The 72,089-nt window shown below is 43.0% G+C and overlaps 1 long non-coding RNA gene across 1 annotated transcript; it reads left to right on the top strand.

Annotated features, from left to right (window-relative positions):
* Positions 1-26,042: 26,042 nt before the first annotated feature.
* LOC307218168 lies at positions 26,043-56,500 on the top strand. Its single transcript, XR_013839846.1, has 3 exons — positions 26,043-26,094; positions 31,823-31,946; positions 56,405-56,500. It is a non-coding gene; the product is annotated as an uncharacterized lncRNA (long non-coding RNA).
* The last annotated feature ends 15,589 nt before the right edge of the window (positions 56,501-72,089 follow it).

Genomic DNA, 72,089 nt, shown 5'->3' with positions numbered 1-72,089 from the left:
GTTGGCAAGCTTCATCCCCCCCAGAAGGGACTACTATGCCTGCAAATTGCATTCAAAACTGGCAGTAAAGTAAGTTAGATAGTCCCACCCCTTTAAAATAAATGTTAAAGGTTCACTGCATGAAGACCCCTGGATGGCTCTCTCTGCAGTTTGGCAGAATTAATCATCCCGGGGCAGGGAGGGGGAGATCCTTTGTCTGCTTATGTGAAAAGGTTTTGTTTTGTTTCTTGCATTTTGGGATTCCACAGTATAATTTGGGGGTGGGGAAAGTACTTTGGATTTAATAGGTCTGATTTGGACCTCAATAATTATAAAGATGTGGAGCACACCTGGAACCGATCGGATTGATTCCCAGTGCTGCAGTGCATACCCTCAGTGTATATACAATATGAATACAGTGGCACCTCGGGTTACATACGCTTCAGATTACAGAAGCTTCAGGTTACAAACTCCACTAACCCAGAAATAGTACCTCAGGTTAAGAACTTTGCTTCAGGATGAGAACAGAAATTGTGCTCCGGCAGCACGGCTGCAGCAGGGGGCCCCATTAGCTAAAGTGGTGCTTGAGGTTAAGAACAGTTTCAGGTTAAGAACAGACCTCCGGAATGAATTACCGTATTTTTTGCCCCATAGGGTGCACCGCCCCATAGGACGCGCCTAGGTTTTTTGCGGGGGAAATATAGAAAAAAAAATTTATTTTCCCCCCAGGCACGGGGCTGGCGCAGGGGAAGCCCGAGCTTCCCTCGACCCCAGCCCCCAGAACAGCCTGCTATCCGCAAGCTTAGGGAGCCCGGCGCGAAGTCGCGCCAGTCTCCCCAGGCTTGCGAAGAGGTACGCGAAGCCTGGGCGTGCTCTTCAGCGCGTCCCAGGCTTCGGAATGTAGGCAGCTCCACGCAGCCATCGGGAGCCCGGCACGACTTCGCACCGGGCTCCCGAGGGCTGTGCAGAGCTTCCTGAAGCCTGGAGAGCAAGACCCCTCTTGCTCTCCAGGCTTCAGCGAAAGCCTGCATTCACCCCATAGAACGCACACACATTTCCCCTTCATTTTTGGAGGGGAAAAAGTGCGTCCTATAGTGCGAAAAATACGGTAAGTACTTAACCCGAGGTACCACTGTACACAAATAAATAAATTTATTCTAAAGTTGCAATAATTTCAATATTTTCTCTTTAAAAAAAGGAAATGCAGTTTAACCGATTATTTATTGTGAGGAAGATTTTTAGCCCCCCCAAAAAAATCATGTGACCATTCGCACCAAGGAATAGTACTGATTTATGACCAGGAATATATTTTAGTTATATAGTACCTCACCAATGCTTATATATAGTACTAAATGAGTTCTGCTTTTGTAATGTTCTCATACCGTATTGAATGTCCTCCTTCATTATCTGTAAACATTACCATTAGTCTTACGTATACTCTATGGAGTGTTGAAGTCTCGGGTGACATTTCGAAGTGTTTATCTTGCATGCAGCAGCCTCCAGTCACTGTACTTCAGATGCTACCCTTTGTTTCTTTCTGCCTCTGAAGTGGGCGAAAGAGAAGAAATGTTGTCTTCCTTTGGAATTACTGTTAGCTAAAAAGAGGAAATGTCACTATGCCATGATTGTTATCATCTTTTTTCATAAAAAGGTTAAGCTGCTATTAGTGGTTGCATGCGAGAGTCTTTAGTTAAATTAAAGCAATAAGCACAGCTCTGAATAAAACGTTGCAGCACTGCCTCCCTAGACAATTAACAGCTTTGTTGTTGACTTGTATTTAACCAACTTTGTTGGTATTTTTGGAAAACAAGGCTATCTGTCTGACAAAGAATCACAAGAACCTGGGAATCAGCTAGATTGGTAAAGAAAAATCATTTTATATGTGTTGTAATGTGATATATGGGACGCAGGTGGCGCTGTGGGTTAAAGCCTCAGCGCCTAGGACTTGCCGATCGAAAGGTCGGCGGTTCGAATCCCTGCGGCGGGGTGCGCTCCCGCTGCTCGGTCCCAGCGCCTGCCAACCTAGCAGTTCGAAAGCACCTCCGGGTGCAAGTAGATAAATAGGGACCGCTTACCAGCGGGAAGGTAAACGGCGTTTCCGTGTGCGGCTCTGGCTCGCCAGAGCAGCGATGTCACGCTGGCCACGTGACCCAGAAGTGTCTCCGGACAGCGCTGGCCCCTGGCCTCTTAAGTGAGATGGGCGCACAACCCCAGAGTCTGTCAAGACTGGCCTGTACGGGCAGGCGTACCTTTACCTTTTAATGCGATATAACACTATGGCACCAGATGGCGCAGTGGAGTCCCGTCTTTCCCTACCGGATTTCCCTGTATGAGTTTACAACGCGTTTAACTGAATCACTTCTTGGATGTGTCTAGATCCAGCCCTGCTGTCTTCTTTTGTCAAAACAAATAAAGATATCATTTCTAGTTACAGGTTGGTAGCCATGTTGGTCTGCCGTATCTGAAACAAAACAAATTTAATTTAATTTAATTTAAAAATTCCTTCCAGTAGCACCTTAGAGACCAACTAAGTTATTGGTATGAGCTTTCATGTGCATGCACACTTCTTCAGATACCTATCATTTCTGTTATTCTGGTTCTGGTCATTCTTCCTTTGTGTAACCCTTGAGTCATTTTTAACCCTGTCCTGTATCCTCAGTGGGAGGATACACCCATGAATGGAAATCTTTATCTCAGCATCCTGTTCTCCACCAACAACTGAAGGCAGCCCTGTTTAGGGAAGCTTTTAATATCTGATGAATTATTGTATTTTAATATTTTGCTGGAAGCCGCCCAGAGTGGCTGGGGAAAGCCAGCCAGATGGCGGGGTATAAATAATAATAACAATAATAATAATAGTAATAATAATTTGTAGGAGCACAGCAGTGCATGTACCCATTTACTAACAATGGGAGCCTTATGCACATCTCCCATTTTCAGATGTAGTCCTCCCCACCTGGAGCTACACTGGTAGTTTGGGTACAAAGGTATGGGTCATGTCCATTGTTTCATTAAAAAAAAAAAAATATTTATTAAAGTTTTAAAGGTTACAAAAAGAAAAAGAAAACACACCAAGTTAAACACAAACTTGTAAAAAACAGAAAAATAGAAAAATAGAAACAATTAAAAAAAGAACAAAAAAAACACACACAACAAACCTTCCCATAACTTATCTTTCATTTGCTTGTTTCCTTGACCTCCTCACACCTCCCTTTTTTGTATTCTAGTTCGGTTAGCTATTTCAACAAATCCTTTCCATCCTTCCCAATTTTTATCCTATAATTTATCTTAATAAAATGTAACTTTACCTTTCCTCCTTTCATCCATTAACAGTCTATTTTTACTTAGTCCTTTATAATATTTCTGCTAAAGCCACATAACTTCATTCTAGCCTCCTTCTAACATTCCTTAATTTTACAATGTTTCTGTAAGTAAACTTTAAATTTCTTCCAATCTTCTTCCACCGACTCTTCTCCCTGGTCTCGGATTCTGCCAGTCATTTCCACCAGTTCCATGTAGTCCATCACCTTCATCTGCCATTCTTCCTGGGTGGGTAGATCTTGTGTCGGTGGGTAGATCTTGTGTCCTCCCCACCTGGAGCTACACTGGTAGTTTGGGTACAAAGGTATGGGTCATGCCCATTGTTTCAAATCTTCCTAGTATAAAGGTTGTAAAGCAATTCCACTCTGAAAAATGTACCAGGAGGGTCACACAGCTAGAGATGAGTTGACTAGATATGTATAGGTATCAGTGTGGATTGTGCATTCCGGTCAACTGCTTCCTGCAGCAAGCATAAAGTTACTCCTGTGTTGGACCTTGGGTTCTCCTCCTGGAAACCCGGAAGCCAAATAGGGTTGGGTGCTGTGTCAACCAATCAGGAGGGAGTAGAGTGCAAAAAGTTAGAACCTGACAATTAAACTGTCAGTTAGAGTGGACATCAAACAGGGCTGGGATTGGTTTTAAAAAAGACTTAGCTAGGGATTAGCTGGATGGTTAGGGGTTTGCTAGACAGGGTAACCTAGATTATTTCCCTGAGAGGAAGGAAAAGGTCATGGAAGGGGCCGCAAGTGTTGTATTGGCTTAGTAGAACAAATAGCCATTCTAGGAGGAAATAGTTTAACTTGAAGCAGGTTTAAAGCGGAAGTTTTAAGGCCAGTTCTTAATTATTTATGTAAAGTGTTTTTGACTGAGAAGAAGTATTGCACCTTATAACAGTAAGCTTTAATCCTCATCAAGTGTGTTTAAATAAACTTCCATTTAGTTTAGATGTCTCATCCTTGCCTTAATCCTCTGGCTGCTGGATATTAGCAAATGCTACCTCATACAGATTCATTGACCTCTCAAGTGTTACTGACAAGGAGTGTCTAAGCCCAGTAATGTTACCTAGTTCCTGTTATGTACTGAAGTTCTCACCCTGGGCCAGCAGGGGGATACTGTAAATTCGTTTTCACTCAGGTCCACATATGCAAATAAGGGATTGAAAGTGACGTTCAGTGATTGGATATTTACAGAAAATGGTTACTGTTGCATTCTAGTGGAGCTCTATATAAACTGGCTGGCTGAACCCTTCAGTTCAGTTCTGGCCTGTGAATAAACAAGATCTGTTTGAAGAATTGCTGTGTTGTCTGATATGTTCACCCACAACTTAACAGTTCCCATCTTTATTGAGGGAGCTTGCCACAGCTTCATTGATGCTACTTTCATTTGTATGGCTTTAGAATAGCTCTGTTACTGGAATATGGGGATCTACTATCTGGATGTCTTACGTTTCAGAGAGGAAAATGCAGGCAAGTAATTTCCTTGACCCTGTTTGTTCTGTGGGCTAGCACAAGCTACCATGCATAATAGTTGGCAGTGAGATAGCAACAGGGGTGCCAACTTGAACAAAATATTGTGGGGGGCCAGGTAAGCCCCGCCCCGCATAATCGATCACATGCGCCCACACACCATTTGAATGGGAATGCCCATCAACTTTGTGGGTGCCCGGCCCCCTCAAATATTTTATTGTGGGGGCCGAATCCTCCACAGCCCCTGGGAGTTGGCTCCTATGGACAGCAACATGAGATAGAGTCCAATTTCAGTTGTGGAAGATGCTTACCTTCACAAATAGTTCAACAAATGGATTGCCTGCTGTGCAGAGGCTTTTTCTGTTGGCCTCCACTGACTGGCATATTATGAGACCTCATTTCCGAACTAGAGATCAGGAATCAAAAGAAAAGGGAGGTAACAAAGTTGCCTGGCCTTGATGATGTTGAAGGGGACAATTGCAATGTGCGCACACAGCCAGACATTTCCCCCTTTTGGTCCTAGTACCAGGGCTGGCCCACCCATCAGGCAAGGTGTGGCAATCACCAGAGGTCACATGATCCACAGGCAGCTGTGGTGTGCTCCTTGGAGGACAGATCTGCTGCCACCTCTGGAAACTTCCCAGTAATGCCTCCATAGCAGTCCTTTGGCAAATAAGAGGTGCTGATGGTCTCCTCCCATCCCTAGGGAGGAAATGATGGGGGCTGCCCTCTGGGAGGTCCTAGGCTTTGCACTCACACGGCGCGATTCAAAGTGGGACCCTCTGCCCCCTATGACATACTTTGATTCCCACTTCAAGTTGATTTGATTCCCCCACGTTGTTCACAATGTAGATCTTCTTCTCACCCCTTCTTCTCTGGTGGGGGGGGGGCTGTGCCATTTTGTGGTTCACCTCAGGTACCAAAATGTATTGGGCCAGGCCAACCCCATCTAGTACCGATTACCGACAATGGCTCACACATATTATCTACTGCACCAGAAGTAGCTCAAGGTAGGGCTATTTCCTGGCTCATCTAGAGGCCTTCAAAAGTCCTCAGTCCAACAAGTAGGATGAAGAAGAAGAAAAGGAGCTCATGGCCACAAACACATAAAGAGAGTTGCTTAATTGGGTGGTGAAGGATGGGTAACACCATGGAAGCAAAATTCAGAGATTCTTCCATGTTACATCACACCTGAAGGCACACACTAATAGCAACTCTTTTAAGTTTTAAAAATGAAGAAGCATACTACATAACTGATTATTCGAACATTTGTTTTAAATGTGTATTTCATTCTTGTTTTGACCAAGAACATTTAAAAAATGAAGGCACATTTCATCTTCCTGACAACTTTCCTGACAACACAGACAACTTTCCTATCATAGTATTCAATCCCACAGTATTTTAAACAAAACCATTGGCTTGTGAATTTTGATGATTATTTTGCCATTCCTTCTTGATCATTAATCTCAGAATTCACAATGCTGCCAGGCTCTTAGACTCTTTCAGATTATTATGAAGCAGAAGGCATTAAAACTAAAGCAACAAGAGAGCCAAAGATAATTGCTGTTATGTTCTTGGCAAGGAAGGTACACAGTCATGCAACAGAATTTTAAAAAGGCATAATTACGACAGCAGGGGTGTCTATATGTATTATATATACCCTTATTAAATGATACATCCCTTAACTGTAGTGTGTGCACTGTTCGTTTCAGCCCTGTGAGCTGGAATGGAATATTATAAAAACCTTCTTTATTAATTTGTTGATTTATTTAGCCTCCCCTTAGTAAAGAGTTCTGTTTCTTGGAATAGGCATTGCAATTATTAATTGAAAGAAGCAGACTTTCATTTAGCCTTGCTTCTTTTTTGGAACGAACATCCAAGGAAATGTCATTCTTCCATTTGGGAAACAATCCCAATTTGTTGTGACCGAGATAGAAGTTCTTAAGTACCCCCACAAAAGAACACAACTGTCTTGCTAGATCAAACCAAAGGCCCATCTACTCCAGCATTCTGTTCCTACAATGGTCAATCAGATGACTATTGGAAGCCCACAAACAGTACACAAGAATAACAGCACTCTTTCTGCATGTGCTCCCTGACTACTGATATTCAGAGGCATATCACCTCTGATGCTGAAGGTCATACACAGCCATCTTGGCTGTTAGTCATTGTTAGCCTAGTCCTCTATGAATTTGTCTAAGCCCCTTCTAAACTCACTTGTGGTTACATGGAGATGGGCTTTTGCAGAGGTGGCAACAGTGTTGTGGAATTTCCACCCTGCTGAAATAAGAGAGGCCCCATCAGTACAGGGGTACCTCGGGTTAAGAACTTAATTAGTTCTGGAGGTCTGTTCTTAACTTGAAACTGTTCTTAACCTGAGGTACCACTTTAGCTAATGGGGCCTCCTGCTGTCGCTGCACCGCCGCATGATTTCTGTTCTCATCCCGAAGCAAAATTCTTAACCCAAGGTACTATTTCTGGGTTTGTGGAGTCTGTAACCTGAAGCGTCTGTAACCCGAGGTACCACTGTAGTGGCATTCCATTGGCTCCTGAAGACATACTTGTTTACACATGCATTCCCCTGAACTTCAACTTCTGGTCTTACTGTTTACATTGGTTTGTTGTTGTTTTAATTGTTATAATTGTCATGCTTTTTAACCAACTTGTTTTGTTTGTATACTTTAATTGAGGATGCTTTAGTGCTCTGAACTGGTCTTACATGCAAATCTTTTTAACTTACCTCAAGTGAGATGTGGTCAGAATTGAATCCATTACAACATACCCAGAGTAAGTTAATCATGCTGATTTCAGTGAGTTTGTTCTGAGTTTGGCTTAATTGGATATAACCCTTTAATCCTGTCCTCCAAGTGCTTGAAAATGTATATTGTAAAATGAGGTAAACACCAGAAATTGTTCCCTTCAATGCTATGAGGGAGATTTGGCAGCTGGTTAAATATTTTCCCACAATTTCTTTTTTGTGTTTGAAAATATTGTTCCCCTGTGTTTCTTCTATACATATTAGGTAGAATTGCAGTCTCATATATGTAAACAGGAAATACAGTGAATAGCTTTTAGACATATTTCCATCAGGTGTGGAAAGAATAGACCTACTCTGAGTAAATGCAATTAATCTTGGAAAGGCTACTGTCAACATGGGATCTTCCCAGACCAAATTAGATTCTGTTGCCATTTCTGCTGGGATGACTCATTAACAATGTGAGCTCATGCATTTGCTTAACACTAGGGTTCTGACACAGCTTTACAAAATGCACAGCAAATCCTGTTTAATAAATTGGCTGCTCCTCCCCCCTTTTAAACAGCTTGCTTCATTTTAAAAAAGAAAGTTTCTTTATGTATAAAGACCTAAAGCCACTTTTCCAGTTCAAATATGGCATTTGCTGATTTGCTTCACACCATCCAACCTGCGTTTCTGATTTCTTTTGTGATTTCTTTATATGTACACACATATATGATTTATTAGGACTGTGCATCAGATCCGGACAAATCCCACAGCACAAAGCAAAGCGGCATGCTTCATGCTGAACTGAAATCTCCCTGGACCCAATCCATGCCAACAGCCAGAGGAAGAAGGCCAGTGGGGGTTGTGGCTCCTTCTCCTTGATTCTATAGCAGCTTCATATTTCAACTCTACAATTAAAGGACGATGATTCTTCTTTAAACAGGAGCTGTAGTTTGTTAAGGGTTCTGAGACTTATTAGGGGACCCCTATTCCTCCTCCCCCAGAACTACAATTCCCTGTGAATAGGGATTGGTTGTTAAACTGCTCTGGTACTTGCCAGAGGGCAGGTGAGCAAGCAGTGACAACAAAGAGAGGTTAAAGGTGCTGGAGTTGGTAGTGCAGCCCTAGTGCCACATGGACGTTGGCACATGCCCAGGTTTGCTAACTCCCAGAGCCAGCCGTGTCATTGCTGCAAGTCTTCCCCCATGACCTACTAGGAATGGGAAGCCTATGCATACAATGTCTTCCAGATTAGAGCCTCCGGACAATATTTAAGTTGTTACACTATACGTTGACGATATTACTCTGTTTTAGGTCTATTTTTCAAAGTTTCATGCCAGGTTTATCTTTTCTACAGACTGCTGGAAAGCAAAATCCCTGGGAATGCAAAGTGTTCCTCTAATGATGGCACAGCAGGAGAGAATGAATAATGCTGGGCATGATTGGGGACTAAGAGGCTTCCCAAAAACAACCCAGAAGCTTCACTCAAACAATTTGGCTTTTTAAAAGAAAATATTATTGGAACGCTTCAAGTGATGTCCCAATTTAAAACATCAATCCAAAAGTTTTAATAACATACAAGAAGCTAATTTAGCATATTTTAACTCTCCTATATTGAGGCTGCATTAAAGTCATGGGTAGGGATTGATACTTCTGTCATTTTTGGTTTCTCAGTTTCTCATCCCCCCCCCTCCACATTTCCTCAGAAATTTGCATTTTTAAAAATCCTCATGAAAATTTGTCAGCATTTGCATGCCTGTTTCTCTTAATATACACATTTTTGTGTGTGCAGTTTTGACTAATGCACACATTTTTGAAAGCAATTGCAGTTTTGTATGTCATTGTCGTTAATATATCCATTTTTATGCACACTTTATCCTAACACGTGCAATTCTGGGCTCATTACGACAGGAGAGCTGTATCACAAAATTCAGAGCAGTTCGAATTTGAAGGGTGGCTGTGTTTCAGTTTGCATATTTTTTTCCAGACACTGTAAATTTGGTAAGATTCACCTTTAATTATGAACTGAAACAAATTTCTCCCTCAACACTTGCTAGGGCTAGGGAACCTACAGCCTTGCAGGTGTGGTTCCATCTTATAGGCAGGGAATCCAGCGTGGTGTGGTGGTTAAGATTATCAGACTAGGACCAGGGAGACCAGTGCTCAGATCCCCACTTGGCCACGAAGCTCACTGGGTGACCTTGGGCCCGTCATTGCCTCTCAGCCTAACCTACCTCATGGGGCTGTTGTGAAGATTAGAGGAGGCAGGGTAGAAATATGTACATCAACCTTGATCTCCTTGGAGAAAAATGTGGGATAGTAATTTTTGTGGCGATCACACAGGGTCCCCGGACGTCTGACGGTCTATTGATCCCTGTGCCACCACTATGATTGCCTCTTCGCTGCCACCACCCCGTTTCTCTCAAGGAAACACGGAGTCCAGACAGTTGTTAACATTAACAAATAATCAAGAAAGAAGATTCCACCTAAACATTAGGAAGAACTTCCTGACAGTAAGAGCTGTTCGACAGTGGAATTTGCTGCCAAGGAGTGTGGTGGAGTCTCCTTCTTTGGAGGTCTTTAAGCAGAGGCTTGACAACCATATGTCAGGAGTGCTCTGATGGTGTTTCCTGCTTGGCAGGGGGTTGGACTCGATGGCCCTTGTGGTCTCTTCCAACTCTATGATTGTATGATTCTATGATTCTAAGTTTATTTTTAAATGCAGGAACAAGCTTATGGTTTCAGTTAATTTTTCTTGTCAGTTTCTTAATCTTAGTCCCTAACAACTTCAAACTGATTATTCCCAACTATCTCTCTGACTCCACCTAACAATTCCTCTCACTCTCTCACAATACAACTCGACCAACCCCCACTTATCCTCCCTCTTCCTTCTTCAACTCCCAACTCTCAACTAACTTTCAAACAACTCACCCTCTAACTTTTACTCCTCCTCTTGAATTCCCACTGGCTAATCACATCACACTCATTTAACCCTTTCCTTATGGCCCATCCTAGGAGGCAAACACTACATAAACAAACAAACAAACAAACAAACAAACAAACCAGTGGCCTTTCCTTAGCAATGCTGGCTGAGTCTGAGTTGGAATTCAGCTACATATAAAGGGCCACAGGTCTTCTCTGCATTATATAATGCTATAGTGTAAGGTAGGCAGGTTTGCAACCTGGGAAACAGGCATCTACTTTTAAATAAACTGGAAAAAGAACAGGTTGATTATCTGCAGCTACTCTCACCCCCCCCCCCAAATTTCTTTGCTCATTTTTGCCCCCTTTCTCGAGGCTTCCCCTACTGCCGGTGAAGGCAGAAATGGGCATTCAGGCTACCTCCAACTAATTCTTCCTCCCAACAACTGTATCGGTGTTTTTTCCTTTCTGGTGCCAAACCTGATTAAGATTCCAGGGAGCAACAGCATTTTGGCTGGATTCAGAATTGGCTCAGTATTTATTAGCTTTCTTTCAGAGTGCTTAGGAGAAAAAACAATTTGTTTTCCAAGGGTTCTTTCCCAGCCAGTAAGTGGTGTGGATGCATTTGTCTTTTAAAAAGTGCTTGAATTCAAGGATAGCAGGGGTGGCAACCTCCAAGTTAGGGTGCCTGATTTGGGACCCCCGATCAATGTTTTTCTGGCTCCCAACAGCCCGTTGCTTTTGGCAGTGGCACCCCAAAAACAATAATTACAGAGTTCTGCAGAAGGCAGAGCCCAGTGTCATGATGGTGTTGCAAACCATTTCCTCCCCACTCATCAAGTCGATCATCTGAGTAGAGAGGTGATGACCACCACATCCCCAGCTGATCTACATGGATCCACTAAGGAAGGGGTCTGTACCTGCCTGTGTGTGTCCTGTCTATGTGACCACATCCTGTCCATGGCTGGAAAGTAGCCCAGAGGGTGGGCTATGGCCAATATGGTCTCTGAGTCAATTACCCATGCCACCTTTCTAGATGGGAGGTGCATAGGTGAAGTATACATGGAGTCAAGTGTGAATTTCATGCTCTTTATTCAGCTCATAGTAGCAATGAATGAATATTTCCCCAAAATGTCTAGCTATATATATATTATTTACACAATGGGCTCCGCATGATTGGCTAATTCCTGGCTGTTCCTGTCGGCCAATCAGGTTGTGGATTCACCTCCTCCAGAAGCCTGATTGGCTGATCCTGCAGGCCAATGAGGTCGCTGATTCACTTCCACCTGGAGCTGGATTGGGTGGCTCCTGCGGACCAATCAGACTGCTGCATTCTGAATCCCATTGTTCTAGGATTCAGCTCAGTACATAGGGCTTCCAAACATCTGGATTATCCGAAACATTACTGGGTGGAAATGTGATGCTTTGTCCTGGACCTTAGGCAAGTCAATTGAAAAATTGCATTTTTATAAAAAGAAGCTCAACAACTTCAGGGTGTTCTGGTTTTTACATTTTGAAACATGGCAACCCTAGAAGGGACTCAGCTGTCTTATTCCCACTCGCCTGGAAGCAAATTCTTCTACCCATGGGTGTATAAAGAACATGTTTAAACACACTGACCCTTTGTTCACAGAATGCGTTGTGAAGGCTCTACTCAGAAATGTGACTCGACAAGTATGCTGCTGCTGTTTCTTTACACTGGCCTCAGAGTGGTATCCATTTTTGAAGGGAGGGTTATAAACAGCTTGAGCTCTCGCACATGCTTAGCCTTCATTTTCCTAAACAAATTAACTCTATTTTTGGCCACTAGATGGCAACAACATGACCATAATATTGTGCATCTTAAATCCATTATTTAAACATATTGTTGTATATTGTAAACTATATTGCATAGTTTAAATCCAGGTGATTTTAGAAAACAACAACAACAAAGCAAAGCAAAAACCCTGCAGGTTTCCTAATTCATTGTGCCAAAAATGTACTTCTGGCCAAAGAGGACCATATTTTATTTGCTGTTGGCTACGGTTTCTCACGCAGAAAATAGCAAAGAAGCAGACCACCCCAAGATCTGCTCAGATGAGCAGAGTTTGGAATAGGTGGTTCTCTGGCTGAGCCAGCTAAACCTGCGTTCAGACAGGACTATGCTGTCTGAAGTCCTTCATCCAGACTCAGCCAAAAGTGAGGTAAGTTCTGAAGCAGGGGGATTTGGGAGAGGGGGTTGTGTTAGGGGCAAGTCAGAGCAGTGGGAGACTTATCCCTGTTCCAAACAGGGAGTCTTGATTTTAAAAAAAGAAAAAAAGAATTTGTGTATCTGCATCTAATGTGTGGCTGGGGAAACCCAGCCAGATGGGCGGGGTATAAATAAATGATGATGATGAAGATGATGATGATGTTGCCCCTTTCTGAAACTTATTTACAGTGGTACCTTGGTTCTCAAACTTAATCTATTCTGAGAGTCTGTTTGACTCCTGAAACTGTTCGAAAACCAAGGCACATATTCTGATTGGCTGCAGGAGCTTCCTGCACTTAATCAGAAGCGGTGGGAGCTGAATCGGACGTTTGGCTTCTGAAAAACATTCGTAAAACCGGAACACTTACCATATTTTTCGCCCTATAGGACGCACTTTTTCCCCTCCAAAAATGAAGGGGAAATCTGTGTGCGTCCTATGGGGCGAATGCAGGCTTTTGCTGAAGCTTGGAGAGCAAGAGGGGTCAGTGCGCACCGACCCCTCTCGCTCTCCAGGCTTCAGGAAGCTATCAGCAAGCCTGGGGAGCCCACGGGAGTTCCCGCAGGGCTCCCTAGGCTGCATATAGCAGCCTGCTGCCCGGAGCGCGGGGCACGCTGAAGCCGTGGCTGGGGGGGAAATAATTTTCCCCCCTTTATTTCCCCCCAAAAAACTAGGTGCGTCCTATGGGGTGAAAAATACGGTACTTCCAGGTTTGTCGCATTCAGGAGCCAATGTGTTTGGAGCCAAGCTATTCGAGAACCAAGGTACCACTGTATTAGTGTGTGTTTTGTTTTGTTTTGTAAATCTGCCAAAGAATAAAACAAAATAAAATTGGGATTAAAGGGTTTTCTCTGCGAGATGCAGGCCATGTGTACTGTGATCTGTGGGTACAGTGGTGAGACAGTCACCCTTCTTCTGAAAGGAAATGCTCTGCACTGTGGGTATGCACAAAAATGGGGTGGGGGGCTGAGGAGGGTCAGTTGAGAGGGGAGTGAGAAATGTCTCAACTTCCAACTTCATCTGGAGGCCTCCTGGCACCACTCTGACCTTTTGGTATGGCTATTTCTGATCAACTTCATCCAATCTTAGAGGAACCCTGTGCCACACAGGTAAGGAGCATTTTCAGAGATATATGCAGTGCACATGCATTTCTGCAAGAGAGAGGGGAAGTTGAGGGAACTATCCTTTTATCTTACATTGAATAATGAATTTCCTGCACCACTTGATTTCATGCAGCCAAGGGAAGGCAGATGTTTCCAGACACAAATTCACCACTAGGGACAAAGTGTCATAAAAAATGAAGCACTGGCAGAGCAGAAGTTGCTTTGGAATGCTGCAATGTGAGAACTACCTCAATTGTTATGGAAGTATATCTGCATTGTCAGTTCTGCTGAATCAGATGACCAGAGCAGCACAGGGAGAAATATGCAGCTAGGAACCCGACGTTACCGTTAAATAAGAGCAAAAGAGCTAACACAATGGGAGGGATTTGTATGTGCTGCTATCTGATTCTGCCCCTTTCTGCATTTAATATTTATTAAGATATCTCTCGGGAAACAGGTGGTGCTGTGGGTTAAACCACAGAGCCTAGGACTTGCTGATCAGAAGGTTGGCAGTTCGAATCCCCGTGACAGGGTGAGCTCCCATTGCTCGGTCCCTGCTCCTGCCAACCTAGCAGTTTGAAAGCATGTCAAAGTGCAAGTAGATAAATAAATAGATAAATAAATAGATACATAAATAAATAAATAAATAAATAGATAAAGTAGATAAATAAATAGGTACCACTCCAGCGGGAAGGTAAATGGCATTTCCGTGCGCTGCTCCGGTTCACCAGAAGCGGCTTAGTCATGCTGGCCACATGACCTGGAAGCTGTACGCCGGCTCCCTCGGCCAATAAAGCGAGGTGAGTGCCGCAACCCCAGAGTTGGCCACAACTGGACCTAATGGTCAGGGGTCCCTTTACTTTTACCTTTAAGATATCTCCCACCTTTCCAGTTCACAAATGATGCCCATGCTGATCGGTGTAGAAAGGTGGCCAACAAATTCCGATGCCCCCACAGGTCATAACAGAATCCAGACAATAAAAGTGCAAACAGAATGTGGGAAATTGCTTATATGTAGAACAGGAAACTGAAAAAAGTGAGCAACATTTTCACTTTCTTAGAAAGCAAACTGTAGCTACCTGCTTGTGGTTAACGCTTAGCTGGAATGAAATATTCAACGCAGCAATAGAGAAATTAAAATAGTAATTTATTTGTCAGACAAATAAATATGAGGCACAGTGGTATATGGTTACCAAGCTCTGGCCTGGCCTCTTGCCATTCTGGCCAGCACTTATATTTCCTTAATCCAGCCCCCTTGCTCCTCCTGTGGCTGCCTCTGTCCAATCAGCCTGGTTGAAATTCCTATTGGCTGTTTGCTAGAGCCAATCACAAAAGATACACCCATTTCCTTCTTGCCCTTTTATGGAAATCAAAAAGCTATATATTCTTCTATCTATAAATGACAAATAAGTAGTAATATATCTTACATGTGTCTCAACAAGGAATCTTAATTACCAGCTCACCTCTTGCCCTCCTTGCCCTATTGCCTTCCAAAACAGATAATTAATCTTGAATTTTTATCTTATGCATGTCAAGGATTGAGTTCACATCAACATTGAGAGATCTCCTTCATTTGAAGGTTTCTAAACAAAAGGCCTGACAACCATATATCAGGAGTGCTCGATGGCGTCTCCTGTCTGGCAAGGGGGGGGGGGCTGATGGCTGATGGCCCCTGTGATCTCTTCCAACTATATGAAATAAGAATCTAGCATTTCTTAAATCCTTTGCATAATTATATTTAAACTAATATATTTAATACATAAATAACCTTTTAAAAGGAAAAGAAATCTTAAAAGGATCTTAGTTTAAGAAACAAACAGCTTTAGAAAAGATTTCCCAGAAAATGTTCTGTTTCTGCCAGCTAGATGCTTTTTCACTGCTCTTGACCTTCTTAACCTTAGGAAGAAGATATGGCTCATTTTACTATTTATCCACCCTTAATTTGTAGGGTCAGTGTAACCTTGGCTGTCAGCCTGTAATTCCGTTTTTACGACTTTGAGAATTGTTTTCTGCTATAAATCAGGGGGGCCCCTTGTCTAGGAGTAAAAATATCTTGCCAAGGTTTTTAGGCATGGTCTTCTGCCTGGCATGAAACAGAACATTTTTAAACTCATTCTTAAAATACAAGCCCTGATTAAACATATAAGCTTTAATAAAAATGCAAGCTTATGATTAGATGCCTCAAAACCACAAACACAACCACTTTCACTCTCTCATGTAGGAACATGCACACCTGGAAAAGCTCAAGATGGATCAAAGCCATGAAGTGAAAGTGGTGTTATGATCTGTGGGGGCATTGTACTTTACCCTACCCTATTGTGGGTGGATAATATTGCTTGGAGATGAAAGATTTGTAACTCCATGCAATGGCCTACATATATTAGATGTGTGGAGTATGTCTTTTGTGTTTCTTTGTAAGTTCCATGCCAAATCTTGCCTCCCAAACTCCACCCAGGTCCCAGGTTTGTGTGTGTTTGTTTGTTTTTCTATGCCACTTTTCATACAAATGAATCCCAAAGTGGCTTACAAACAGTAAATGACATAGTGGAACATCACAAATATGGCACAAATCATATAAAGCAATTAACAAATCACCACCAAAACAATTGCTATCTATAAAACACTATTAGCAAAGCAGCAACTAAAAAGTAAGATAAGCATCACAATTACAGCAAGTGTCTTATGATTAACAAATCAGTACAGCATTTATAATCTTTAAAACCATATTAACAAAATAGCAACTAAAAATAAAATAAGCTAAGCACTGTTAAGTTCATACACACATTCTCCACACACCCATGACTTATAATCTCCAACTCTATTAAGTTCATTAAAATACACACAATACCTGTTGTTTTCCCCTGTGTGAGTCTGCTGGTGTTTCATTAGGGTTCTGGGATCTGGGAAAGTATTTCCACATTCTGTACATTTAAATGGTTTCCCCCTTGTGTGAGTTCGTTGGTTTTGTTTAAGGTTTCCCCTATCTGTAAAGCTCCTTGCACGTTCCAAGCATTTAAGAGGTTTCATTGTTGTTGTCAGTGAAATTACAGCTGGCCCTGCAGAGTTCTGTCTGCTGTCTCCACCACCTGCAGATCTCTCTGCATGACCAGGGAGAGAACACTCACAGGTTGTGGGGAAAGATGTAGGAGACAGCCTGTCCAGGTTAGTCATCCATCTTCCCCCTTCCAGCCTCACAAAGTTTGCAGATTCAGCCTCTTGAACCCTTCCTAAGGAGCTCAGAAACCAAAACAAGCTGCAGGCTCCTGATCCATTGATGAAATGTACAGTGCTCTGCAACACACCAGTTCTTGGGAAAGCGGGTGCAGCGTAGGAGAAGAAGTTGAGGCAACTCTGAGGAGGGAAAAGAAGTTTCTCTTTCTCCAGCCCACTGCCCACCTCTGTCAGATTTTATCTAAGAGTGAAAAAAGCAAAGTACAGAAATACTGAATCTGGAGTTGCTTATACATATTGTCTGGCATTGTGCAATACTTCATGTTACATATTGGAGCCTCCCAGGGTGTTGGACAATGCAATTCTATACATATGTAGCCATGGTTAGATGTGCTGGCCTCGGACCTGGTGGGGTCAATGCATGAAGTTTGCTGGATGACCTTGGGCCAGTCATTGCCTCTCAGTCTCATACACCTCACAGGGTTGTCATGAGGATAAAATGGGGAAGAGGAAAACCATGTGTGACACCTTGGACTGCTCAGAGGAAAGGTGAGACTGATAATAAAATAAACGAGTATCTACACAGAAGAGGGCTACTGAGGGGCTTTTGTTTTACTTTGTTACTATGTTGTGCATTTTTGTGCTTTTATCTTGTAAACTGCCCTGTGACCATTGGATGAAGGGCAGTATAGAAATTTATTTAAAAATAAAGAGAGAAGTAGGGTCCATTGTTCTCAATGTGGCTTCGGCACAGGTAAGAGGGTCTAGGATTGTTGGCCATCATCTGCTGGCATTGGATCAGGCCTATATGCTCAGGAAGAAATTTGAATTTCAAATTCTGAAACCGTAAGAATATTGTAACATAGTTTTCTTTCTGAATATACATCCCCTCCCCAGTGAAATGAAGGGTGTCTGTATTTTGTCCTTTCTCATGTCGCAGGACAATCCTACACCCCAGCAGGTGTAAACAGAAACATTCTGTAGCCCTCTATCTCCAGCTTTCTCAGATCAAACGATTCATATCCCCCCCCCCTTCAAAGTAGCTTAGAAGCAGAAAAGGCATCACCTCCTGTCTTCAGTGGATATTAGTCTACATTCCCTGTGAAAGCTTCTGCTTTCAGTTTTTCAATCACTACAAATTATGGCTCTAGGCATTCATACAAAGCCAAGGAAGGACAAGTGGAAGAAATATGTAAGGGGGAAAGGCAGTCACTGATAAGAATGGTTTCTCACTTGCCATCGTGGCATATGAAGTGGGGGCACCAGCACTGCCCCCTCTTGGCTGCAGTAGCTCTACCACTTGGCAGGACCAGGGTGGGGAAGGGCAGCAGTAAGGGCCAGAGAACACCGGGTTGTTGGTGGCTGCAGATACATAGACACCTGTGCTCTCCAACACCGATGTGATTCTTCCATCACCCTCACCAGCCAGTGTGGTGTAGTGGTTAAGAGCGGTAGACTCCAAATCTGGGGAACCGGGTTCGCGTCTCCGCTCCTCCACATGCAGCTGCTGGGTGACCTTGGGCTAGTCACACTTCTTTGAAGTATCTCAGTTCCGCTCACCTCACAGAGTGTTTGTTGTGGGGGAGGAAGGGAAAGGAGAATGTTAGCCGCTTTGAGACTCCTCCTCCTCCTCCTCCTCCTCCTCCTCCTCCTCCTCCTCTTCTTCTTCTTCTTCTTCTTCTTCTTCTTCTTCTTCTTCTTCTTCTTCTTCTTCACCGTTGCCCCAAGAGGAAGGGTCAGAGGTGGTGTCACTTCATGCACCACGATTGCCAAGTCATAGTCTACTATCAAGGGTAGATTCCTCCCAACCTAACATTCCAAAGCTTAGAATCTTAACACTGGAAAGTACGTAAATGGGATTCATTTAATATCTATGTTGAGGGCAATGGTGAAAGTCAGGAACGGGGAACCTGTGGCCCACCAGATGAACTACAGATCCCTTCATTCTTGAATGTTGGTGATGTTGGCTGATGGGAGTTAGAGTCCAACAGCAACTGGAGGGCCACAGCCTCTCCATCCCTTGGGTAAGTCAAAGCAAGGGAGAGTAGAAGTGAAACAAAGAAGTATAATAAAGAAGTATAATATTATTTGTCTACATGTGATTAAGGAAATCCAGATTGTGTGCCTCTGAAATGCAGGAACAACAATGTCCTACTTGTGAACATCCAAAGGCATCTAGCTGGAAATAGAAGAGGAAGGTATACTAGATATGCTTTTGGTCTGATTCATCATACGTTTTATGAAACCACATTCATAATTCAGGGTTCTCTATCATCCTCATAACTCAAGATTACAACTTGTAGGTTGGTTTTGCTCCTTAAATCCATTCTTCTATATATCTTTCCCATTCCCTAGCAAGACACATCTCACAAAAATCACATTCCCTTTCTCCCAGCATGCGTGTTGTTTATAGAACCACTTCTCCGACGCGCCTTAAAAATGTCCTGATTTTTTATTATTATAAAAGGTGTTGAACCAAGATAAGTCTGATAGGAGAAGAACCCTGGGTGCTCACTCAATGAGCAGGTGGATTGAGAAACATTATGAACTTGAAGCGATCATATTTTAGCTTGAAGAAATCAACAATGTAAGTTGCTTACTGCTTGCTGAACCAGTCCTTAGAATGGTTCAAAATGCTTGCAACTGAACTCAGGTTAGCCAGGAGCAGCTGCGCCATTCACCAGGATGAAGCGGCCTGCCTCAGGTGACGCATAGGAGTACCATTAGAAGCATCAGGTGTCAACTGTGAAAAAGGCAAATTCCATGCTAGGGATCATTAGGAAAGGGATTGAAAGTAAAACTGCCAATGTAATAATGCCGTTTTACAAATCTCAGTTGGAATACTGTGTACGGTCTCACCACATAAGGGTTGCTGTAGTGTTTGGAAATGATTCAGAAAAACTAAACAAAATGATCAAGGGGATTTGAATAACTCCCTTTTCTCTTGCTGCCTGCTACCTAAATCCAACTCTGCTTTGCATGCTTTGCCCGGCTGAAGACCACAAACTTGTGGATTCACAACTATGTATTAATTTCCAGCTCACTCATATACTTAGGTGACTTAGCAAGAGTGTTTCACAACTAGATGGGCTGGTGGAATGTAGAAGGGGACTTCATTAATTACTTTCATTGATTACCTTGTCAATAACTTTCTGCAGCTTATGTTTCATTGCTTTAAGTCACTTTACTTTCTCTTCATTTTCTTTAAATGTCGTAATATTTAAGTTGCTTTGAGTTGCTTTCTTTTCTTCAGATTTCACCATGCCACTAAGTTTAGCACACCAACAAGCCAATAGACGTGTTTGTGCTACAATCTTGACTCGCTTGTTGTTATCTCTGGCTGTGCTTTACTCCCTGTCTCACTGGGTTGCTGCTGAGCAAAATCAAACCCTAATGGAAAAGCCCAAATAGCTTTGGTGCATTGGCCAGGAATTGGAATGCCCTCAAATTGATTGGATCCCCAAAGTAACAGTGATGGCCACAAACACGGACAGCTGTACATGAGGACTAGACAAATTAATAGAAGGTACGGCTGTTGATGGCTGCTAGTCTTGAAGGATATATATTACAACCAGTAACAGAGGCAATGTGCATCTGAATACCAGCTGCTGTGGCATTAGTGGGGGAGAGCTACTATGTGGCAACAGAATGCTAGACTAGATAGGCCTTTTTCTTATCCAGCAAGGTTCTTATGTCCTTGCAGAAGCATGAGAACTACTTCAGAATTAACCTGTTTAGAACTTCTATTGAACTTGTGAAACGTAAGAATTTAATTCACAGAAATTGTAAATGCTTGTATGCATTGCTATGTGTTTGCGTTTGATTGGTTGGCAATTGAATTCTAGAGAATTCTCTAGTAGTTCTAATGTGATTGGTTAACATTACTCACATGGGAGGTATCAAGCAAAGGATAGAATCTGTTTTACGGGAAGCAAGAGGACTGTGTTTTAGAATCCACTGTGAACACTGCTAAGTTGAATAGAGTGTTGGAGTGCTTCTTTGCTTGAAAGAACAAGAGCAAAGTTGCAGGATATGGTGAAAGTGGGAATCTTTCATAGGAGCTGCAAGGCATGGCCTAGTTGAGATACAGAAAGCTGAGTGCTGAGCTCTGGAAAGAGAGGAAAATACAGTTGTTGGAATTTAGAAGAAGAGATTGTAAGCCCATGCTTGGAGAAGCATGTGACTGTAAATATTATGCTTTAATTCAGCTATAAGTTTCTGTGAGTAAATGTTAAAGTCTGGGCATTGGTTTAATTTCCAAAGAAGGGTGTTAATCATATATATAATTTGAGTTTCTTAGCTGTGGTTTTGCTATCCTTACTTCAGAAGAATTCTCAATCATAATGGAAATGTTTGTGGAACAGCACTAGAGGCTGTCTTTCCTCTAGTCACAGGTGAGTTTTTGTTTTTCTGGACTCACCCTATTAAAAAGTGACCTGGTAAATTTGCTGCTATGTGGGATAAAAAACCCAAACGATTCCCCCTCCCCTCAAAGGAAACAGCACCCATGAGCAAATTGCAGCAAACACACACATGCTCATAATGCCAGACTTTTGATATGTTCATTCTGTGAATGTCAGAAAGATAGGGCAACAAGATGAAGAGCTGGAGATGTTCTTCAGCTCCAAGATGTATTGATGAGTGTTTAGTGAAAAGGGGGAAAAAAGAGGGAAATGTTTTCTTAGAAGAGAAGTTGCTTGCGGGTGCCGGGGAGAGAGAAAATTGATTCGTTGGTTTTAAGGGAAAGAATAAATATGTGCCTTTGACTTTAACCTGTGCATCAAGCCCTTGAAACTCCAGTTATCTTGACAAAAATGATTTACCAGACAGCAGAGCAATAGAGGAAAGGACAGCTGATGGGAAGAAAACAAATCCTTTAGAGAGAGGGCAGGAAGAAGGCCTAGGGGATGGCTGAAATGGAAGGCGAAATGGAACGCAAGAGAAAGTCCTGGAGAACTTGGTGCTGTCAGGAGATTTATTTGCCAGGAGAACCTCCTGTGTTGCACATTTAATAATAAGATGTATTGTTACTGTTTGAATCTTAGAAATGAATTTCCAACTGACTCTGAAGTATCGCTGAAGGCACATCTATGCATTTAAAGAGGAAACCAATATTATTTTTCATTAAGCTCTTCTAAAGTTATAGCCTTGCTGCCGCTGAACTTCCTAACCTGGAAAAGGTGATTAATGGGCTGTGAAGGCACAAAAACAAACTGCTGCAAAGGTAAAGTGTGTGTGTCTGTGTGTGTATTTGTTGCTTTTATTTATAGCTTCTAGGTTCAAAACCTTGTCTGGGGATGGAGAAACTGTAACCCTCTAGATGTTGTTAAACACCATGGTCAGGCATGATGGGAGTTTGTTAGCAAAGTCACTTAAATAACACAAATGGAGTCCAGAGAGGGAAGTCCTCACTTTATTGAGGACTTTAATGAGCAAACGTGTATAACTTGAAAAGAACAGAGAATTTTTGTCTTACTTAGTTCATGTCTTATAGAAAACAGCAAAATATTCAGCCAAACATGCAGAGGAAAGCTGCCTCAGACCTGTACAGTTGTACCTTGGAAGTCGAATGGAATCCATTCCGGAAGTCTGTTTGACTTCCAAAACGTTCGGAAACCAAAGTGCAGCTTCTGATTGGCTGCTGGAAGCTCCTGCAATCAATAGGAAGCTGTGGAAGCCCTGTTGGACATTTGGGTTCCAAAGAATGTTCACAAATTGGAACACTCACTTCCGGATTTGCAGTGTTCGAGAGCCAAAACATCCGAGTACCAAGGCGTTTGGGAACCAAGGTATGACTGTACAGCCAATCAGAGCACATACTACCTCAGTGGAGACCCTGCTACTCCACCTCTTGGGTAGTTGACTAACACGGAGGACAGAATTAACCCTTTAAGTTATAAAAATGAATGATTCCAGCTGTTTCACTTCCAACAGAGTTTGAGTCCAAAATATCTAAAGGGCAGGTGGCTCCCTGTGCCTGTCTTAATCAGATCAGAAATTAAAGTATTATGCAACCATAATTCCACCATCTGAAATGGTGCTCTGTGAGTCAGTTTCCCACCAATGCCTGTGGCAGAATGGAGGGTGACCAATACGCCCACCTTTGAAGGGACATCCCAGCCACTGGAAGTGGGAATTTAGATGGCCTTAAAAGGCAAACCCTACCAGCTACGCCTATCCCTGTTGAATAGAGAAAAGAAAAGGCCTGGGAGAGTGAGATTTTTTTTTTTTTTTTGGAGGGGTTGGGCATGACAATACAAGTGAGCAATGGTAGCGAAGACAGGGGCAGCAGCTAGCTTGTGAGGTCTGTCATCAACCCAGCTGGGAACTAAAATCAGAAAGAAGCAAGAAAATGGAATGCACTGTTGGATAAAGGGAAGGCAAACTACTTGGGCCAGAAAGTTGGGAGCAGAGTAACTTGCCCTGGGATCTTAGGGTGAAGGGCAGGCAAGGAACTGCATTGGCAGAAGCAGCATGAAATTGGAGCCTGAATGGGCAGAAATGATCTCTCCACATGGGGAAGACTGCTGCCCACTCATGCACCCTCAGAAGTCAGGCCACAGATAATCAGCTGTGGAAAAGGCTGGTCACTTACACATTAAAAAGTGGAAATTCATTGTCAGAAAGAGGAGACGGATTTGCACAAAATATCCATATGCTAATTGATCCATATAGATGCAAAGTTAAGAGACGAAGACTATAAATTGAAATACAGTGCATCTCAGCAAAGTGGGGATGGCTGTGAATAGGTGACCTTTGTGTTGCCTACTCAGTCTGCTCCCTGTTGATGGGTAACTTGAAGGAAAGTCACCTCTCCCTATCTTATGGCTCTTTATCATTAAACTGGACTTCAACTGGGCAGCTTTTCAAAGAAAGAAATGCTTTAAATATGTCCAGCTCAGGGCCCTAAGGAAACACTGATCCTGCTGGACCCTAAAAGCATGTGTGGGCCTCAGCTGATGCCCCTACATGTGAGGCGGTGACACTGGAATGCAGCTTGCTTACAATGTGGTGTAGTGGTTAAGATCAGTAGACTTGTAATCTGGTGAACCGGGTTCGCATCCCCACTCCTCCATAGGCAGCTGCTGGGTGACCCTGGGCTAGTCACACTTCTCTGAAGTCTCTCCACCTCACTCACCTCACAGATTGTTTGTTGTGGGGGAGGAAGGGAAAGGAGAATGTTAGCCACTTTGAGAGTCCTTAGGGTAGTGATAAAGTAGGATATCAAATCCAAACTCTTCTTGCGTCCATGGCACTACCTGTAAGCCTCACTCATGGAGATTTATTGAGTGGCAGAAAAATCATGGAATTTGAGGCTTCTAAAGGCAGCCTTGTATCGGGAGGTTTCTAACACTGGATTTTTTATGTTTTTAGATATACTGTAAGCCGCCCAGATTGGCTGGGCAAACCCAGCCAGATGGGCATTATTATTATTATTATTATTATTATTATTATTATTATTAGACTGTACACCTGCAGGCCATGCAGTACAGCAAAATCACTGAAGCTAAGCAGGTCCAGGCCAGTTTAATGCTTGACTGGGGGGCTCATGTGGACCCATATGTATTTCCTAGAGTCCCATAATAGAAGAAACATAGGAGATTAGATAGCTAGATGGCTAGATAGATAGATAGATAGATAGATAGATAGATAGACAGCCAGCTGGCCAGCCAGCCAGCCAGCCAGCCAGTTGCCTTGGGACAGAAACCTTGTCAAGCTTCCCTTTCACTTCTGCGGCTGGATCATGACCTAACTTTTCTACACACCCCTGATTTCCAAACCCATGTAGAAATACTCCTTTAAGAAATAAAGGTGCAATTCTCAAAAAAGAAATAAAGATGCAGAAAGAACCTGAAGAATATCTCTCCAATTGTAATTAACTTCTTGCTGATATACTTTCATTTTAAAAATATAGTATTATTATTATTACCGTCCCAAGGTTTACTGAGTCCAGGTTTGCATTTGACTCATTACCCAATCTAGTGCTACTTAGTTTATTGCTTTCTATCTTTTTTTGAAACTTCAACAGCTTTTTAAAAATTATTTTTTTCATCTGCCTGGGAAGTCCTGCTGTGCCTTTTTTGTGCCTTCATGATTGCCGACACATAAATGCCTGAATATTAACTCTCTTTGTATTTAGCAGCAGAGTCCCAACTTGCCCACAGAATACGCATAATATTATTATCGACTGCATGATGATTTTCTAACTCCAGAGAGGCATTGTTAAAAATGACAGCCCCATTTCATGGCAGTTTACCTTTCGTTCACATTGAGAAATGAATCTAATTTTTGTGCTTTCACCTGGAACTTGCCTAACACTATAGAAAACTGGAATCTTTAAGTTTCACTTTCCCTTGCCCCCACATGATAGTTTAAATTGGAAATTTAAACCCAAGATGCTGAGAATTCAGAGAATGTTTTCAGTCTCAGACAGAGAAGAAGGAACTAGAGGTTCCATGACTTAAAACACAGTGGATTTCTTCACAGGGATGACACCCAGGGTGATCTGTGTCCAGATTATTGCTTGATCCTGGGGCCATGACACATGTGCTCTTCCATTGAGCTACAACCCCTCACACCCCAAAGAAATCCCCTCTTCCTCAAACTCATTTTGGCTTCTGTTGTAACTCCTCTGACATTTCCCCTGAGCAGGGACTGTCAAAGCTCAATGGCAGAGGCATTTTTTTCAAAAATTCTCATAATCCAAATTTATCCTTACTCCCACACACCAAAAGGCAGCAGAACATAGCATGAGACCCAAGTTCATTAAGATCAGCATGACTGCAAGCCTGTGTGCAGTTTCCTGGGAACAAATTCCATTGAATTAAGTATGTTTGATTCTGACTGCATAGGCTTAACCTGTAGAACCTATCAAGCTCTAACAAAAGATCTTCAGTCTCCCGAAAAGCAACCTTTGGCTCTCAATTAGAAATGCAAACAAGTGTTGCCACTTAAACTGCTCACATGAGGTGGGTAGGAACTGCTACATTAACCACACAAAAGACAGCAAATAAGTATACAGGCTCTGCTTGATTCTTTTTCTCATTCTCCGACTTCCCCTGTATCAATAAATACAAGCCTGCGACACCCTCCAGAACAGCGTAACAGAACATCCACACGTCTGGAGTTCAGGAGTTCAGGAAACACCACAACAACACTGTGACGTGTGTGCATGCATTAGCAGAGTAAGCAAAAACTGCATTGGTAGGAAAGTGGCATGGAATTTTTATTTACAGCTGTCATGGTCCAGTTTATGGGGAGTCGAAGTCCTGGCAGAGGACGTGGGGACTGGGGGCAATACGGCGGGGAGGTAGCAAGAACGGGAGTTCAGAAGCCAAGGGTCCAAGGGTCAGAGAGCTGGGAGTCAAGAAGCCAAGGATCTGAGGGTCAGGAAACCAGGAGTCAAGGGTCCAAGGATCAGGAATCCTGGAGTCAAGAAACCAAACGCAACAAGGCAGGAAGCGTGTTGCTGTGGCAAATAGCCAAAGGGAAATGCTGACCTTATATCCCTTCCCGGCTCTTGCCACCAGGTGCTGTGAGTTACCAACCGGCCTCACCTGTGCGGCCGTGCCTTGCCTCTTCAGAACAAACTTAGGAAAGCCCTGGCTCCTCCACGCACTCCTGACAACAGCTTCAAAATAAAAAAATAATCGTGGTGTGTGTCTTCTCTCATCAGCTCCGAGAGAGAACAGAAAAAAGGACGGAAGTGAAAAGTTCTAACTTCCGTTCTCACAGCATAACAGTAAGAAATACAAAACAAGGTATCATCAGTTGTTCCATATCCAGTTCTAACTGTAGCTTCTTGTCCCACATAGAGATTTCTCAGGAGACAGATGAGGTGATCAGGCATTCCCATTTCTTTAAGTACTTACCATAGTTTGCTGTGGTTGACACAGTCAAATGCTTTTGCATAGTCAATGAAGCAGAAGTAGATGTTTTTCTGGAACTCTCTAGCTTTCTCCATAATCCAGCGCATGTTTGCAATTTGGTTTCTGGTTCCTCTGCCCCTTCGAAATCCAGCTTGCACTTCTGGGAGATCTCGGTCCACATACTGCTTAAGCCTGCCTTGAAGAATTTTAAGCATAACCTTGCTAGCGTGTGAAATGAGCGCAATTGTGTGGTAGTTGGAGCATTCTTTGGCACTGCCCTTCTTTGGGATGTAGACTGATCTCCAATCCTCTGGCCACTGCTGAGTTTTCCAAACTTGCTGGCATATTGAGTGTAGCACCTTAACAGCATCATCTTTTAAAATTTTAAATAGTTCAGCTGGAATATCATCACTTCCACTGGCCTTGTTATTAGCAGTGCTTTCTAAGGCCCATTTGACTTCACTTTCCAGGATGTCTGGCTCAAGGTCAGCAACCACACTACCTGGGGTGTACGAAACCTCCATAGCTTTCTGGTATAATTCCTGAACTCAACTCAAACCTCTACCATTGTTTAAAATCACCACTCTTTTCCTCTCAGTGACTTTACATCCCTGGTTTACTGAAACATCTGCTGCTTTTTGAAATAACTGTTTTCCTCTTAGTGACCCTCATTCCCTAATTTACGCAAACATATATTGTTGTTTAAAATTGCCATTTTCTTCTCAGTGTTCTTCAACCCTGCTTTACTCAAAGCATCTGCTGTTGTCTTAACCACCACTTTTCCCATCTCAGTGTACATCCTGCCTCACTACCATGCCATGTTGTGCGACCTGCCCTCACCCCTACAATGCCCTGACTTGCAGGCCCAGGCTCATGATGCAGCACTACAAATCCTCCAATGGAGGCTGTGTGATGACATTCAAATACATACAACATACAACAAAAGCTGTACAATGAAGGTGGTAGATGTACGTTTGTGGGGAGCCAACTGCACAACTTAAGGGCTACCACAGGGAATGTTTCTGGACTTTTGTCCACTCAGCCAAATTCAAAATCTGCAGATTTCTTTCTTGTCCTCTCTAGAAGATTCTTCTTTACTTCAGTAGGATTTCATTTCCTTTATCATGAGAAGCCACATATGATTCATCTAGCAAAATATTCTGCATGCCAGCTCTGAGAAGCAAATAAACATAGTTGTTGACCTCAGGATCAGGCCAAACACTTCTTTTTTAATTTTCTTTTTTAAAAGAACTGCTTTGCTGCTTCAACTGCAGAGTTTTCAAGAAAAAAAGAACCTATAGTAAAAATAGTGTGACTAACAATACTTTATGTGGGGTGTTCCTCTGCCATTAGCAATGACACATTTTTCTTTCTTTCATAGTCTTCATTCTTCCACCTGACTGTAATAACCTTCAAACTATTCTTTATTCTCAAATGCTTACAAGCAAATAAAGATAATTAGAAAGAGTAAGGTTGGGGACAAGTGCCTATTATTTTCAAATGTAGAAACATGAATATGATCACTTTCCATATACAGTGGTGCCTCGCAAGACGAAATTAATCCGTTCCGCGAGTATCTTCGTCTTGCAGTTTTTTCGTCTTGCGAAGCACGGCTATTAGCGGCTTAGCGGTTTAGCGGCTTAGCGGCTATTAGCGGCTTAGCGGCTATTAACAGCTTAGCGGCTATTAACGGCTTAGTGGCTTTAAGAAAAAGGAAACAAACTCGCAAGAACTCGCAAGACGTTTCGTTTTGCGAAGCAAGCCCATAGGGAAATTCGTCTTGCGGAACGACTCAAAAAACGGAAAACTCTTTCGTCTTGTGTGTTTTTCATCTTGCGAGGCATTCGTCTTGCTGTACATAAATACTTTACCAACAGATCAGAATATTTGCCCAGATAGTGCAGCCTTGTCTACTGTGGCAACATGAAAAGCTAATGGTGGGGGAATCTCTTGCCAACAGGCCTAATTTGACCCACTCGGCTTCCCCATTAGGCCTGTAAGTTTGCTTCAGCCAAGCCACATCCACCTTCCCCACGTTTACCTGTGGGGCAGGTAAAGCCATGGCTGTGCCAAAAGGGGGTGATGGTCAGTGGTCACTATGCCTTGGCCCATGTGGCTCAAACTGCATGGGCCACAATGGGTCAATGAATGCCATTGTAATGCCAGGCAATTGACAGGTGGGAAACCATATGGGATCTAGTGCCCCACCCCTGTTCAAAACAATTTTCAGAGGTGGGGTACTCAGTCTCCTACAATAAAACCTACACTGAGTAGTGTCTCTGGACACCTTAAAGGCAAACCCTAAATCTGCACTGCAGTAAATCTGCCAGTATTTGAGGTGCCGTTTCAGAATCTTTATTGTTTTTCAGCAGAACACAATTACGAAAATAATTATAACAAAAGCAAAAAGCCGGATCCCAATCCAACAAAGTGACATCTGAAATGTCTGCAGTTTAGAGTGGTGGTGGAGGAGGTGTGGGGAAGACAGAAGCAGCTGAATTTCGAGAAAAGCCGAAGTAATTTACTTGGACCTAAGCTATAAATCTACTAGGCAATAATGACCATCTCTTGACACTGCGGTTGACTTTGATCAAGTGCACTGTCCGAGGCTTCTCCCCCTCCCCTCTCAACCTTGAAGCATTTCCTGATGGTCTCTGCTAGTATTTATGTGCAGATGTCAAAGGAAAACTTGCAGGAGATAGCAAAGGTGCCTCACCTTCTATGATCTCATGACCATTTACTGAAATGACGACAACTGCCCATCTCTCTTCCATAGAGATATGTTTGGATATCAGCAAATGTAGGCTTGGATAATGCAGAGAGTCTGAACTGAACAAATAGCCAGCCATGCACAGAGTGGGGATTCAATTAATGAAACTCCATTTTTAACTCACCCATTTGGAAGCGGGTATTGCAGCAAATATTGATCACTTGCTGTTTTGAGACCGTTGTTCAAGACAGAAATAACACAGGAGTTTGCCATTGTACTACACTGGATTTCCAGAAGTTTCATTTTCCTCAGTTGTTTCTTGTCAAGTTATATTTTTTTATCCAAGAGATAGATGGTGAAACAGGAATAGTTTGGCACCTGCACTTCCTATTTCGTCCAGGCCATTGTCACACCCAAAGCTATCCGGCAGCATGAGCAGTTCAGGTAAAGGTAAAGGAACCCCTGACCATTAGGTCCAGTCGTGACCGACTCTGGGGTTGCAGCGCTCATCTCGCTTTATTGGCCGAGGGAGCCGGCATACAGCTTCCAGGTCATGTGGCCAGCATGACTAAGCCGCTTCTGGCGAACCAGAGCAGCACACGGAAACGCCGTTTACCTTCCCGCCAGAGCGGTACCTATGTATCTACTTGCACTTTGACATGCTTTCGAACTGCTAGGTTGGCAGGAGCAGGGACCGAGCAACAGGAACTCACCCCTTCGCGGGGATTTGAACCGCTCACCTTCTGATCGGCAAGTCCTAGGCTCTGTGGTTTAACCCACAGAGCCACCCGCGTCCCGAGCAGTTCAGAGGTGAAGTACTTAACAGATGAAGTGGTTGCAGTAAACTCCTGGTGACTGAAAACGTAGGAAACAAAGACTGGGTCCATTGTTTGTTCCTTCAACTTCTGCAGTTCCCTTTTGGCTTGGTTTTTTTGGGGGGTGGTGGAATTTTACAATCAAGCAGTTCACAATTTGGAAATAGATATTCCTTTCAGGCTTGATTACAAGATGTTTTAAAAGAGAACTGCAAAAGTTCAGGGCGTTTGTATCTAACTCTACTATCGCATAAAAGCAGGAAATCTATGAATCATTAAGCATTTCCTTTGGTTGTTGGGTTGTTTTTCTTTTTATGCTGAACATTACAATCAGCTGTGAAATGACAAGCACCCCGCTGTTGTCTTCTTAGGAGCGGCTAACAAAAGAACCACAACACTGGCTTCCTTTGTTGTCCTCCAACAGATAATGCAAATCTCTCCATGCAATCAGGCTTTGAAACCCAGCAATAACAAACAACCCATCAGAAACCATGTTAATAAAGTGCCACGGATGACAATACTAGGCGGACTTGATTACAAGGTGTTTTAAATGCAACAGATAACTCAGTGAGTTCACGGGATATAACTTATTAAGATATATCCGAGACTTGCTGTTGGCACAATTGGAAATGAAAGGAAGCTCTTTGCTTCCTCACTTTCTTCTTTCAGATGCCATCATGTATCAGATCAAAGGCAGCGATTAACAGCCAGGGCCAAGCACAGTTGTGGAGTGGCTCTGGACAAGATCTGGGCTTGAAGGGGCAGCTGGCACCAGAGCCAAGCAAACAGGGCTTGGCAGGAGCCAATATAGAAGAATAGGAGAGATGAGCCAAGTCAACTACCTGGAACAGGCGATGAGGCAATGGGTAGGAACATCCATTCTATGGCAGGCGGGATGCAGGCTGCAGCTAAGTGGTAGAGCACATGTGTATGCAAAACTGCCAGGTTCAACTCAACTGCATCTCCATGTACTTCTAGGAAAGACTTCTCTTTGAATGATAGGAGAGATGCTACCAGTCGGTGCTGATGATGCTACCTTCAATGGTCTAATTGTTTGAACTAAAAATAAGGAAGCTGGTACATGTCATGCTTAAAATGTGCAGATGTGGTCTCATTCTATGTAGCAATCTGAAAGCTACCTTTGTTCCTATTTCTTGATAGTGATCTTCCACTCCACCAAATTTCCCACCAGTCATTCTCAAGTCTCCCAGACCTACTTCCATAGGGTGGTCCTCTCTTTGGGCTGCAAAATGATCCAGGAGTGGCTAACCTTGTGATTTTGCAGATGTTGTTAGACTGCAACCCTCATCATCTTTGACTGTTGGCCGTGTTGGATGGGTCTGATGGGAATTCAATAACATCAGGAGGGCCACAGGTTAGCCCTCCCTGCTACATCCATTTTCCTGAAAATAAGCCACACTGAACTCAGCTGGGTTTACTTTTGAGTAGACATGTCTACACTTACTGTGTCAAGTCTCAATCTCTGTTTTACCTTCAGTTCCCACCCCTCACCAGTTTTGCTGCTAGCTTGATCTCCCAGGGGAAGAACAACTCTCCATGTTACCATCAAGAAACTAGGGTGGTTGGGTAAGATGTCCCCAGATGCAGCAGTCCTATTCAAGGTGAGTCACCAATTGCCAATTGGTAATTTATTGCCGAAGGCAAACAGTCACACAGGGAGATGTTTGTTTGAGCATCTGTCTGCCTAGCAAGGAGAATTTTACCATGTCATTGCAGCTTTTTTTAAAAAAATAAAATAAAAAATTCAGGCAATCAAAATTTTATTGCATAGCTGAAGGCCATAACAATTGGGACAGATTATATAGGAGTCAAAATACAAGGAATACAAACTGGCCAGCATAAATAATTAACACAGGCATCTCTCAATCATCACCTTTAAAATCAACAGCACTAGTTTTAAACAAGCTGACATTTACATTTTTAGTGGTTGCTGTACCAAACAACATCACGTCTTCTGATAACAGATTTATTTCTACCCTGTAACAACAGTAATTCTCCTCACTACATCTCTGCATTAACACTGCAGTCCAAACCCCCTTTGTGCTGGCCTGGGGAGACGAGGGATTTTAGATTGGGTGTCCCTTTGCCCAGACTTGCCAGTCTCTGCCTGCAGAGTGATGCCAGCATCACATCCCTGGCATAGAACTCCCCATTCCATCTGCTGGATGTGTGGGTGGAAGGAAGTGCTGCCGTCAGTCAGCTCTTGAAAGCCCCCCAAACAGGGCATCCGAAACTTCCAAACTGGGGGAAAGGTAGCCAGCCTTAGTATGAATACGGTTGCTGCAGAAGTTTGCTGCGAGTCTAGAATAATCTAATGAATATTGACCCCGCTACAAGTAAACCGTTCTGTTGTAATATATATTCAGCCCTCCATGCTCTTAAATCAGTGAGGAATGTAGTTCCAGAATCTACTATGGGAAAATAAAAGGCTTGTTTTATTAAAAGTTGCTGCCTTAGGGTGTTGTCATTGTGACAGTATCTTTAAACATCTATAAACTGAAAGAGAGAGAAATAAGTTATTGATTCTTCACCTGCACTGCTTTATGTATTCTTAAAAAAAGTATTGCAGATTTTAAACTTCAGCTTCTTCTTACTTGGTGTGGTGGTGTTTTTGTTTTGTTTTTTCATTGAATTTTTCTATAATTCAAGAAAAAGAAGAAGAACTTTTACAGTTTTCCAAGTGCCATTACCACATGTTTCCACTCTGCCCCATTTTTCCTGGTGCTGTAAATTCTCTTTGAGGTAGCTGTGGTAACTGCTTATAAGCATCAGATTTGCCTTCTTCTTCTTCTTCTTCTTCTTCTTCGTCTTCGTCTTCGTCTTCTTCTTCTTCTTTAGTTATTTATTTTAATTGGATTATGATGTGATATGTTAATTGGATGTTTTTTATTGGAAAATTAATAACAATGATTTAACAAAAAGAAAGAAAGAAAGATTTGCCTTCTTTCATGGAAGGCTAAGAAGGGTCCAGTGAAGACGTGACATATGAACTCAATCTCTTCTGACAAAAACAGTACCCACATAGGAAATGCCCACTCAGATGCACTTAGTGGCTAAACTGTAAAATCACACTAGCAATACACTTTTTAAAAAGAAAGTACTGTGTGAGAGACCCAGTGGGGTTTGAAGGATGTAATGGAGATTTTAAGAGTCAAGTTAAGTTTGGACCAAGCTTTCAAAGTCATGGGAATTTGGAATAGGGGTGGATAAATCTGTCTATTTCTGGTCCATATCAATGTTCCACGTGCTTATTCATGCACTTGCCTCATCGTGCTTCTGCATTAATCTCTGAATCTTCTTAAAAGTTTACATGAAAATTCATGTTGAAATAACGTGTTTTATTACATGTTTTAATTAAAAAATCCCACTGTATATTTAATTCTAAATGCATCTTAACACATTTGGTAGTGCATTTTGCTATATTTTCTGAGGCAAGAGCTGTAACACAAATTTTGGAAAAGTGTGAAATGCATGTTCTGATCTGCACTTTAGTCCATCATCTGACCAGTTTCCACTGGAATTCACAGAAATCAAATTCCTCAAGCATCCCTAGTGAGTAATTCTCATTTGTGTTAAGACCTATAACACACCTTAGAGTGCAGCTATGGTCTCTTATAGAGACACGGGTGGCACTGTGGGTTAAACTACAGAGCCTAGGACTTGCCAATCAGAAGGTCGGCAGTTCGAATCCCTGCGACAGGGTGAGCTCCCGTTACTCAGTCCCAGCTCCTGCCCACCTAGCAGTTTGAAAGCATGCCAATGCAAGTAGATAAATAGGTACCACTCTGGCAGGAAGGTAAACGGCGTTTCCGTGCGCTGCTCTGGTTCACCACAAGCGGCTTAGTCATGCTGGCCACATGACCCGGAAGCTGTACGCCGGCTCCCTCGGCCAATAAAGCGAGATGAGCACTGCAACCCCAGAGTCGGTCACGACTGGACCTAATGGTCAGGGGTCCCTTTACCTTTACCTATGGTCTCTTGTGGAGGCTTACAAAACCCTTACAAAGAACAAGCTAAAAGATTTATTTATTTATTTATTTATTTATTTATTTATTCTAACAATCACAGCCAACGTTTTTCCTCCAATAAGGTTGATGTACATACCCTCCCCATTTAATCTTTACAATGACCCTTTGGGGTAGATTAGGCTGAGAAACTGTGACTGGCCGAAGAGCAATGAGGATTTGAGCCATAGTCTCCCAGACCCTCATCCAACACTCCTAACAAAATGGGGTTGGGTCACCATCTGTTCCAAAGCTCAAAGGGTACACCTGCTTTCTGGATCTTCTTCTTTGTGATGATAAATGAGATCCTGAGAGAGCACAGGATGGATAGTAACCAGTTGACTTCATAAGAGCTGGCCAACCCTTCTTTGACACAGCAGTAGATAATTTCTGTTGACATACAGAGTTAAAACATTTAGAGCAGTCCTGTTTCTTTAATTAAAAGGTCCTTTAAAAAAGGAGCAAGCAAAACATGAAATTATCTGAGTTCTCAAAGAAAATCAATAGCCACTTAGAAAGTTCGGGTTATTAATTGGGAAGAGTATTCATAACATACATAAAACAGAGAGAAACTCTTCCCTGAAGAAAGCAGTTGTGCCCTCTAAAACTGAGAAAAGACTGTGGTGAGAAAATAGAAGAGAGAGAGAGAGATTATGGGCAGTTTTGACATCTATGGGCAAGCAGCAGGCTATTTAAAAACTGTCCATAGTATGCCAGATGCCATCAGCTGAAACTGCATTTCCAACCACTTGCTGGACAGTGCATTGCAGAATTCTTGGAGCATTGGGTAGGCTATCATTTGAAGTGGCAATTACAGAATCAGTTACCACTCAATAGAAGGAAAGAAGGGAGGTTCCCTTTCCCTCATTTTAATTAACTAGTCAGTGTCTTGGGTTTATTACCTGTTTCATGCTTTTTTAATGTGATTTTTATTCAAACCATAGCCCCAAGGAAAAGGGATTAAGGCTATCCTTTTAATTAAGTCAATAAATGATTTAACAGAATGCAATCTTCCCCCAGCCTTAATTATGGCACCTGAGAAGGTTGGGTATCAAGCAAATAAATATTTTACTTTCCATTAAAAAACAACAACACCCCAACAACATAGGCAGGAGATTCTCTGAGCAAAACCATCATCTCAGGGGGGACAAAAGGACTGGGGTTTGGCAGACTTCACTTGTTTAACTTGGAAAGCTGCACATTTTCTCTCCTCTTGTAATACTCATGGACAGTCAATGAAGCTGAATTTTGGATGATTCAGGACAGACAAAAGAACGTACCTTTTCTCTTGGTGTATAGTCAAACTATGAAATTCCCTCTCATAAGGGGTAGTGTTAACCAATAACTTGGGTGGTCCTATAAGTGCAGCAGACAGATTTATGAAGGCTATCAGTGGCTACCAACCCTGGTGGCTACATCAACTCAACTCAACTTGTTATTGTCCAGGTCAACGTCCAGCATTGAGGCAAGATGCAAAGCCCATAACGCACATTCTCCAAATGTGTATAATAGAGTAAAAGAGAATAAAAAAAATACAAATACCATAGAATAAAATAAAATTGGCATCGACAATTTAAAGTCAGGAACTCCAAAGAAGAATCAGGATCAGTTCCTGGTGGGTTGCAGTACTTGGCCACACTGAGAGTGATGGATCCATTTTTATCCAAAAGGAGTAGAAGGACATAAAATGCATCTGAACACCCAGGCAGATTTGATAAGAAGGATTCAATAAAGATTTAACACAAACCACAGAAAAGGGAGCAGTACAGGAAGACATGGGTCTCTGACTCAACCTTTCCAGAGTCGCTGGAGTACTTGTGTTCCATGGTAGGTTTCTTTTTCCTTTTCCTTTTTAAAGTATCTTCCCTCCAGGACTCCTGGGGGGATGGCATTTAAATGCATCAGTGTGAAGGCTCTGCAATGCTTTTTGGACTGAGAGTGCAGAAGGATAGCTGCTCTGTTGGACTGGAGTGCTCTGTCAGTTCGAGTGTTCTTGGAATTTGAGCCTAGATCATGCTGGCATTCAACATCTACAATACATTACTTAAGAGCCACTCTAGCCTTGTCCTATTCCAGAGGGATGAGTGAACCCAAGAATAATCTGTTGTGCTCTGCCCTTCCCTAGTGGCAAGTGGGGAGAGGAGCAGATAACATTTGATTTGTTTCACATTTAAGGGTGAATCAACATAATCCATGTTTCCATAACAGCAACAGCAACAACAATTTGTTAGATTCAGGTAGGTAGCCGTGTTGGTCTGATGCAGTCAAAATATATATATATAGAGAGAGAGAGAGAGAGTCCAGTAGCACCTTAGAGACCAACTAAGTTTGTTCTTGGTATAAGCTTTCATGTGCATGCACACTTCTTCAGATATGAAGAAGTGTGCATGCACACAAAAGCTTATACTAAGAACAAACTTAGTTTGTCTCTAAGGCGCTACTGGACAGTTTTTTTTATTTTTTATATATTTCAACAATTTGTTAGGCACTTTGTCTTGCCCACGGCAAGCCAAAGCGACTTACAACCAAACAAACGAACAGGCAATAAATCTCACATAGAGATACATTCAAACTAAGAGGAAAGAGAAATACATTTAAAAAATCCAACTCACCACTAAAAGGCCACATAGTTAAAGCCCAAAGGCTTGGATACAGAGGATTTTTTTTTTTTTTTTGCCTGGTGCCTAAAAATATGTAATGAAGGCACCAGGTGAGCCTCCTTGGGGAGAGCATTCCATGAACAGATAGCTACCACATAAAAGACCGGTTCTTGAGTTGCTACCCTCTGGACCTCTCATGGAAGGGACACATGAAGAAGGGCCTCAGAACATGAGTGCAGTGTCTAGGTCACTTTACATGGGGAGAGGTGGTCCCTGATGTATTGTGGTCCTGAGGCATTTAAGGTTCTATAAATTCACTTTGAATTTAGTCCGGAAAGTCAGGTCAAACTGTCTTGCCCCAGTGAGGAACTTGCCCACTCAATTTTGCACCTGTGGAAGATTCTAAACCATCTTCAGAGGCAGCCCCACATATACCCTCTTGCAGTAATCCAACCTAGAGGTTACCAGATCATTGATGACAGAAGTTAGGCTATCTCTGTCCAGACAGGGGTGCAGCTGGGCCACCAGCTGAAGCTGATGGAGGGCCCTCTGCAACACTGAGGCTGCCTGAGCCTCAAGTGACAGCAAAAGATCCAGAACAGCGGTTCTCAGCCTGTGGGTCCCCAGATGTTGTTGGACTAAAACTCCCATCATCCCTGACCACTGATCATGCTGGCTAGGAATGCTGGGAGTTGTAGTCCAACAACATCTGGGGACCCACAGGTTGAGAAACACTGATCCAGATGTACCCGCAAGCTGCATACCAACTCCCTGAGAGGGAGTGTAACCCCACCAAGAGCAGGCAACTTCCCACCCACCCCTTCTAGGGATGTCAGTCTTTGGATTGAGATTTAGTTTGCTGCCTTTCAGGTAGTCCAGTACTTCCACTGCCTCACCTGCAGATGTAAAGGAGTAGAGCTGTATGCCATCAGCGTATTGCTGACAACACACTCCAAAACCCTGGATGACCCCACTCAGACATTTCATGTAGATGTCAAACAGCATACGGGATAAAATAGAATCCTGAAGAACCTCATCTTGAAAGTTCCACTGGGCCAAACCCTAGTATCACCCTCTGGAAACAACCATTCAAGTAGGAACCACCTTTATGGAACCACCACAAAACAGTGCCACCGATCCCCAGCATAGTCACTCCAGAAAGATACCATGGTTGATAGTATCGAAAGTCGCTGAGAAGTTGAGGAGAATCAACAGGGACACATTTCCCCTATCTCTCTCCCTACAGAGACAATCGTACAGGGCGGCCAAAGCAGTTTCTGTGTCAAAACCATGCCTAAGATGCAACTGAAATGGATGTAGAATATCAGTTTCCTTCAAGAGTGCTTGGATAATACTCAAGCCGAATTACAGCCATCCTTCAAAATTTGCACTTCTCCAAATTTTGCAATGCAATTCTGTAGCCAAGCAATGTGTAGAAAAATGCATGTGCTGAGGTAAAGTGTGCATAAAAAATGCACATGCCAGTAAAAAAAATAGCACAAAATGCATTAGAGCAGGGAAGACATAAATATTAGAAGAAAATAAACTTTGAAAAAATGTGCATGTTAGCAGAAAGTTGCACACAAATGCTGATGAATTTTCAGAAGGGCATTTTTTATATCTATAAGGCAAATTGACGTGGAAATGTGGAGAACTGAATTTAAGATTGGAAGAATGAGAAACAGAGAGAAATTGAAGTTGAGAAATTGGGCTGTCCATATTTTCTGCCCCTTTCCTGGCCTTTGTACAGTGGAACCTCTACTTACAACCATAATCCGTTCCGGAGGTCCGGTCAGAACTAGAAACGTACATAAGTAGAGGCACACTTTTCCATAGAAAGTAATGGAAAAGTGAATTGATCCATTCTAGATGATGAAAAACACCCCCTAAAACAGCAATTTAACACGGATTTTACTGTCCAATGAGACCATAGATCCATAAAATGAAGGCAATAATCAATGTACTGTACTATGAAATAAATAAGACAGTATTGTAGATAAAAAAACAATTATTTATTTTCTTATGTGCGCTGAAGGTGGGTGGGCTTACCTGGCTACAAGCTGGGGGTGGGGCAAGGGTCAGTAAAGAGCTGATTCAGGGTCACTTTTTTTTCTTGCCAGGTCAGGTTCTTCTCTGGACTTCCTGAGGTTAGTTCCTCGGCGGGGTTTGGGGCTGCAGTGCGCCCTGCTGTGCCTATTGCAGGCGGCACCTCTTCCAAAGCTTTGGGGGCCCTTTCCTTGGCAGCAGAGGCTTCAGCACTGCTCTGCAGCCGGCGGGGTGAGCTTTGGACTGCTGGCAAGGCCTCTGTTCATTTCTAGAGGAAAGTTCATAAGTTGAATTACCTACTGAAGTTTGTAATGGGAATCGTACCTAAGTAGAGCCGTAGGTAAGTCGAAGTTCCACTGTACAGGTGATGCTCCCAGTGGGCTTAGCTTGCTTGGTGTATTTCCAAACTGGCATGAGACATCTATGCTTAATCTCAAGGTTGTGGGTTCGAGCTCCACATTGGGCAAAAGATTATTGCATTGCATGGGGTTGACTAGATGACCTTCACGGCCCCTTCCAACTCTACAATTCTATGATTCCATCTCTCAGCAAGCATTTTGCACTTGGCTTGAATGAGAGTTACATCTGACCACAGACTTCACCTTTTGCTGATGCTGGCCACTTTCACCTTAAAGGTGATTCCCTTGAAGCAGGCTTTTAAAATAAGATTTGTCTGGCAAAAGGACAAGTAGTGTTCCGCTAATTAGCAAAACCTCTACTTAACATTTCTTTTCTTGGTCAGGGTCATTTCTGGAAAGAAACACAACTGATAATGAGCTCCTTTTGAATGGAATCCAGGAATGCTGGGGTGTTTTATATGTATCTGGAATGTAGTTAAATGTGTGGCTGGAAAGGGAAAGAAGCATTCGGTTAAAGGACTTGCCTCATTTAAATGGTAATGGATATATTGTAACATAGCAGCCTTTCCTGAAAAAGATTCTAGAGGGCAAGAATGGCCAACATGGTCTATGAACCACAACTTTTTCTCCTCCACCGTTTGATAGGCTTGTCGCTGTCACCACCCACTGTTGTGTCATAAAAGCCGTAACATTGTCACTGGCTGTATAGTGAATAGAGGAATTTAAAGAGTTGTGGGGAAACTGCCCATACACGAGGCTTGGTATAAAATTTGGAAATAGAAAATGGAACAGTTAACACAAAGGATATCAATTCTACTTGTATCCAAACACAAGCAGTGTTCAACTAGTGTAGCATGGCTTCCGTCTGCTCTCCTCTCAGGAACGGACTTTGGCCTTTCAAATTTCAGGGGTGCCATGTATATGGTCAAAAATCTGTGCCCCTCCCTCTCTCACCTTCCATTTTGCTCAGCTCACCACATCATAGTTGCTGCACCCTGAAGCACCCTTGAGGCTCAGCATCCAGTGTGGCAGAACTGATCACACTGCCCTGAATTCACCTCTGCTGTTCTTCCCTATTACTGTTGAGTCATTTAGTCATGTCCTGTGGGAATGTTCTGGGGTGCAGGAGAGGATATATTGACTAATTATATCCTTATCCAACTTGTGCTAACAAGTTCCCAAAATATCAGCAGAGTTTATGACATTCCCTTTTAAGTTTGCAACGGTAACATCTGCACAGGTTCGCTAGAACCTCTATAATAATTACTCTGGTAATTTCCCCTTTTGTTCCCTCTTAAAATACAAGACACGACACAGTCTTTATAAAAGTATAAAAGAGTTTACTCACGTTCTGTTCACAATATGATCCCAGAAGGCAGACAGCTTTAAAAAGTTTACATACACTTAGAATCTATCTTATAGGAAGATAGTACTGTCCTCTCTTGGCTGAGAGCCAAGAGGGCATGTTGCTCCTTCAGAAGATGAAGATGAGAGAGAGAGATATGGCTGCCTGCCCTGTGCTTTTATCATTTACCTGCACAGGTGAGGCCACACCCACCTCTGGTCACATGCGGAGGAAGTCCGTCCCCAGGAAGTTTACCTACTTGCTAGACAGACATCCCTCCCCATGTTCTAACATGTACACTCTAGGAATGTTGTCATTGACTGCTCCTGTGTTTACATCCCACATGTCTGACTCTTCATGACCCCAAGGACCAGAGCACGCCAGGCACTCCTGTCTTCCACTGCCTCCCGTAGTTTGGTCAAACTCATACTGGTAGCTTCGAGAACACTGTCCAACCATCTTGTCCTCTGTTGTCCCCTTCTCCTTGTGCCCTCCATCTTTCCCAACATCAGGGTCTTTTCCAGGGAGTCTTCCCTTCTCATGAGGTGGCCAAAGTATTGGAGCCTCAGCTTCAGGTTCTGTCCTTCCAGTGAACACTCAGGGCTGAATTCCTTCAGAAGGGAATAGGTTTGATCTTCTTGAAGTCCATGGGACTCCCAAGAGTCTCCTCCAACACCATAATTCAAAAGCATCAATTCTTTCCTATGTTGTTGTTGTTGTTGTTGCTGTTGTTGTTGTTGTTGTTTAGTCGTTTAGTCGTGTCCGACTCTTCGTGACCCCATGGACCAGAGAATGCCAGGCACTCCTGTCTTCCACTGCCTCCTGCAGTTTGGTCAGACTCATGGACCAAACTCCATGGACAAATTCTTCCCTATGCCCCAGCCCAAATCCTATCTGAAGGGTCTCCCAATCCTCTACGGCTGATTTTGAGGGTGCATAGGTAGGGAATGAAAAGTTCCATTCCTCCAGCACATGTCCCTTGCTCTAGCAGAATGGGAGAGTCCCCCCTTTTTAAATTCTTTATGAACTACCTTCTGCATGAACCTCAAGGCAATTTACATGAAAATCATTTTTGCAACAGTGCAAAAAACCAACCACTATATGTAGATTTAAAAACAATGCAGATTAAACATTCTGATACTTTAGGGACATCAAGGGGAAAGCAGTGAGTTAACTGAGTATATAACCTGGGCCTATAACTTCTAGGAACCTGATCCTGAGATGTGTTGGCCCGTATATGTTAGTATCCAGACCTTGACCTTGACCTTGACCTTGGAGCAGATTGAGAGCCGGAGCAGACCTTCAAACAAGGAGTTGCATAGTTGTATTCGTTTGCCCCCACAAGTAGCCTAGGCAGCATGTTCTACTAAAGAAATATGACAAGGTAATGTTGAACTCCAAAATCCAGGGTGACTTTAGAATGAAAATGTTGGGATCTTTATTAGACAGAAACCTGAAAGTTGGAGTGGTACTCCCCGTAATGTCTTGCAACACTGATTCAAAGGGTTGGATGACTAGTTAGGGTCTCTCCACTAACTCAAAGCTCGTTGAACCAGAACAGGTTGTAAGTCAAAGAGATGTGGTTTGTGTTGATTGTCCTTGTCTTCCACAGCTTCCTCCCTCCCTGCAAAAAAAAAAAAAAAAGTTTACTCCAGAGTGTTATAGAATATACCGAACATACGGTAATAGCAATAGCAATAACAATAATAATTAATAGCCTAGGAGGTGACATGGGGTGAGTGCTGCAAGAGAAAGGGAGAATCTGCAAAAATCACTTTCCCCTCTCTTCTTCCCATGGAAGCTCCCAAAGAGCCTTCTTTCAGCAGAGGGACACAATGGGAAACAGCCCATAGACTTGTTCTGCATTAGCCCATTAATCCAAACTGTTTGTAAATCTGGGAGATGCATGTCATCCTCTCACAGCCTGGACTGATTCTTCCCCCCCCCCTTTGATCCAATGAGGAAAGATGGATTCTTCCTTTGTTTGTTTTGCTTGTTCCCCAAACACTTGCAAAGCAAAATTAAACTCTGGTTCCTATGTTAGAGAAGGGGTGGTGGTGGAATGCAGGTCGGTAAGGAATCATTTCACAGCTTTGTTGTCATTGCCTTGTCTCAGGGTAAATAACTCCTTTTATATGCTTACCGAGGTCCTTCTGTAAGAAATGAACTGCACAAGCTAGAGACCGTAAAAAGCAATACACTAGATGTGTAAGGTTTAATGAAATGTCAGCATGAGATGGGGGCATCTTTTGCATTTTAAGTTCTATCTGCTTTCTGACAAATCATGATCTTTGAGGTTCACACATTGAGCAGTTATTGTTTTTTTCGAAGCTCAATCATTGATTCTCTTGTGTGGAAGCATTTAGGATCTCAGGGCTATAAGCTACTGCCTTGGAATATTAGGGTTAGAAAAATTGCTGCAGTAACAATATTGTTTTAAAATACAACTTCAAAATGCACTCTGAAAGAGAAAATACTGCATTATAGGGTTTCCCCCAAAATTTCAATATTTTCTCCCCTTTACTGTTGGTCCGGACCTTTGAGACCTGCCTAATATTTCTTTCTTTCTTTACATTTTCATTCTTCTCTTCATCCAAAGATCTCAGGTGGGCTTATAAGCTTCCCTCCATTTCACAACACTCCTGTGAGGTAGGTTAAGTTAAAAGAGAGTGATGAGTTCGGGGGCCACTAGGGGCGCATCGGAAGATGGCTGACAATAACATCTCTCCGACCCACACGAGGTAATTAAGAGGCTGTGATGGGAGTAAACAGCCTCCCCCCCCCAAGCGTGTGGGGGGGGGACTGCCCTTGCCTGCTGTGCCCTATACCACCACCGAATTTGAGGGGGTGGGGGTACTAGGCAGAAAGCCCTTGTGCAGATTTCGGCACTCCTGGACGCTGTCTCTGATTCGCGCCTCTAGCTGCAGCAACTTCAAAAGAAACAATTAGGAGGAAGCGAATGCACATATTTCAAGGAAGAATGGGGAGTAAAGACTGCTAACCGAGGAGATCTCTGAGAAAAAAGATGGGTCGGAGGAACAGGAATAAAGGCTCGGTATGTTCGGCAACGGGACTGGATGGGGGAGGGGAAAAACTTTCCTTTCTGTTCTCTATGTGATTAACCAGTAATTCCCCCCCACACACAAGTCACAAGTCAGAAATGCTGTTTAAATGACTTAAGCTGAGGATTTAAGACTGTGTGGAGATAATTTTCTAACCAAAGCATGTTTTAAGGAGACTGTGGAAAGTATAAGAGCTTTGGAATGATGCAGCAAAAAATAGCGTCGCCATTTTGGCAAGTTCTGTCGTAAGTTTTATGTCTGGGAGGAGGAACAGTTTTGTTTTCATACCGTGGGTGAGCCTCCTCAGAGGGACTAAAGAAGGCGACAGAATAGCGAGACTGATGATGGAAAGAGTGCTTTTATTTACGAAAGTGATGATATATGGATACCATCTCGACATGATGATTGGATGAACGGAAAATTCACACAGGATTATAACTGGTGTTTACCTGTTTAAGGAGATTATCAGAAGAGATCATAAAGAAAAAAAGAAAAATATACGAACAAGGTGAAACGTGAGAACAGCAAGATAGGACTGGATAGAATTATGGCACTTCTGGGTTGGCGCCTCCAGCAATGGCTGAATTCCTCTGATCAGGAGGAATTTGCTTCATGGAAATTAGGGTCTGGCCGCCATGGCGAAGGCGGGGACGTGGAGAAGCCTGTGAACGTGGGATTCGCCTGGAACCTTTTGCGCCTCCCCACTCACGGGGAAACCCGGTTTCAGGGATCCGGAGCGACGTGGGGTGAGTGGCGCAGTGCTTCGAATTGACTGCTTCTTTCACGGAGTGAAGCCGCATAGCTGTTGTTGGAGAGCGCTGACTTTTTCCTGTGGACAATTTGATCTTAAAACAACTACCCATGAGTAGAACGGAAAATTGGATTTTTAAACGTCTTAATTTGGCACCGAAATGGGGAGGTTTAAAACAGGAAGTCCGCCTTCCCCTTTTGTAAATAGACTGAAGCAAAGAGGCTGCAAGCTAAAGTCTCGGAAAGTCTTCTGTAAAGGATTAAACCTCCATCGGTTAAAATCATTAAACCCCCCCTTGGAAACAGGAGAAGAGGGGGGAAATTTTGGATCGTGTAAGCCTGCAGGAGAGAGAGCGAAGAAAGATAAATTACCACTGCTTCGAACCTGGAAACGGGCTGCTAGTAAGACTGACGTTTTGGGAAAGTTCATTGACTGTGAATAAAACGTATGTGGACAGATAGCTAAATAAGAGAAATATGCTGTTTCCATTGTTTCCTTCTGCATTTAAAAAGGAGTAAAAGTAACCGAAAATTGAAACTAATTTTGTTGCTTGAACTGTGTTTAAAAGGATTGATACAAATAGAAATTGTATCCCTCTAGAGGGAGCCTTTGAAACTGTTACAGGAGTGGAGCTGGGGGAATTACCAGCTGCAGAGATAAAAAACTGTGAGAACTAGGGATTGACCTTGGATTGGTAAGAATGTCGACAGAAGAAGCCTTAGTGATTGCATTATGCAAGATAAGTGCTTCATTGGAACAGCTTCATAAGAAGACGGATGTGATGACTATCAAAATTGACAATTTGGGACAAAAAGTGACTGATTTGGGACAAAAAGTGAACATCTATACAGAAACTATTCAGGAATTGTTTCAGGAATCTACTTTGACATGGCAAATTGTTGAGAAGGCAAGGGAGAAAGTTATTGTTGAACCTAAAGTAATACATGTGGAGAGAGTCCCAGTCTTACAGAGGCAATTTGATGAATATAAGTTGTTGCCTTCTATGACTGAATTTAGAGAAAGTCAGATTTTGAGGATTGGAACCCTGCTTGGATTTGAGAAGGAAAGTTGGATAGATTCCCTCATGCAGGGATGTACTGACCTTTGGGATTTGGACTTGGGCCAGGAGGAGATTGGAGTTGTGGGGACTTTCAGTTTTGGAGGGATTTTGAAACACGTCCTGAAACATATTTTGGACTTTAGTGCTAACTACGGAGATTTGGCTGACCTGTTGAGAAGGAATAAAAATATTGCTAGGTTGGAGCCTCCCCGAGATCTACTCCTCGGCATCAAAGGAAGGAAATTAAGAACAAGATCAACAGAAGACAAAGTAAAGTGCATGTATAAATATGAAGAAGATCTGCAGAAGGGACTTGGAAAAGAGTTAAGAGCCTCGGACAGAAGATCACCAGATTGATGGACCATATGGAATAGACGGAAAGGGCTGGCAGAATCCGAGACCAGGGAGAAGAGACGGTGGAAGAAGATTGGAAAAAGTTTAAAGTTTATTTATAGAAATATTGTAAAATTTAAAGAGTGTTAGAAAAATGTTGGAATGAAATTATATGGCTTTGGTAGAAATGTTATAAGGAGTTAAGTATAAATAAGTATTATGGTATTAATGGAAGATAAGGTTAAAATAAGTTAAGATAATTATATGACAGAAAATAGAGAAATAGGGAAAAGAATTGCTGAAATAATTAATAGAAGTGGAATACAAAAAGGGACAGACTCTGGGGTTGTGCGCCCATCTCACTTAAGAGGCCAGGGGCCAGCGCTGTCCGCAGACACTTCCGGGTCACGTGGCCAGCGTGACATCGCTGCTCTGGCCAGAGCCAGAGCCAGAGCCAGAGCCGCACACGGAAACGCCATTTACCTTCCCACTGGTAAGCGGTCCCTATTTATCTACTTGCACCCGGAGGTGCTTTCGAACTGCTAGGTTGGCAGGCGCTGGGACCGAGCAGCGGGAGCGCACCCCGCCGCAGGGATTCGAACCGCCGACCTTTCGATCGGCAAGCCCTAGGCGCTGAGGCTTTAACCCACAGCGCCACCTGCGTCCCATGAAGGTAAAGGTACCCCTGCCCGTACAGGCCAGTCTTGACAGACTCTGGGGTTGTGCGCCCATCTCACTTAAGAGGCCAGGGGCCAGCACTGTCCGGAGACACTTCCGGGTCACGTGGCCAGCGTGACATCGCTGCTCTGGCCAGAGCCAGAGCCGCACACGGAAACGCCGTTTACCTTCCCGCTGGTAAGCGGTCCCTATTTATCTACTTGCACCTGGGAGTGCTTTCGAACTGCTAGGTTGGCAGGCGCTGGGACCGAGCAGCGGGAGTGCACCCCGCCGCAGGGATTCGACTTGCCGATCGAAAGGTCGGCGGTTCAAATCCCTGCGGCGGGGTGCGCTCCCGCTGCTCGGTCCCAGCGCCTGCCAACCTAGCAGTTCGAAAGCACCTCCGGGTGCAAGTAGATAAATAGGGACCGCTTACCAGCGGGAAGATAAACAGCGTTTCCGTGTGTGACTCTGGCTCTGGCCAGAGCAGCGATGTCACGCTGGCCACGTGACCCGGAAGTGTCTCCGGACAGCGCTGGCCCCTGGCCTCTTAAGTGAGATGGGCGCACAACCCCAGAGTCTGTCAAGACTGGCCCGTACGGGCAGGGGTACCTTTACCTTTTTACAAAAAGGGAGGTGAGAGGAGGTCGATGAAACGAGGGAATGAAAGATAGGGCATTGAAACGCTATGATGTATGTTTTTTTTATTTTTTTATGTTTAGTTTAATGTGTTAATGTTGTGTTGTGCATTGTTTATATATTGTATTGTATTGTATTGTATTTCTTTTGCCTTTTTTTCTTTTTTCTTTTCTTCTTCTTTTCTTCTTTTTTTGTAAGGTTTAAAAGTAATAAATATTGTTTTTTTAAAAATGGATAGAATTATGAACATTATTTGGACAGATTTGTGGATATTAACGCAGCAGCAAGATTATTGGAATCCCCTTCAGAACTTGAAATATGGGTCCCCCCACCAAAAAATATAAAATTTGGCTTTGTAATTTGGAACTTATGTGATGTGATGTGATGTAATGTGATGTGATTTGATTGGTCGGTTAATACAAATTATTTAAATAAAAAAAAAGAGAGAGTGATGAGTTCATGGTTACCTGCTGAGCTTTCACAGTTGGGTGGGCATCTGAACATGGCTGCCCGTGGCCTTAAGGCCTATGATATCACAAGGCCTTGTTCCATAGCATCACTTTGTCCTGACTCAATGTTCTCAGGCTTGGGGATGTTGGAGGTGTGTGGTTCCAGTGCATGGGGCAGTATCCAACAAATATGTCCCATCAGTGCAAGGAATTCTGACTGAGCAATGGTACTTTCCCCCCTCCCAGCATTCACCACACACCTTTCCAAATGTCCCAGTTACAGATAGGTAGCCGTGTTGGTCTGCCATAGTCAAAACAAAAAAAATTCCTTCCAGTAGCACCTTAAAGACCAACTAAGTCAGTTCTTGGTATGAGCTTTCGTGTGCATGTATCTGAAGAAGTGTGCATGCACACGAAAGCTCATACCAAGAACTGACTTAGTTGGTCTTTAAGGTGCTACTGGAAGGAATTTTTTTGTCTTTCCAAATGTGTTCTAGAGGGTTGTGTAGACCCATAGAACAGATTAATTGGTGCATGTGTGAGAAACGGGGAAAGTCTCACTGTGCAAGTTAAAGTTGAAGCATGGATGAGCCCTTAGTGGCTGACCAAGACACTCAGGAATTTCAATAGTTCATGTGGGAAACAGCTATTTTATCATGTGGTCTATTTGCAAGAGCATTGCAAATACTATTTGAAGAGTATTGCAGTTGCAGTCTCTTCTCTCCCTTCATAGGGTGCATTATTTTTAAATAGGGTGCACAGGTCTTGAGGTTGCCCATCAGCAAACACACAGTTCACCAGGTCAGAGTGTTCCCCTCTATGGTAAGATGCATTGTATTTTTTTCCAGTTTAAAGTAATGTAAGAAGACAGTGTTTGAGCAAACCACCCGCTGCTCCTTTAATCTTGTGCCCCAGCTGGGAGGACACACCAGAAGTCAGGATGAAAATGGGGAGGTGAGGCAGCAACTCTTCCAGAGTTGGAAAAGCAGCTGGAAGCACATTCTCAGCAGGTCCTAAAAGGGAAGAGGTAGGTGTGTGTGTGTGTGTGTGTGTGTGTGAGAGAGAGAGAGAGAGAGAGAGAGATATGGGTGGGAGGTAAAAGTCAAAGGCAAGGAGAAATTGAAAGGGGGGGGCGGAGAGGAAAATGGGAGAAGAAGGGCAGGGAGAGGGGAAGTAGGAAGAAACAGAGAAGTATTTAGGTGAAGATCTGGAGCCAGTAACATCAGTGACAAGTTACATGAAGAAGGGGGAGGAAGAGTTTGGACTAACAATACAGCAAACAAATAAACAGAACAGGATGGGATGGGATGGGATCCAATCATGGCAGGAGTCCCAGGGGCTCACCAGGAGGTCTGTGAAGGTAACAGACACCCTGGGGTTCTGCAGGTCACTGGGATCAAAAGGATGGGGTGGAGGAAGTATGACCATGGTTATTTCTTAATTTGTGTCAATGCACATGAATTAGAATATGAAACTTTTATGCAAAACCCCACCTTTTTTCTTGACAATGTGTAGGTGGGCGCTGTAGGAACATTACCACAGCCTTCACGTCTGAAACTGGGCCTCTTGAGTGTGACAATTTCAAACATGTTGGCTGTTTCTTGTGCAGCACCTACCAGAACATGATAAATCCTGCCACTGCTTAACCTGGCTTAGTTCAGGCTTATTCCAATCTTCTCTGAAAGGGCAAATGTAGCCTTGGTACTCAAGCCAAATTAAATGTAAGCTTCAATGTTTTGGTGATGTAAAAATGTGCACTTGTCTGCCCAGAACAAGGTTACTTGCTGTGCTTATATAAATCCCATAGTCTGGAGGACTTGTGGAATAAAGTAAAACTCGTTAAGAGAGGTATTTTCAGGTAACCCGATTACACTGAGTAAACTCTTCCTTGTGGTTCACAGTCTTTGTAAGGCATACAAAGCTCTAAGGCTGAGTACGAATTGTATTTGCTTGTTTAGATGTGGGGGGAATTGAAAGGATGACCAGTCGCTCATCAGAAATGCACCATTAGCCTGAGGCACTCAAGGAAAGCTTGTAACTCCCACTGCCCTGTCAGAACATTTCCATATTCTGAAGGGAAATACCCAGTCAACAGGAAGGAGAAAGAGAGCTAACAGTTTGCATGGAAGCTGAAAGGCTTTTGTTTCTTCCACTGAGGACATGAGTTGGTAGCCAACACTGCTTAAGTTATATTGGGGGTGGGATGAGGAGAGAAGAATGGAGGCAGAGCTAGTTAATGTGAACTAATTTGCCATGCTCAGATATGCAGATGACACAACCTTGATGGCAGAAAGTGAGGAGGAATTAAAGAACCTTTTATTGAGGGTGAAAGAGGAGAGTGCAAAATATGGTCTGAAGCTCAACATCAAAAAAACAAAGATCATGGCCACTGGGCCCATCACCTCCTGGCAAATAGAAGGGGAAGAAATGGAGGCAGTGAGAGATTTTACTTTCTTGGGCTCCATGATCACTGCAGATGGTGACAGCAGCCACAAAATTAAAAGACGCCTGCTTCTTGAGAGAAAAGCAATGACAAACCTAGATAGCATCTTAAAAAGTAGAGACATCACATTGCCAACAAAGGTCCGTATAGTAAAAGCTATGGTTTTCCCAGTAGTGGTGTATGGAAGTGAGAGCTGGACCATAAAGAAGGCTGATCGCTGAAGAATTGATGCTTTTGAATTATGGTGCTGGAGGAGACTCTTGAGAGTCCCATGGACTGCAAGAAGATCAAACCTATCCATTCATTATTAAGGAAATCAGCCCTGAGTGCTCACTGGAAGGACAGATCGTGAAGCTGAGGCTCCAATACTTTGGCCACCTCATGAGAAGAGAAGACTCCCTGGAAAAGACCCTAATGTTGGGAAAGATGGAGGGCACAAGGAGAAGGGGACGACAGAGGACAAGATGGTTGGATAGTGTTCTCGAAGCTACCAGCATGAGTTTGACCAAACTGCGGGAGGCAGTGGAAGACAGAAGTGCCTGGTGTGTTCTGGTCCATGGGGTCACCAAGAGTCAGACACAACTAAACGACTAAACAACAACAACAATTTGCCATGGTCCCCAATAATAGTACCTCCTGCATCTTCCTTCTCCCACACATTGTAACCACTAATAACCTTTTCAAGTTCTGCCCACTAATGAAGCCACTGTCTCTTCCTATTCCGCAGCCCCTTTCATTACCACCTCCATTTCCATGCTTCATACTCCTGCTTTTGTACCCCATCTTCCCTTCGCCTTCCTCCTCCTCCTTCCTTATCTCAACTCTCTTGCGCACAGACCACTCTCAAGTCCACGACTCTTCCTCTCTCCTATGCTGCTGCTCTCTTTGAACATACTTCCCACAATGGCATATGTTACATTATCTTTAAGATGAATAGAACTGTAAGAACAAGGCTGTCAGTTAGCATGTAGAGCAGGTTAAGTTCAGTTGATGGATGTTGTACATACGTATGTGGATGCTTGTTGTTAATATCCATTCTAAAGGAATGTTGAAGGAATGGTACCAAGAGTGAAATGCATTGTGTGAAGATACTATGAAATATTTGAGGGCTCCACATCCTTTAAATCCATCCATTTCCATCTTCTCCAAATTCCTCCTTTTCTCCAGCTTTCATCTCCCCTGTCACCACAGCCCTAAAGCTTTCTCTCTCACACATGCACCCACCTTCCTCCCTACCTCCCATATTCCTCCTCCACTCCAAATGCCACCTTTAGCCCCACAAAAAGTGTGGGAGTTTTTGCAGTCAAAACTCACAATGCATATCTATGCTAGTTAGTAAATGAAGGGGTTAAAGACCACGGAAGTATAAATTGCTAGAGATGGTATAGCTAGGTCATGCCTCCCCCCTTTGGGGAGGGAGGAAGTATTGTTTGTTTCCTGTCCCCTCCCCCACTTGAATCATGTAACCTGAGCAGACCACATGGGGCTGGAGCTCCCGTGCCCAGACTCCATGTTTGAAAATACTTTTTGTATTTTGTAACCAAGCATACCTTGCCTTTGTTGTTTCTGCTGTTTCTGCTGAATGGTGCTTGAGTGAGACCTATGGGTACTGTAAGTAAAGCATTTAAACTTACTCAAGTTTGTGGTCTATTTGCTCTGAGAGGGGTATAGGTCAGGGAGCAGCATTTTAACTGCTCAATACTGGGACATTTAAAGGTCTAACAATCTATATTTTTGTGCTTTGCAAATGCTGCATAGATTTGTGTTTTAAACTCTGATGGGGGTTGTGGGTTTTTTGCTAAAGAGTGAGTCAAGCCACTATTTTTGAATTCAGGAGTCACCCATTTTTCTTGTAGTTCCCCACACATGTGGGACTTCAGGATGAATTGGTATTCACAAGTTATTTCCCAACAAAGAGTTCCACTTGACCCTTCCCCATCCCTCTCTGTCACCACATAGAGCCCCCTCCCCAATTCTTTCCTTAAGCCCTCCACAGGTCATTTACTACAGATGTGAATCCCCTCCTGTTTATTCTTGCTCCCTCCTCCTCCTGCTGCCCCTGCCTTTAGAGCTTTGGGAAACAGCCAATGAAAATAGTGAGATGATGGACTAGCTCAAATATAGTATAGAGAGAAACAGAGCTAGATCCTTGGTATGAAATTTTAATGGCTTGATTGAAACATTTTATGGAAAGTTTATCGTTACGATTAACATTTTATAGACCTTTCTGCACAGGGGATGCAATTTTGTTATGCAACCAAGCAAGCAAAGTGGGGGTGGGTGGGGAGAAATCCAATTTCTTTTTGCTTGAGTTCTATTCTGAAAGAGGTTACTTTCTAGGTGTCATTTAGTTTTCATGGAAACAAAGTTTGGGGGAGAAGAAGCACATCGACTACAAATGTGACAATAAAAGCAATAACGTTTGAGTTCTTCTTTTCAAGTACATCGTGCAAAGTTTTTGCATTATTTGTTCCAGGCTTTTTGGTGAGCGATGCAGTTGACTCCTTTTCAACTCCACTCCTGTAAAAGAAATCATTGTCAATTGATGTGGTTTGATTTCCCCCCCTCTGCTTGTCTATTCTGAGCATGTAGAGCTTTGAACACACAGCAGTTGTACTGCATATTACTAACCTGTCTTTTAGACATAATATTTTGTCTAAGAAGAGGATAAATATTGGAACTTATTGAAAAGAAAAGAAAAAGAAAGGATCAGTGGTGTTAGTTTTTACAAAACTTTATTTTTTAAAAAACCTAAAAGGTTTTGGAACCAATATACAGTCTTTTTAAAAGAAACAAACAAACCAGCAGAGTAATCCTATGCATGCATACTCAGAAGCAAGTAATCTAATGTTTAATGGAGTTACTCCTTAAGTTTGGTTAGGAGAGCAACTTTTGTTACACTGTAGTTCAGGGACAGGGAATGTGTGGCCTGCCAGAGGTTGCTGAACAACAACTCCCATCATCTTTGACTATTGGCCATGCTGCAGCTGATGGGGACTGGAGTTCAACATCATATATGGACCATTGGGCCATTTAGGACAGACATTTTAATAACAAGTATTAAACAGATATCAAACAGAGCTCCGTTGCTTATAGCATGGTGCTGATAACGTAAAGGTCGATTCCCATGTGGAATAGCTGCATATTCCGGCATTGCAGGGAGTTGGACTAGATCGTCCTCAGGGTCCCTTCCAACTCTACAATTCTATGATTATATGATTCTAAGTAAGCGCACGTGTTTGTACAACAATGATGAACTGAGCTTAACTTTTATTACTAGCTGTCAAAGCTAACTAAACAGACCTTCCCTTAAGAAGAAGGTGAAGAAGAGTTTGGATTTGATATCCCGCTTTACCCTAAGGAGTCTCAAAGCGGCTAACAATCTCCTTTTCCCTTCCTCCCCCACAACAAACACTCTGTGAGGTGAGTTAGGCTGAGAGACTTCAGAGAAGTATGACTAGCACCCAGCAGCTGCATGTGGTGGAGCGGGGACGCAAACCTGGTTCACCAGATTACGAGTCCACCACTCATAACCACTATACTACACTGGTTCTCTAGGATTCTAAGATTCTAGGACTCTAAGATTCTACAGTGGTACCTTGGGTTACATACGCTTCAGGTTACATATGCTTCAGGTTACAGACTCCACTAACCCAGAAATAGTACCTCGGGTTAAGAACTTTGCTTCAGGATGAGAACAGAAATCATGCAGTGGCAGCCAAGGCCCCATTAGCTAAAGTGGTGCTTCGGGTTAAGAACAGTTTCAGGTTAAGAACAGACCTCCAGAACGAATTAAGTACATAACCAGAGGTACCACTGTACAGTAACATATGTATATCATCCCACCAAGTGCTAACTGCGGCTCAGGACTGTGGCTCAATACCTCTTTCCATATGAACCTACCTGGCCCCTGAGATCATCTTCTGAGGCTCTCCTTCATGTGCCTCCCCCTTGAGAGGTCCAGAGGGTGGCAACACGAGAACAAACCTTCTCTGCAGTGGCTCCCTGTCTGTGGAATGTTCTCCCCAGGGAGGATTGCCTGGCACCTTCATTATACCCTCCTCTGCACATGTTCCAGCTTGTCAACATCCTTCTTAAATTGTAGTGCCCAGTATGGAACATAGTATTCCAAGTGTGGCCTGACTAAGGAAGAATAGAGTGGTACTATTACTTTCCTTGAACTGGACACAATATCTCTGTTGATGCAGCCTAGAATAGCATTAGATTTTTTGTTGCTGCTGCTGCTTCTCATAGCCGAGTAAGATTGTCTTCCATAAACATGGTTTTAACACTGAGTCTGTTAAGTGACTGTGGAGGCCAATTCTGGACCCAGCCGTCCTTCCACAGTGGGGACATTGGTTCCAGAGTGGGAGTTGATCACAGTGTGGATTTGCCAAGTGTGCCTTCCTCTTAGCATGTTTCTCCCTTGTGTTCTGAGTTCGAGTGTCTTCAAAGTCCATGACACCTTTGAAAGAAAAGAAAATAGAAGAGAAGAGAAGAGAAGAGAAGAGAAAAGAAAAGAAAAGAAAAGAAAAGAAAAGAAAAGAAAAGAAAAGAAAAGAAATCAGATTGGTCTGGCATGACTTGTTTTTGAGAAACCCATGCTGGGTCTTCGTAATCACAGCATCCTTTTCTTAATGCTCACAGACCGACTGTTGAATCATCTGTTCTAGGATCTTCCCTGATATCGTTGTCAAACACGGGTTGGTAGTTACTTGGGTCTCCCCCCCCCCTTTGAAGATGGGGCAACATTTGCCTTCCCTAGTCTGTAGGGACATCACCTGCATTCTCCAAGAATTCTTAAAGATAATAGATGAAGGCTCTGAAAATACATCTACAAGCTCCTTTAGTATGGGTGCAGCTCATCAGGCCCTGGAGATTTGATTTCATTTAAAGTAGCTAGCTGTTCCCTTACTACCTCTTTTCCTATCTTGGGCTGCAGCTCCCCCCTTACATAATTTATTCTGTTATCACCAGGTTGGGCATCATTTTCCTTTTGCGTGAAGACAGAGGCAAAGTAGGTGTTGAGTAGTTCCACCTTTTCTCTATCACACAATAGCATTTCTCCATGTTCCCCACATGGAGGACCTATCACTTGTTCTTCCTCTTACTTCGGACATAGTCAAAGAAACCTTTTTAAAAATTATTTTTAGTCTCCCTTGCAAGCCTGAGCTCATTCTGAGCTTTAGTCAGCCTGATTTTCCCCCTGCAACTATTGGCTACTCATGTATATTCCTCCTTTGTGATTTCCCCTTTCTTTCATATCTTATACATGCCCTTCTTAACTCTCAGCTCATCTGTATGCTCCTTATGCAGCCACACCAGTTTCCTTAGATGCCTCCTACTTTTCTTTCTTGTTGGTATTGTCTGCATTTGGGCCTTTAGTGTTTCTCCTTTTAGAAACTTCCATCCTTCTTGGACTCCCTTCTCACTGAGTATTTCTGACCACAGGATCACACCCAGTAGCTCTTTCAGCTTTTCGAAACTGGCCTTCTTAAAGTCCAGAGTGCGTGTCTGACTACATTCAGTTTTCCCTTGCCTAAAGTCTCTGAGTTGACAGAAAGCTTTTGGAGGGAAAACCAGCGAAATACTCAAATAGAGTTCCTTTCTTTCCCCCTTCCTTTTGGTTAGGCTGACCACTAATGGAAAGAAGAAGAAAATAAAACGCTTTTTTGTTCACCTTGCTTTTTGACAGTGAATAAGAAAGGTCCAGGGAATTGCATGGAAATCAGTGGTGGTTGCTGTCCACTGGGAATGTTGGGGCAGAAGGGTGGGAGCACAAACAGTAGGCAGAGCAGGAGTCAATTATAGGCAGATCCAACTAATTCATGTTTCATCTCCATCATCCCTGTTGAGTTCTACAAGGGTGGCACTGAAACTGAGCAGGATGAGAAAGCTGATAGGCAGCACTACCCCCCTGTTTGGGTTGTAAGAAGGCAGGCGGGGGATGGCCGAGGGTAATGTGAGGTTGGTGGGACATTTATTATTATTATTTTATTTATTGAAGTCGTTAGTCACTTAATCTTGCCCAGGGCAGCCCATAGTGACTTACAACCAAACAGACAATTGTCCTAACAGGGCAGTCTCTACAACTGGGAAGACATCAAGTGCAGCGATTCCGTCGAATCTGGAAGCTGGCTTAAGGGTATAGCACCTGGGGACAGAAGCTTCTCTTTGGAGGAAATGTACGGTATAATATAATAAATAAGCATAAATAAAGTTGGCCTCCAACTGTTTTGATCCTTTCATAGGACCTTAACGCAGCTATTAGTCAAGAAATGCCAAAAATAACTTTTCTTCTTCTTCTTTAGGATGCTGATTGCAGATGCTATTTTCCCGAAAGCAAAAGTGACAGTAAAATTGTGATCTACTCTGGGGAAAATGAGCACAGCCTTTACTTGATGCAATACACAAACTTGAACTTTAATGGATTTCTCAAGAAAGCTCATCTCACAGCAAGAATTCTTTCATCCTGCAGTAGTGACAGAGAAAATGGGTTCACAGGAGGGTTTCCCCTCCCCTCTCTTTCCCAGTATTAAGTTAAGAAAAATAAAATAAAAAAGTAGAACTGATATGGGAAACTTTTTTCAAAGCCTTTCTACTTATGAACCACAGCCTGTGAAATAATGTCCTATGCATTTTAAAGACATGGTGAAATCAAAGTACTACATAAATAAATAAAAAAACCATTTTCCGAGATACAATCATAGGCAGGATATATTATTAAAAGTTTAATTACCATCTCACTGTATATATGAATATAGAAGATCAAGAGAAGATTTGAGGTGAGAAAAGCTGTTTAATTAAAAATTTACCAAACTTTTTAAAAATAAAAACGTGAGATGTATAGCTGCATTTTCTGCTAAAGACAAGTTTATTATTCTTTTATTGATTTGATACATGTATTAGTCACTTTTAAATGAAACCGAATTTCAGAGCAATTTACAAGAAATGGCACAAAATGTACCACTTATGACTCATTATGTGAGTAAAGGTTACTGTTCTTCAACAGTCTCAGGAATAATTGCTAACTGGAGCTCATCAGGCTTCTGAAAGCGGTCCCCCATGCTCTGTGTACACTACAACCTTTTCCCCTAGGCCACACCTCTGCTCTCCAAGCCTCCTTTCCCATGTTGCTGAGCTGTAATCGTCAACTAGCTAAGCAGCATGGGGGAGATCTTGGGGAGAAGATGTGGAAACCTTCCCAATCCCCATGCTGCTCAGTTGACTGGATATGAGAGCTCAGCCACATGGGAAGGTTCATCTGCTGCTAGCACAGTGTTTCCCAAACTGGAATCTCCAATTGTTTTTGAACTACAATTCCCATCGTCCCTGACCACTGGTCCTGCTAGCTAGGGATGATGGGAGTTGTAGTTCAAAAACAGCTGGAGACCCAAGTTTGGGAAACACTGTGATAGGTAAACTAGAATCCCTGAACAACTGAGCAGGGGAGAAGCAAGAAGAAGAGAAGAGTTTGGATTTTATATCCCGCTTTATCACTACCCGAAGGAGTCTCAAAGTGGCTAACATTCTCCTTTCCCCTCCTCCCCCACAACAAACACTCTGTGAGGTGAGTGGGGCTGAGAGACTTCAAAGAAGTGTGACTAGCCCAAGGTCACCCAGCAGCTGCATGTGGAGGAGCGGAGAAGTGAACCCGGTTCCCCAGATTATGAATCTACTGCTCTTAACCACTACACCACACTGGCAAGAAGCTGACCAACTTTAAATAAGCCTATTAGATATCAATAAAACTTTTGTAAGACTTTAATTACTAGAGTTGAGCAGAGCTCCATGTAAGAGCTGAGCTTCTCTGCAAGTGAAGCATCTCCTCCTGGGTCTATATTCACTGTGTCTTGAGCATATTGGGTGCAAGCATATATGTGAGGGTAATTTTTCAATGGGAAAAGTTCATTTTTAAACCAATTAAACTTATCTCAAAACACAGATTATTGCTTACACCAGAACTGAAACAACAAGAACCACCAAAGCAGGCCACCTCTATTATAAATCTTTGGCTCATTTTCACAGGAAGGGGCTTTAAAAGAAATATACAATGCAGGAGCAGGCAACAAGCACCAGTAATTAAATGTACTTGCTCTTCTTCTTCTGTTAAGCTAAATGATACTGGGGCCCGACACAGAACTTCAGCTGAATCAAATGCTAAAAATATTGGAGATAAAAGCATTGCCAATTAAGTTCTTCCGTCTGTATCAAAAAAGCTAATGTTATGTGTCTGCAAAGCTAATTGTGAGACTCTGGGTGGAAGATGCTTGGATGCTGATCGGGAGGAAATTGTCTCACCCAGCGAGGTGCTGATAATATCACCTGCCTTTTGTAACTGAATACATTAACACTGATGGCTGCATCTTGCTAAATCAGCTCCTAGGGACTAGCAGAGTTGGATTTCTTTCTTTCTCTCAGCTTACCTATTGATTTCTGAAGCAGCAATGCTGGGTCATAGCTTAGCCGAGCTAAGTCACACAACTCCTTAGAGTCCATCAAAGAGATTAGATTGTCAGTTTGTCTCTGTCCATTTGTTGTTTTGGAGGGAGGAGGAGATGACTTGATGATGCAGAATTCCGACAATGAAAAACAGGGCACCATTACAGCCCATTTAAAGAGAAGGATGCTAGATAACTGGTAGAGTACAAACTTTGCATGAGGGAGGTACCGGTCCAATCACCAGGTAGGAGCGGTAAGCACTAATTTCTGAAACCTTAGAGAACAGCTGCCAGTCAGTTTAGACCAGAGTTTCCCAACCTGTAGCTTGTGAAGTCTGTACAAGTGGGTTACAGGCTTTATGAGTAAATTCAAAATAATTATTGCTTTTAATCTTTAACTAGTACAATGATGATGGGGTGTATGGGGTGTTGGGGAGGGATAGTGCCTCTGGTGAGGGACACATTGTGCTCCTCCTGGGTTAGTCTGCTGACTTTGGTCCCCACCCTGCACTCAGCTCTCACCTGGCTCCTAGAAGCTGTCAGCATGTGACTGTGGCCACCCCCCAGGAATGGTTTTGACTGGCTGGCTAAACCAGGTGAGGGTAGCCGATGGGTCTCAAACCCTCCATGAGTTAGGGACTTCCCCTGCGTGGGAAGACAGGTTCCAGCAGATAGAGGGGACAAGACCAATAATGGGTCCAACAATCAAGAAGGCAGTTTCAGCATGTGCTGTAGAGGGAAGTGAGGGGCAGCTGGGGCTTGACAACCTGGGAAGGAGAATAAAAACTATACTCAATCGTGAGAAACGCTTTTGGAGTTAACCTCAAGAAAAACTCTGTACAGTGGTACTTCGGGTTACAAGTGCTTCAGGTTACAGACGCTTCAGGTTACAGACTCTGCTAACCGGGAAGTAGTACCTCGGGTTAAGAACTTGGCTTCAGGATGAGAACAGAAATTGCGCGGCGGCAGTGCAGCGGCAGTGGGAGGCCCCATTAGCTAAAGTGGTGCTTCAGGTTAAGAACAGTTTCAGGTTAAGAACGGACCTCCAAAATGGATTAAGTTCTTAACCCGAGGTACCACTGTATCCCCTTGTGGGATATCTTCAGGAGAAGAAAAGACCAAAGAGCAAACCCTACACAAATCCAGAGTGGATCCCCTAAGATGGTTGGTTGTCACCTTGTATGCCTCTTTCTAGCAACTCCTGCAGCCAAGCTGGTGCCAAATATATCACTCTGCTCTCCTTTGGACCACATTAGTGAGGCCGAGAGGTGGTGGTGGATCTTGTCATCTGTGTAGCCCAGGACTTCCATATACACTGTCCAGGCTTGCACCCTAGAGAAGTAACTCCAGTGCTGCTAATGCAGTGGTTTGACTTCACCCCTGAAGTTGCACTCCATTGTCTTTCAGATGCTAACAACAACGATGCTTCATACAACCTATTGTTTTTGTTGGCATATTATAATGCTGTGTTGACACCTGTGACAAGCATCAGAAAGCTACACTTACATTTTGTGTGTTACATTTTAATACTTGGGAATTACTTGTGGCAGCTGCTGGCAGATCCAGTGACAGTTTGCCGCAAGGTGTTGATATAGGGAGTTGTTCTGAGTGACTATTACAACTTTCCTCTGATGTGCAGGTGCTGCTTTTGTCATGCAATCCCCTGTATGAGCACTGGATTTGCTACCAGGGTTAGTTAATGGTGAAGCCAAGGGTAATTTGAAATTTGCTTAGTCACAATTTGTCCACTACTTTTCTGCTGAAAAAAGAGAGAGAGAGGTTTGAGTGGATGTGAAACCCATTTGCAGCTGATGTCACAAAGTCTGTCTTTGTGCAAAAAGAACAACAGCTGATCAAACTGTCATTTGATAGGACCCTCAAATATAAAATTCTGTTTTTTGATTTCATGTTGCCAAAAGCATCCCAACTATTCTGAGCTTGTATTTGGTAGTGCAGACTTTTGCAAGACATAACTTTTCTTTCAATGACTGCTACAAAGATGAAATAAACTGAAGACAAAATAAAATAGCAGGCTCTGTATCAATAATGATCCAAGACTATGTCTGACAAATGTCAGGCCCCACAATGACCTACATTTTTGCAAAAGGTAAACTCAGCCATCCCACTGATACTTGCCCAAATGGACCTTACTGTGAATAAAACTATTATTATTAATAATAGTTTTTAATATCTAAAACTGTTTGCTTAACCATTTGGGAGTTCTGTCAGTGGAAGTCCTGCACAAGGACTTCTGTTTGTGCAATGAGGCTTCCCCCGATCTTTCCCCTGTGCCCCCACAATTGGCTTGAGGTTGTGTGCACATCAGGCCTTTGTACAATGCTATGGAAAACAGCCTATGAACTTCATAGACTGCCTGATATGACATGAGGTCTGTCCAAGTCACCTCCATGTCCCACCATTTGCTGCTAGGAATTTTTAAACTGGCTATACCTTTCCCCACTTTTGACTGTGACAAAATACAGGCAAATTGGTCCAGAGACTTTTGTGCTGGACCTTTTGAGAATTTGCTCTCTTTATTTCAAAGGAAATATCTATAGCAAATATATACTGTATTGGCCTGAATATAACCTGCACCCGCAAATAAGCCGTACCTTTAAAATTAGGCGGCTTATGATATATAGATGGTACATGACCCAGTTAAACTTGCCAAAATATACCATTTGTCTGATAATAAATGTTGGAAATGTAAAGAAAATGAAGGAACATTCTTTCACCTCTGGTGGACTTGCCCTAGAGTGAAGGCTTTCTGGGAAATGATATATAATGAGCTGAAAAAGGTATTTAAGTATACCTTCACTAAGAAACCAGAGGCCTTCCTTTTGGGTATTGTCGGCCAGAAGGTGTTAAGGAAGGACCAAACATTTTTTATGTATGCAACAACAGCAGCAAGGATACTTATCGCTAAGCACTGGAAAACCCAAGATCTACCCACACTAGAAGAGTGGCAGATGCAGCTGATAGACTATATGGAATTAGCCGAGATGACTGGCAGAATTCGAGACCTGGGAGAAGAGAAGGTTGAAGAAGACTGGAAGAAATTTAAGATTTATTTTAAAAAGCATTGTAATTTGGTTGAATGTTAAGAAGGATGCTAGATCATAAATAATTGACCACCACTAAATTAGATGGAATTAGGATGATAAGTAGATCGAGGAAAATATAAACCATTTGGAGAACGATTAGATTATGTTTAAAAGAATGGGACCTAGGAGTATAAATAAAATGATAATTTGCTGGTTAAAATTTAAGACGATGTAAGTGGGAGCGGGAGATGTGAGGGAGTCCAAAGAGGTTTTGAAAATATGTCATGACATATGCTATATTGTTGATTATTTTTGCATTTGTATTCAAAAAACTTTAATAAACATTTATAAAAAAAAATAAATAATAACACCCATGATCCTATTTTTAAAAAACCACAAAAAATAAAATAAAATTAGGCGGCTTAGGCGTGGTTTGGGAGCCGCAGATGGGACAGGCGCCATTGCCACACTCCCAGGCTGTTTTTTGGTTTTTTTTTTGGGGGGGGGAGGAGCCACGCCGCTTTGCCAGCGGCGTAAGATCACAAATATAAGCTGCACTTTTCATGATCGGAATTTGGAAAAAAGAGTGTGGCATATATTCGGGCCAATACAGTATGTTTCAGGCAGAAATTTTCAGTCAAGGTTGCCCCTTCTGAGAGCATGGATCCTGCCAAATTTCAGAATGATAGCTCCAATGGTTTGCTTGTAAGAACAGTAATTACAGTTTTGAGATGGGTGAAATAGGAATCACTCTCGTGTTTTGTGGGCAATTGATCTGAAAATTGCAGACACAAGAGAGGTCCTCCTGGGTATGGAACCTGCTAAATTACAGATAAACAGGTTCAGGGGCTTTTGTGCTAGGCACCTTACAGTTGATTTTCAAGGAAGGGATAAGTTCCAGGTAAAATCATCCCTTTTGTTTACAAGCTTGACCTGTCCAATCAAAATGAAGCTCTCCATCTGCCCCCTCTGGAGAAGAAAGAGCAAATACAAGAGTGCAGAGTGGGCAGATGGAGAGCTTCATTTTGATTGGACAGGTCAAGCTTGTAAACAAAAGGGATGATTTCACCCCGCTCTCTTGTTATTTGTGATATGGTAAGCGCAAGACATTTAGTTTTGTTTTTAATAGATGCTTGTCTATAGCATTCCCCCTCCCCTGTCTGGATTACCAAGGTGCTACAAAGTACTTCAGGTGTTCATCCTGCTACTTGTGTTGCCTTGTACAGATTCCACTTTGCAGCCTCTAAATCTTTCCAAGAAACCCCACTTTGATTTAGGACAACCCAACTTGGGCAAAAGCCAGGGAGATACATTTCGTTTTCTTGTGAGTAGCTTAGGGCTCAGACCACCCCTATATTACGCATGGCAGGATCCAAATTTCATCTGGAATGCCGGGAATTGGAGTCCTGATGAAACTCTTCCCCACACTGCTATTACCCCCAGGAAAAAAGATCTCCTATTTGTCTCAATGGGAGTATTTTGCCCCCACCAAAGATAACTGCCAGGGTTTAGGCTGACCATTGGGGCAGCAGCTGGAGACTTCCCCTCCTTGCATGCTCTGGTCTTGATGAAAATTGCTCCTCTGTTTTACAGCGAAAATAAATAAATTAAAAACCACAGACAATGCTGCAAGCATTCAAGGTAACATATAGCCCTTAGGTGTTCATGAAAGGCTTTTCCTTCAGTGAACATGTACATTCAAGAAGAAAATTGAAATTCATGAAGAATTAGCTCAGCTCTAATTCAAATGCCCTACAGTTTAGAGCTCTTCAAATTCATTGAAGACCAGGTTCTAAATGTGAGACAATAGATACTTAAACACATTCAGTTATGTTCGTGATTGCCAATATTCATTTCAAATTAAAGACTTTCAGAAATGAGGAATTACATTTACTGATAGGTCACTGGACTGCTTTTTATTTTCCTGAGGAACAGAGTAGAATCATAGATTTGTAGAGTTGGAAGGTACCCAAGGGTCATCTAGTCCAACCCCCTGCAATGCAAGAATCCCAACTGAAGTATCCATGACAGATGGCCATCTAACTTCTGTTTAATAACCTCCAAAGAAGGAGGGTCCACAACCTCCCAAGTGAGAGTGTTCCACTGTCAAACAGCTCCTACTGTCAGAAAGTTTTTCCATATGTTTAGTGTCAGCATCGCCCTTGAGCCAGTGTACCAACTGGCTCATGCACCTCAACCCCGACTGGGCTAGGCGAGCTGGGTAGCACTGCCAGAGACCACCTTTCTCACAGGAACAGGTCACAGTGCTGTGGACTCACAGCTTGGAGCTGAGAGCACCGGATTCACTGTCTCAATAATACAGTCGTTGCGCAGCAGAGTTTTGCAGAGTCTTGCAGAGTATAAACCACTCGGAGAGCAGCTCTGTAGAGTATCCTCCTTTTATTCTATAACTACAGTTATAATACAAAACTATATACAGAGCTAAATATTCTGAGCATAAATCAATGCTACTTTGAGTGCCTGCAGCTGCTCTTAGCAGCAACCTTATCTCTAAACACGATCTCTAGCACTCATTCTCTCTCTGACACACTGACTGACTCTCTCTCACACACAGATGTGGTGCTGGGCAGAATAAGTAGATAGCAGGACACGCCTCCTCCTCTCTGGAGAGTCAGCAGAGACCTCAGGAGATTCTTGGATATGGGAGGGGTGAAATCTCCTCATTTAGTTGGAATCTCCTTTCCTGTAACTTGAAGCCATTGGTTCGAGTCCTACCCTCCAGAGCACGAAAAGAGTAGCAGATGGGAAGGTTGGGTGGTAGCACTCACCTGATCTCTGGTGCTGCATACTAGGATGGAGAGTGGCAAGGTGATAGCAAGACTGGTGCAGTGCGGACGCAACAGGGGAGACAATCTGCTGCCCCCACCAGTGTGTTTGCACTGCACTCCACTCTATCGTCCACTACTGTAAGTACAGATATGTTCTACGCTATGTTCCACGTCTAGAGCATTGTGGAAGATGCAAAATAATGGCTAGACTGCTGATATAGATGCTTCTTGCAGTGACAGCCACACCACCACCTTGTAACAGAAGTGACTAAATGGTGCCTTCTAGATGATGTTGGACTACCGATCCCATCATCCCTTCCCATTGGCTTGCTAATTGACAGAGGTTGTAGTCCAACAGCATCTGGAAGGCACCATGTTGGTTGTTGTTGTTTAGTCGTTTAGTCGTGTCCGACTCTTCGTGACTCCATGGACCAGAGCATGCCAGGCACTCCTGTCTTCCACTGCCTCCCACAGTTTGGTCAAACTCATGCTGGTAGCTTCGAGAACACTGTCCAACCATCTCGTCCTCTCTCATCCCCTTCTCCTTGTGTCCTCCATCTTTCCCAACATCAGGGAAAGATTTCCAGGGAGTCTTCTCTTCTCATGAGGTGCCCAAAGTATTGGAGCCTCAGCTTCATGATCTGTCCTTCCAATGAGCACTCAGAGGTTTGATCTTCTTGCAGTCCATGGGACTCTCCAAAGTCTCCTCCAGCACCATAATTCAAAAGCATCAATTCTCCATGCCTTAAGGAAGAAAGAGGGAAGCTGTGCTTCCCTCCCTGAATAAATCCCCCACCCACCCACAAAAAGGATCTGTTCACAGATAGGGTTGAGAATTCTAGGAAGCGCTTTGCACAAAGCTCTACTGACCAAAAGCGTTTTAAGATTGGGGTGCCTTGAGATCACAGCTGGAAACAGGCATGGATGGAACTTCTCAGCATATGAAGGACTAATTCTTCACCCCTCTCCTCTTGTTATGTTAGGCATTAATGCATTAACAACTGAAATTCAGGAAGGCATTTGTTGACTCAGTAGGGTTAGAAACCTAGCTGTTTCCCCGGTTGCAGAATGAAAAACAGCATCTAAATATGCAAACAGTTTGCCTCTTGTGTTAAATGTAAATGCAAATTCCTATGAAAATATCATTTTGAAAGCAAGGTTCGTCAAGTGCTAACGGAGCTGTGGTTACTGGATGCCCAGCAGGCTCAGGCATTAACACCTGATGAAATGCTGCTGCTTAGGAATGGGACTCAAGGATTGAGAGAAGCAAATACTTTACACCTTAGTGGTACTTGACAATGGCTGTTTAACAACCCAGTTAATCAGAAGTGGATTGTAGCAACCAAATTAATGAAGCACTAAAAGTCTTTAATGAATAATGGAGGATTCTTCCCATTCTCCAGAGCTCTTATGTTTATTCATTTAAAAACAATTTGTGTAACGATCACACTCCTATAAACAGCTTTTGTATTCCATTTATGCATTTTAGCATGGTACTGTGATAAAATTTTAATTTTCAAAATCATTTCTGTTTACGATCACATGCAGAAATACCTCCCAAGCAGCCTTTCCCAACCCGGTGCTCTCCAAAAAATTAGGAGCACAATTCCTCTCAGTCCTAGTCAGGATGGAATTATGGGAGTTGTAGTCCAAAAACATCTGATGGGCATGAGGTTAGGGAAGCCTTTTCTTAAGCATGGGTATCATTTGATTACATGGTTGGGTACATTAACTTTGAAGCTTTTTTCAGCTTCTTTGCAGATACATTGGTACTTATTTTTACCTCCTTTGTGTTCCCGCTGGAGTTGCACTTTGTAATGGTTCCTGCACCCCCCTCAGTAGGTTTGAGGAAATGGGTGGTACTGGTGGCAGAAAAGCTTAAAGGCTGATAGCGCTCCTTCAGTGAGAGTAGGACATCTCTAGTGATGGGAAGGCCTGCTCAAGAAATAAAAACTGAATGTCCCAAACATATGCAGCAACAAAGAAATGGGGAACGAGGAAAAATTTGTTACTATGGGGAAGCTGAAAACCTCCCAGCACCTCAGCTGGTGAGGCTCACAGGAGTTTTCTGGTGACCAGCAGGCAAGCTGGATGAGGGACACTGATCAGCAGCCAGCCAGCCAATGATATTCTGTAGCCAATAATGTTTGGCCCATATGAGCCTCTTGGGCTTGTCGTTCAGAAGGTCAGCGGTTTGAATCCCCGCAACAAGGTGAGCTCCTCTTGCTTGGTTCCAGCTCCTGTCAACCTAGCAGTTTGAAAGCACCCCCAAAAGTGCAGGTAGATTAATAGGTACCACTCCGGCGGGAAGGTAAACAGCGTTTCCATGCGCTGCTCTGGTTTTGGTATTCCATTGTGCCAGAAGCGGCTTAGTCATGCTGGCCACATTACCCGGAAAAACTGTCTGCGGACAAACGCTGGCTCCCTCGGCCTGTAAAGTGAGATGAGCGCCACAACCCCAGAGTTGTCTGCAACTGGACTTAACTGTCAGGGGTCCTTTACCTTTTTTTTTAGTTCTATCATTATCAGAAGTCTAAATTATCTATGAGCTCAAATCCAGGATGGGGAACCTGCAACCCTCCAGACATTGCTAGACTACAATCATTCATTGAACCTTGGCCATGCTGCCTGGGACTGATGGGAGTTGGAATCCAACAATATTTGGAGGGCCACACATTCCTCATCCATGCTTTCAATGATTAAGCTACCGTCAGGGCAATTCTATAAATGTCCATGCAGGAGTAATTGCCATTAAGATCAATCAGATTTAGTGCCAAGTAAATAAGCACAGGGTTGTAGCCTAGCAGTTCAGCTCTAAGCTAGGAGCTAAGTCCCACTGAACTCAGTAGGGCTGACTTCACTGTAAACATGCTGAGGTTGGTGCTTGCAGAGATTTAAGTTATTTACTGTTCTGATTAAAACAATTAAAGTTGCAGAGCTAGTTAAGAGCCTGGGATAAAAACCTAAGGGGAGACAATTTCATCAGTTTATCTTCCCCATTTGCACCATCCTCTTCTACAACCTTAATTTAAAAAACAAAGAAAACTAAAATGAAAGAGAAAACAAAAATGACTATATATTTAGTGCAAGTGTTTCCCGTTAAATTAATCGACACAAACTTTCCGGGCATGGCAGTAAATAACATTAAAAATGTGTCTTGGAGTCAGAATAGTTCAAACAAATGTCTTTGCTGACATATTCTGACTAATTTTACCCTCTCCACCATGCACCACTCCTGCCTCTTAAACAACTATTTTCAGTATGTTACTCAAATCCCAGGTGTATTGCCTGCTGCTATTATTACTAGTCTGATGCTGTGCTATGTCGTTCACTACAAGCAAGCTACTCCTTCCAGCCACCACTTTTCTCTGTTTTCATTTTTAGTGTAGCAAATACATCTGTTCCTAATTCTGATACAGCATGTTAATCAGTCAAAAAGTGTACTTTATAAGCGAGATGCAGAAGAATGGTTCCAGACTAACAGAACAATCCTATGTCTACTCAGAAGTAAGTACTGTTGAATTCATTGAGGCTTTTGTTGTTTAGTCATTTAGTCATGTCCGACTCTTCATGACCCCATGGACCAGCGGACGCCAGGCACTCCTGTCTTTCACTGCCTCCCGCAGTTTGGTCAAACTCATGTTAGTAGCTTTGAGAACACTGTCCAACCATCTCGTCCTCTGTCGTCCCCTTCTCCTTGTGCCCTCAATCTTTCCCAGAATCAGGGTCTTTTCCAGGGAGTCTTCTCTTCTCATGAGGTGGCCAAAGTATTGGAGCCTCAGCTTCACGATCTGACCTGCCAGTGAGCACTCAGGGCTGATTTCCTTCAGAATGGATAGGTTGGATCTTGCAGTCCATGGGACTCTCAAGAGTCTCCTCCAGCACCATAATTCAAAAGCATCAATTCTTCAGCGATTAGCCTTGTTTATGGACCAGCTCACACTTCCATACATCACTACTGGGAAAACCATAGCTTTAACTATACAGACCTTTGTTGGCAACGTGATGTCTCTGCTTTTTAAGATGCTGTCATTGAGGCTTACTTTCACATAATTGGTGTTAGGATTAACCTCAGTCATGCTAATGCTTTAGCTGACATTAGCCAGATTTCCATAGTTTACGTGGATTTCTATGAAAGTATCCCATTAGTGAATTGCCTTTTCTGAAATATGCCACAGGGTTTCTGTATCTTCCTATTGTTAGTAAGTTGAAGGGGGGGAGAGGAAAACTTGGGTTGCTTTGGCAAGTCAGCCTATCCTTATATTAGCTTTCATGACATTGGTGGTTTTAGGAAAAATAGAAAATGCATCCTGACCCTCCATATTTACCTTGACTTGCTTCAGATTCTATGAACTCCAAAGAGATTTGCATAAGTCATTCTGGGCTTTCCTTAACACAATCAAGAAAGTTTAGAGCACAAATAAATGCTTTGCTAAATCAATAAACAATCCAGGGAAATATCAAAAGACCTATCCAATTTTCAGTACCTCAGCTGAAATTACCATCAAAGCTTTATGGAAATTATGGAAGAAAATGAGTTGGAGAGATGATATACCTGCATGGGAAAAGAAAGTGTACCAAACAATCCTTCAGAGAAGTACTTCCTCAAACAACTAGGCTAGAAGCATCAAATTGCTGGTAACCATTACAAGAGTAATCTTGAAAGAGTGCTCAAGGATATTGCTTTTGTGAGACCATTAAAAAATGTGAGACTTCTTATCAGATTCCCAACTGGAGCTCTTTATTTTCCCATAATGACATAGATTCTTTTTTTCTGGTTGAGAAAAATTTCAGACAATCATTTTTAGTGCATTACTTAACATAACTGCTTGGTGCAGAATGAAGACAGCAATTTCTTTCCCCTCCCCCCTTTGTATCAGACAAGAGCATCTATTTGAGTTGGTAGAAAGTGGAAAAGGTATGCACAGATTCTATTGGTATCTTATTTTCCTGTATTCGTACTGAGACAATGACTTGGAGCTCAAGGTCAGAGAACTGCGGCATAAATGAAGAAAAGGCTCAGTTTGTGCCACATGCCCTTTTAGAGGAAGAAAATGGAGGAAAAGAGAAATAGTCAGGGGATGTATGCAGTGTTCAGCAAGTGAGAGGGTTGTGGTGAAAGGATGTGCTGAAAGCAGGGCAGGTGTGGGACATGTGCTGAAAAAAGGGTGGAGGCGCTTACATTTTTGGAGAATCATACGAGCCCTGACCACAAGTTATGCATGTATACAAGGTATACACATAATGAGCCCAGCTTCAGCTGGGGAGGGCGGGATATAAATAAAATTTATTATTATTATAATTGTGGGGGATCAAGGCCGTACCACTGGCTCTGCCCTGATATTGCACATACCACCCATCATCATCAACACCTGCACATTGAGCATGGATGTCTACAAGGTGAGTCATGAGAGTGGGTCACAAAGATAAAAGGGGAGAGTTGAGGCGAGAACTATGGGAGGTATTTTGGCTCTTCTGGTGACTGGCAGTCTGGCTTGACATTTCAGAGCTTACTGTATACAAAGTTTGCCAAACTACATGCAATCTTGGGGGAACTGGCACCCACTGCAGGTCCCCACCCCCAGGGGCGGAGGTTCATGCTCCAGCACTGGGGAGTGGAGAGCAGGTGGGGGCAGGGCTGGCGCACATCCCAGGGGCATGATGTGCCGCCCGCAGGGGCGTGACACACATCCTGGGGGCGTGGCACGCGTCCTGGGGGCATGGCACCCAGCGCGGTCGGGGCGGCAGCCACAATGGCACCCCACTGGAATGCACTGCCGGGGGCGGTGCGCTCCCCCGCACTCCTCTTCCTCCGCCAGTGCCCATCCCCAGCAGCAGAATAGTCCACCCCGGTGAGCAGGTGAGCTGCTGCATTCTTAAAAACACAGAAAACAACAAATCTGAGATGAGTATTATGGACATATCAGTTGTTCTCTGGATCAAATTACAATCCACCCCTCTTTTCCATAGTGGGATGGGATGTTTTCCTTCCTCCTTCCTGGAACATTGCTACTGCAAGGGTGTGAGACACACATTTATCTCTCTGCCTCAGCCACAGCCGCCACAGATCGTTTAAAACGTAGAGAAAATGTTTTACAGCAGCCAACCAAGGAAACTGTAGAGACCTGGAGAAATAATTGAGATCACATCATGCTCCCTATGATAGTTCAGCGCTGAGCTCAGAAATACCTCACTTGTATTCTGACTACTTAGGAATATAGCTTGGTTTGCTGAGCCCCATTACCAGCTCAAGCCTGGAATGGTTTACCCATCACCACTCTCTACCAAATTCCACCCCTAAATGTTGAAAAGACCTTTCAAACCAATCCTCATGAAATCAAGGCAGTTTGTGAACTTCAAGGATAACTGTGCCAATTCTGCGAAGTTCAGTAACCGATTTCAAACATCAATCAAAATCTTCAAGGTTAAATTCGAAAATTCAGATACCGTCAGTGGCTGACTTAGATTTATTTATTTCTGGTGTAGGGATCTGCTTCAGTGGGTTCAAAGGCAGAGCCAGTCCTTGCTGGTGCTACTGCTTTGAAGGACAGGGTGCATGGGCGCTTAATCAGAAACACTATACCAGAGGGAGAGGCATAAATTCACAGGCTCGTAACAAGAGCAGACCTATACTAATTTGTCCCAGCAGCCTAGAGATAAATGATGAAATTAATGATTAAGCGAGCTATCATAATGCCAATAAGACCATATGTAGGGCGTAAGAGAAATTACTCTGCTTCATTTGCTTAACAAGTAGAGTTTACTTTTAATGACTGAAGAGATTAACATCTGGTAAGTAGTTAATGTTCTACTGGATTTTGCGTCTGCTCTTGCAGGCTTCCTCTAAGGAACCCATTCCAGGTTAAATTAATGTAATAGCCCCACTGATGACTCATGCTTAGTGAAATAAGCGATGTATCCATTTTGTTTCCCATTGGGTTTTTCATGCTCCCCCCCCCCGATCACTCACATTTTTACTGGCTTTTGCTCGGGGGGGGGGGGGAGTCTACCTGAAAATGCATTTTCAAACACGTATTTATTTACACAATTTAGTTTTTCTATTGGCATATTTATCAGTTGTGTCATGTTCCCGACTCTGTGGCAGCTCCCTGATTGTGGATTTTTGCCCCAATAATGGTCTCATTGTACAGCTTTCATCTGATGCCAAAGACACATCTACTGTATTTAGACCCTGGTCTTAAACAGATGAGATTGTTTTCTATTTTAAATTTTATTTTTATGTTATGTTAAGTATTCATTCTGTTTTATTTTAAATTATACAATTGTTTTGTTATAATCCACCCTGATATTTTCTGATGAAGGGTGTGTAAGAAATCCTATAAATATGTTTCTTGGTTGCGCCAGAGTATCACAGAATATTTAGGACTGAATTTTACACAAATACACCTGGAGCCTTCTCTCTTCTCCTTCCACTGCAAATTGCCAAAGAGATTTGCAATTCTGTTTGTTTCTCAGTGATGAAATATGATAGAAGGGCCCACCAATCCATCAGTTCCCATTCCAACCGTTGTGCAGGCACGAGATATCAGCAAGCTAAAATATGTAACACAGAGACACAGGGATATTGGGTAGATTTGTCAAGCAAATCCTGCCAACTCTTAAAAGGTCAATATTTTCTTTTACACAATTTCAATTCTCAGTGATGAATGCATTAAACCACATCAGATCTTGGAAGGCCAGAATGCACTCACCTGCTTTTGT

The sequence above is a fragment of the Podarcis cretensis genome (genome assembly GCF_951804945.1).
Source record: "Podarcis cretensis genome assembly, chromosome: 6".
Classification (NCBI taxonomy): Eukaryota; Metazoa; Chordata; class Lepidosauria; order Squamata; family Lacertidae; genus Podarcis; species Podarcis cretensis.
The sequence above is the reverse complement of the archived record's forward strand: the minus strand, read 5'-3'. Positions and strand labels throughout refer to the sequence as shown.